The sequence below is a fragment of the Micromys minutus genome, assembly GCF_963924665.1.
Source record: "Micromys minutus genome assembly, chromosome: 8".
In the NCBI taxonomy this organism is placed as follows: domain Eukaryota; kingdom Metazoa; phylum Chordata; class Mammalia; order Rodentia; family Muridae; genus Micromys; species Micromys minutus.
The window spans coordinates 73,777,334-73,849,422 of NC_137977.1; the positions used below are offsets into that span (position 1 = coordinate 73,777,334).

The 72,089-nt window shown below is 36.9% G+C and overlaps 2 protein-coding genes and 1 pseudogene across 4 annotated transcripts; 2 read left to right on the forward strand and 1 right to left on the reverse strand.

Moving 5' to 3' along the window:
* Nucleotides 1-5,465: 5,465 nt before the first annotated feature.
* On the reverse strand, nucleotides 5,466-6,017 carry LOC308423140 (ferritin light chain 1-like; annotated as a pseudogene). The gene has a single exon. The product of its transcript is annotated as a ferritin light chain 1-like (transcript).
* Nucleotides 6,018-13,489: 7,472 nt separating this feature from the next.
* Nucleotides 13,490-55,857, forward strand: TMX3 (thioredoxin related transmembrane protein 3). Of its 2 annotated transcripts, XM_080919695.1 has the most exons (16): nucleotides 13,490-13,636; nucleotides 14,515-14,569; nucleotides 17,322-17,361; nucleotides 20,410-20,533; nucleotides 21,896-21,941; nucleotides 23,161-23,241; nucleotides 25,656-25,755; nucleotides 26,402-26,479; nucleotides 28,801-28,867; nucleotides 31,371-31,469; nucleotides 34,521-34,578; nucleotides 34,742-34,795; nucleotides 36,138-36,194; nucleotides 49,419-49,548; nucleotides 50,881-50,949; nucleotides 52,366-55,857. In XM_080919695.1, the coding sequence occupies exons 1-16, from the start codon at nucleotides 13,582-13,584 to the stop codon at nucleotides 52,621-52,623; spliced, it is 1,371 nt and encodes a 456-aa protein (XP_080775821.1). In that variant the 5' UTR covers nucleotides 13,490-13,581; the 3' UTR covers nucleotides 52,624-55,857. The 2 variants fall into 2 exon arrangements, with proteins under 2 accessions (XP_080775821.1, XP_080775822.1); XM_080919696.1 differs by lacking the exon at nucleotides 36,138-36,194.
* Nucleotides 55,858-63,299: 7,442 nt separating this feature from the next.
* LOC308423443 (zinc finger protein 431-like) lies at nucleotides 63,300-67,866 on the forward strand (the record flags this gene model as incomplete). Its single annotated transcript, XM_080920129.1, has 3 exons — nucleotides 63,300-63,383; nucleotides 67,484-67,610; nucleotides 67,802-67,866. The coding sequence occupies 3 exons, from the start codon at nucleotides 63,300-63,302 to the stop codon at nucleotides 67,864-67,866; spliced, it is 276 nt and encodes a 91-aa protein (XP_080776255.1).
* Nucleotides 67,867-72,089: the final 4,223 nt, after the last annotated feature.

Sequence of the window (72,089 nt, forward strand, 5' to 3'; positions counted from 1 at the left end):
ATGACTGCATCTAGAGAATATCATCCTGAGTGAGATAACCCAGTCAGAAAAGAACAGACATAATATGCAGTCACTGATATTGGGATGCTAACTCCAGAGGCTTGCACTCCCCCAGAAACAACTCACAGATTGTATGAAGTCCAAGAAATAAAGAAAACAAAAAAAAATTTACAAAACAAGAAGACTTTGACTATTTCCATGTTGCGTTTTGTTTTGCCTGTACTTTATGCTCATGGTAACTATTAGGTTTTCAATGCATATTGTCAAGCCCTTGAAAAAATCAAGTACTGACTAAAAAATATATTCACATAGTTTTATGTAAAAAATTATTTTAATATCTGAAAAAACAGTACTGACAAAAATGTATAATTTTAAGCAAAAAATGTTTAAAATCTGTACATTTATCTTTGTTTTGTAAAATAAAGTTGTTTAAAAAAAAGAGCATTATAGTGAAAACATTGATGGATGGAGTGAATTTGTAAAATGAATGACTTTGATAAAGTTTTATGCACAGGCAAAAGTATTCCTCAAAAAAAAAAAAAAATCCCTGCATACCAGGGATGAAGCCTATTTGATCATGGTGAATGATCATTTTGATGTGTTCTTGGATGAGTTAGGTAGTGTTCTATCTGACTCTATCTTGTGGAATAGTTTAGAGAGTATTGGTATTAGGTTGTCAATAAATATCTGATAAAATTCTGCACTGAACCCGTCTGGACCTGGGCTTTTTTTGCTTGGGAGGCTTTTGATGACTGCTTCCATGGAATGTATGCACCTAGAGAATATCATCCTGAGTGAGATAGCTCAGTCACAAAAGAACAGATATAATATACAGTTGCTGATAATTGGATATTAACACCAGAAAGTTCTGAACATCCCAGAAACAACTCAGACTATATGAAGTTCAAGAAAAGAAAAAGAAAAAAAGAAAAGAAAAAAACCATTATGCTTAATCTTTATACATCAAGAAAACTTTGACTAATTCCAGGTTACATTCTGTTTTACATGTACTTTATGCTCATTGTAACTAGTAAGATCTTAATGTACACTATTAAACCTTTAAAAAAAGAAAACACTGACAAAAATGTATTTGTATACTTTTATGCAAAAATACTTAAAATTTGTACATTTATCTTTGTTTTTTAAGATAAAGTTGTTTTTAAAAAATGAAGGAGAATATCTAAAACGCACATGCTAAAAAAAAAGAAAATGCAGTTTAGATTATAGACAGACAGACAGACATGTATCCAGATTAATCTCTATGCCAGAAAGATAATAAAGTGCATGCTTACTTATAGATAGAACAACAAGCTATTCAAAGTTAGTACTCTCCTGTAACATCTGTCTCTTAATGAGCCCTAAAAACAGCATCTCTTGAGGCAGGTGACTATTTTCTTCTGTTCTTCCCAGAAGACAGGTTTACATAGGCTACCATAGCAACCACAGCTAACCACTTACTGTGAATGACTTTTTAAACTTAGTGTGATTTTCTTTGCAATAATCTTGCTTTGGAAGAGCATGGCTTTGTGCAAACTCAACTTAAATTCTAAATAAAGAATAGATTCTGTCATTTTTTTTTCATTTTGCTTGTGTGTCTGTAACCATTCCTAAAAGACAGAGGCATAACTTGCATGTTAGAACCTTTGATGCTGAAGCATGTAATTCTAACACATCACCATTTTTGTCGCTAACAAAAAAAAATAGGTAATTCTAGGCTTCAAGCTTAGTTTTATAGAAAGCTTTTAGCAATAAATCATCATAAAAATGTAAACACAATAGAACCACTTGATCTAGTTTCAATGTTCAATTATAGAGTGCCCCACAAGAATGGTAAATATTCATTTGAGACCATTTTTGGTGGCTTTTAATTTCCAAAATTTCACTTTACTCATCTATGAAGAAGGGCTACCAGCTCAATACAATTAAGGTTATAGAGGGTTTTTTTGTTATTGTTGTTTTGTTTTGTTTTTTGCAACCTATGCCATGCATCTTGTTAAAATCTGTTTTGTTTATATAGGATTTTGGTCAAGGCAAACTATTAAAAACACAGCCTCTAAATTTGGTGGTTGTTAATATTTTAAGTAGGATAATTTCCACCACAAAACATCCTTAATGTTTTACTAGGAAAGTATTATTACACTATATTCCATCAAAATCATGTTTTCCATGCCTCTTTTTAACAAGTTTTTAAAATGTTTTCAAATTTCTACAAATAAAATGTCCTCCCTTTCTCTTTCTAAATATTACAATTAAAAACCCCACACCATGTCAGCTCCCAGTAACCACACAAAAACTGCTATGGGTGTTTTTTTTAAGTTGTAAATTTGACATACTAATAAAAAAAGAGAAGTGATTCATATTCTTCCAATCTTTTTTTTTTCTCCATGATTCTTAGTAAACCACAGTTATTGTAAATTCTAGAGCTTTATTTTTAAACTACAACACAAAGACAGAGTTGTGTTTCTCTGGTCACCTGCTGTCTTTGGTGTCATGTTGAGTTACTTAAGTAAAACAACACTCGGAAATTCACACAAGGATCATAAACAGGGTGTATTGAGCCTGCAATTTTCTCTGGCCCTGTACTTCTTTCCCTCAGTTCTTACATCTTTTCTCTATAGTTCTTATAAATTGAATGCCTTGTTTTGTACCCTACATTTTTTTATTCAATCTGTAAGAGGGTTATAGTAAAAAAAGAAAAGAACATCCCCAGGCTATCACTTATTGTTCAACTGGCATACCCCTAATCTATAACCTTGTAATGGAGATGGCAACAATCAGTTAAAATACAGATTTATATCTATAGTTGGGTGGCTGTTTTTAATCCTCCTGAATATGGGGTGGGGGCAGTTCAAAGGATATTTGAGGCCTTAGACTGATATTTATATGATATTCTGAAACTTAAGAGAAAATTTGAGAATGGAGATGTTGTCATATTATCTGTGGTAAGTGAAAATTAATATGAATGTCACTTGGTTTAAAAGCCTTTGAGAAATGCCACTCTTTCAGAACAATAAGATTTTAAGATATAGTTACTATTACTGGCACACTTGGGAGATCTTCCATAGAAGTACTAGAAATACCCCAAACATGCAGGATACTCACAACATCTTGTTTGTGGTGTTTAGAACATAGACAGAGATCAAGATATCATCTAGTAAGCAGTCTAGTGCATCAAAATTAGTTTTCCCATTTTATAAATGTTCACACTTTAATAACAAAGATGATATCAAATAGAAAACATTTCTCAGGTTTCATGCCTTAGACTCAGGGCTTCTATATCCTATCTGATATAAATCCTAGCATTCAAGCTGGCTGCATCTAGTTTCTAGGATTCTCTGATTGACTGAAGGGATCAGGGTGAAGAAGCTCTTTCTGTTTGAGACAGGATTCAACAAAATATGTGTTTAGTAACCTTAATTGTGTCCTCTTCTTAACCTCCTTAGGATTATAAATGGAAGAGCTTATATAATTTTACATCTTCAAATGTCCTTCTTGGAAGTGACAGAACAATATATTCCTGTGGGGAAGAGGAAAAACTAACTAAAACTCAGTCAAAATACCCCCTTGTGTGGCTGTTTGTAGTCCTCCTGAATCTTGGAGGAGAAACTGAGGGAAGTTGAGGTCATAGACTGTGGACTTTGCACAGATAAGCCCCCTATTGCCATACTTGCTAGCAAAGAGTCTATGCCTGGGCCCTGATGACCACCTGCAACACTGTCTGAAGTAAAACCTGAGACAGAGCATGGCCTGAGATGGAAGAACATCCTTGGGTAGACTCTACCAATTTAAGATTTGCTCTATTTATCACTGAGCTTCATGCGAACCTGTTCAGTGGGCTGTCTGATGCAGTTTTTGGAGACCCTAGAAACTGGGGGTTATCTGCTCACTGAAAGAAGAAGGCCTACCTCTTTGAAAGAACCAGCCTAGAGAAGGCCCTGGCCTCTGAATGTGTGTCAGATCTCCACTGAGAGAAACTCTAAATCTCATTCTTTATATAAAGCCATCTTGAAAAAAAATATTCACATGGATGGGGGAAGATTGAGGAAAATGGAGTCTGAAGAAAGAATGCATACAAAACCAGAACTTTTCTCTAGAGAAGTCAGACTGGAGAGTGACTCAGAGAATTTCCACAAAAAGTTATTCTAGATTTTACCTGGGGCTGTAACCCTGCCTGTCCCTTGGTGCCTCGGACTCACCCAGAAGAGCTCCTTTGAATGGTTCTTCATGGAGTAGATAATCCAGAGCCTCAGCTTGGACTAGCCAGCTTCAGGGATTCATGCACTTCTGTGGAAGACTTTGCAGCCACTTGAACTGCTGGGGCTGCCACTGCTTGCTGACAAATTTCTTGTGCTACTCATATTGTGTTAACCCAACTATCCTTTATAGGATATAAGCTTGAGTCATGCATGTTGGAGAGCCTACTAATGTGATCCAGCTTTCCTTCCTTTCCCTCTTGCTGTGGATCTTTTTCCAGTATCATCCCTACACAGCAAGAAAAACTCCTTTAAGTGAATCAATGCACCCTAGTCCATCTGAAGGCTCCCTTACTAACTGGGAGATCCAAAAGTTTTCAAATGCACCAACATGTACTCACAGAAGCAGCCCTGTTTTACTTTGTCAGTTATATCTGAGTACAGCTGGATGTGTATCCACCCACATCTATTTATTGTACACTTATTATGTAAGTGTTCAGGGTTCTTTTTTAATTTGGGAAAAGTTGGTAATTCAAAAGTTATTTTTCATCTATGAAAATAAATGCTAATGGTGATATTCAGCAATGCCAAAGTGTAAAGGAATAACTCAATACCAAATGACTCAGGTATGGTTTTGGGGGCTTTTTTGTTTGGTTGATTGGTTGGGTTTTGTTTGTTTGTTTTGGTTTTTTTTTGTTTCTGTTTTGTTTTGTTTTGCATTAGTCCCCCAATTGGTAAAGAAATGATATAAAGGGAAATCTTTCTTATACCTTCACCATTTGGAACTTGACCCCCAAATTTCTCCTTGAAAAGGGAGGAGGATTTATAAAGACACACATTGATTATTGATTATCTCACTCTACAACTGATAGCTGTACCATGAATACAATTGTTAACAAGAAGTCCATCCCAAAGACCCAAACATCTTTAGGTGAATAAGGAGAAATGAAATATTTCACTGTGCCTAGGACAATCAAAGTAGAAAAATTTGATTATATATAAATGAAAAAGTTTCTCATAGTTATCTTAGAATACTAAAACCAAATGACTAAGAAACTGCAAGTTTTTTTTTTGTTTTTTGTTTTGTTTTGTTTTGTTTTGTTTTGTTTTTTGCTGTTTCAAAAAGCTTTATTGTTTTCTTGGTCCAAGACTTGGGAGAGGCTCCAGGGTAGTTACGAAGTGGCCTAGTGGCTTTAGAGGTTCATTCAGATGGAGGTCCTGAGGCGGCTGGTGAAGCAAAGGAGAGAGCCCCGTGGAAGGCACAGAGGCCTCCTAGTCATGCTTGAGAGTGAGGTGCTCAAAAAGATACACGCCCAAAGATCCCTGGGGCACTCCAGTCTGCGCTGGCTGTAGCCCTGCCAGCCGACGGAGGTTGGTCAGGTGGTTGCCCATCTTCTTGATGAGCTTCACCTCCTTATCCAGGAAGTGGCTTTCCAGGAAGTCACAGAGATGCGGGCCTGCACGGGCAGAACCCAGGGCATGCAGATCCAAGAGGGCCTGGTTCAGGTTCTTCTCCAGGGCCAAGGCAGCTTCCATGGCCTCCAGAGTTTTACCACACTCATCTTGAGATGGCTTCTGCACATCCTGAAAGAGTGCATGGCCCCCACATTCGTTCTGCAACTTGAGGAGACACCCGGTGCCCTCGCCCTAACCCTCGGCCAATTCGAGGAAGAAGTGGCCTACACCCTCTAAAGCCACGTCATCCCGATCGAAAAAGAAACTCAGAGAGAGGTAGGTGTAGGAGGCCTGCAGGTGCAAGTTGACCAGGCGGTTCACGGCAGCTTCCACATCGGTGGAATAATTCTGAGGGATCTGAGAAGTCATGGCTGGTCCAGAGTACGGGGCAGACCGATAAGACAGTGTTGGTTGGTCCTAAGAGCCGGAGACCGCAAGGAGATGGTCCCGGAGGCTGTGACTGGAGACTTGTAAGGCAGCTGGAAGCTAAGATGAGAGAGCTCCCGTTCAAACACTGTTGAAGCAAGACACAGACCCATGGGACCTCAAAGGCGCTGCTCCTATTTAAATGTTTTAAAGAAGTATTTAGTTGATTCTAAAGAATTTGAAATGTTTGTTTTTCTTTAATATTAAATATAATCAGTTTTATAACCAAGTTCCTTGAAAAGGGTTTGAGAGATACTGATTTTCATAAAGTCTGTACTTTTATTGGATGTACTAAGATTTAAAATTTTGAAGAGCATTTGAAAAGCATCCTTCCAAATTCATTTAACAATTGTCACATACCTGAATCAGCAGGATTCTGTAACAGACTATATACTGACTGTGTTATATATAATCAATACAGGAATTAATAGTTACTAATGTAAATAATATAATTGTTTATCCCTATGTTCATTGAAATAACCTAAAAGCAATGATATTTTAAATGGCCCAACTTAATTTTCAAAAGAAACTCACATATATAGGTCCTAAAAATTTTCCAAGAAAAGGAGTTTAAAATTTTTGGAAAGATGAGTGAGTCCAGATCAGTGAAGAAATATTCTAAGTATATAAGAACCCAAGATTTTCTTTAAAAGGTTAATGGATTCAGGTTCAGAGAATATGGCAAACAAAGTATAAGGCTTGGAATATGATAATATGGGTGTCTTAGTTAAGTTTATATTGCCCAGAGATAGCACCACCCACAGTGGAATGCATCCTCCATCATAGATCACTCACTGAGAAAATGCCTTACAGCTGCAACTGATCTCATAGAGGCATTTTCTCAACTGAGGCTCCTTTTTCTCTTATGACTCTAGCTTGTGTCAAGTTGACACCCACAGGCAACCAGTGCATGCAATGTTTGTGAATAACACAAATATATTCAATTTACTATGGTTCTGAGCCCATGAAGTGAAAACAAGGTACATATACACACACATACAAATATACATATAAGTCATCTGTATATACATACATATACATCATATATGTGTGTGTATACCTATCAAAGAAGCTAAGAAGATCAGAACATTTCTGGGATATATTTTATTACTCAATCCTGTGGTATGTCCATACATTTATTCCAATGATAAAGAACATAGCATTATATGTATCACTTAGAAGATATTGCATGGCTCAGTAGAATGACCCCATCACTGTGACATTCATCTAGATGAAATGAATAATACAGTTACAACCAGCAATCATCTTGAAATCAATATGAACTTAAACTTTCAGGAATATGAGCTATTATATGTTTATAAGTCCTTAACATTCAGAAGAAAAGATCATAGATTTTAGTAGTGTTGATCAGTAATGTGCAACTTAATTTGCATAAACCCCATAATTTTTATGTGTAGAGACAAAGAAGAAATGAATGAGATAGTCAGTCCACTGTAGGAATTATGAAAAAAATTACAAGTCCTTTTTTATGCAAAAGCAAACGGTTTATTTGTCCAGTACTCTGGGGAGGCTTATATCCAGAGGAGAGGCGACCCCAAAAGGCTGTTACAAGCAGTTTTTATACTTTTTAGGGGTGTAGGTTACATCAGCAAGGTTATAATTTAAATTCATTGGCTAAGCATATTGACCTTTAAACCTATTGGTTAGTGAGCATATGCATCAGGACCTTAACTGAGACTCTCCAGAGGGTCAGATGGCTATCATTCATCACATTTTACGATTCTCCAGAGAACTGTTTACTCAAGGAAGTCCCTTAGGCCAAGGCAGGGTAGGCTGGGCCATTGTTTCCACAGGGTGGGGGATAGAGAATTTCCCATTTCTTTCATTTTCCCTTTTTCTAGGCCACATTTCCAATCTTGAAATCAAAGGTCCTCCTCCTCCACATCCTCATACAGATGTTTGAGAACCATTATTTGCACAGTGTTAAGGCATTCCTTGATGAAATTCAAAATACAAGGACCAAACTTTAGGAGCAAACATAGGATGAGTCGTACCAGAGACGACACCTCGAAAACTGAGAGCAGCCCCCCTACCCCTGCTAGGCTTACAAGGCAAGTCCTATCAGCTAGAGATGTAGTCCACATCTAAGAAATCACCCCCTTAGACCTGGTGACCCACTTTAACTCCTGATTTGTGTAAATTAGCTGACAGGTTGGACTGGTAGGATATTCCCACTCAGAAACTGGGAGAAAGACTACCAGAATTTAAAAATGAACCCACATGATCCCCAAAGCCCTGTCCCAGGGGTGGTCTGAGAGGATGAGGATTAAGATGCAAGCACCCTCAGCTAAGGGGTAAATTGTTGGGATTCCATAAACCCCACCCCTCAGTTACCTAGCAACAGCCAGGTATACCCCAACCCTCAGTTACCTGGCAGTAGCCAGGTATGCTCTGCCCCAGTGACCTGACACTATAAACAAGGTTACTTGCCCCTCCTCCCTCTCTTGTGCCTCTCTTACTCTTGCTCTCTCTTGCTCTCCCCCTCCTTACCCCTCCTCTTCCCCTTCCCCCTCCCACGTGTTCATGGCTGACCTCTACTCCTCTACTCCTCTCTCTGCCTCTACTACCCTCTTAACTCCTCCATGACTTGAATAAACTCTATTCTGTACTATACTGTCATGTGGCTCGTCCCTCAGGGGGAAGGGATTCCCAACATGGGCCTCCCTTGCCTCCAGGCCTCACTGCATCTCCATGGGTCATATCTCTTCCACTCTCTTCATCCTTTTCCTAACATTGGTGTTGAAACCCAACACGTCATCTTTTAACAACATTGGTACCCCGTGACTTTTAACAACACAAGCTATGCCACATCCTGGTCTATGTGTGCCCCAAAAAGAAATAAGTCTTAAAGTGTTTCTTCATGATTATGAATACAAATCTAAATTATTTGCTTCCTCACAAATTTTTATTAGCACCTTCAAGTCCCTTGTGTTGCAGATGTGATTGCTGTCACATGTGCTTCAAAAGGTGGCAGAGAGGAGAGAAACTATGTCTATGCTCAGTATTCTTACCTATGAATATCTGAATGATTAGTACCCTAACATTCCCTGATTAAAGTGAGCCTGAAACAACAACTATTCTGACATTGGGGGTGCTCAGCCAGGGAGCTAGCCTGAGACTACACTTAGTCTGCCACTATGCAGGCTCTGGAAGATCCCAAGACTGGCAGCAACCCAGAGAACAGAAGAATCCTGCATGAGAGTACTAAGGGCACTGGGAAGACTGAGCCCAAGATGAACAACCTCTCATGGGGACATGCAAGTGGGCAAGGATTGAGCCTGAGATGACCACCAGCCAGGTGTTGCACAGGTCTTGGGGGGCAGACCTTTCCCAAAATGACTCCTGTCTGTTGTCCTAATACATGAACAGGGCATGGAGACCACTCCTGAGATGACCCCAGACACTCAGAGATTCCAGGCACCACTAAGAGGAACAAGTAAATGGTAGAGAAATGGAAGAGAAGGAGAAACAAAAGAATGTGGGTACAAACAAGAGTAGCAGACTCTATTTTCCTCATTCTTCCCCCATCTATGTGAATATTTTTTTTTCAAGATGGCTTTATGTAAAAAATGAGATTTAGAGTTTCTCTCAGTGGAGATCTGACACACATTCAGAGGCCAGGGCCTTCTCTAGGCTGGTTCTTCCAAAGAGGTAGGTCTTTTTTCAGTGAGCAGATAACCCCCAGTTTCTAGGGTCTCCCAAGTCTGCAACAGACAGCCCACTGAATAGGTTCACATGAAGCCCAGTGATAAACAAAGAGAAAACCTTGGATTTGTGGAGTCTACCCAAGGATGTTCCTCAGTATCATTGATCTAGCTCATTTCTTTGGCTTTTTTGTCTGTAGAACCTATAAATCATAAATGGATGCTGTTTAAATTTCACCAACAGAAAACAAATACACTATGTTAATATTAAGAGTTAATTTAACAATTAATTCTTCCTGTGGTTACAATACAGATACATCCTTAGTACACAACTTTAATGTCAATGATGTCCAATTGAGGCACAGACAAAATGATAAATCAAAGGAAGATTTGACAGAATGAGTCAGAGATGGGATACACACAACTCTTATGAGAACAGACAGAAAAGAAAAGCTACTTAAGAGCAGTGCTGGAAGAGGGTGAGCAGTTCTGTGAGTGCAGTTCAGTTTTGTTCCAGCAATGCAACTCAGTTGAATTCAGTTGAGTTCGTGCAGTTCATGCAATCAGGGCAGTCAGTGCAATTCACTTCATGAAGTTCAGAGGTAGTTTTTCCAAACAAAGTAATTCAGTGAAAAACTGAAGAAAGCCCATTTGAACCAGGCAGCTTGGAGAAAAGCTTAGAGCCAGAACAGCTGAGGTGAACCAACCACCCAGAGTTTAGAACAAACTAAAATGGGTGAGCTTATTCAGCAGTAAGCCTCTGAGACAATTACATTTAATTAATAAAAGTTACATTTATACTGTCCTGTCCTGTTTCCTTGTAGTAATCCACCACTTTTGGTTCTTACAATCTTTACTCCTTCACTTCTGTAATGATCCCTGTGGACTGGAAGAAGAGGTGAAATATTAATATCCCACTTATGGATGAGCATTTCATAGTCTTTCATTCTCTGCACCTTGATTAGTTATAAGTCTCTATGTCTTAGTAACTTTTATAGCACTATGAAGAGACACCATGACCAAGATAATTCATAGAAGAAAATTTCTAATGGGGACTTATAATTTCAGAGGGTGAGTCCATGACCATAATGGTTGGAAGCATGACAGTAGTAGACATGATACTAGAGCAGTGTGGAGGGCCGAAGGCTGTGCCCTTACAAGATGGCGCTGGTTTCCAGGTGCCATGAATCAGCTAAAGTGTGGTAAACAACCACTGGGCGCATGCGCAAAGAGTGGTGCGAGCCAAGTCACAGCCCATCCCGGGGCGTCACAATCAGGCCACTAGTGGGCAGCCAATCACACAGCGACACGCCACCCTAGGGGATATAAATTGGAGTGCTTTCTCCTGCCCGGGGTCTTCCTCTTCATGATGCAATAAACGCTTTGCTGCAGAAGGATCCTGGTGTTTCGTGTGCGTTCTTGCTGGTGAGACGGTAGCGCGGGACAGAGCAGTAGCTGAGAGTTTATATCTGAACCATAGGCAGGAGCCAACAGGAAAGCTAACTGGGAATGGTGCTGGTTTTTCAAACACACCTCCTCCAACCTCCATACCAATGCCATACCTCCTAATCCTTTCCAAAAAATTCTACTAACTGGGGAATCAAACATTCAGATGTATGAGCCTATGATCTTTCCTTAAGAACATCATTTTTATTTTTCTCTAAAGTTATTTATCTGTCTAATTTTCTTTCTCACATTTGCCTCTTCTGGGTTTTGTATCAACTTTCTACTAGCCTTGTTGGATAAATTGATGAATATTCTGTATTGCTCCTATTGTGGGAAGTTGAAAACAACAATTTGATAGCTACTTTTATGTGCCAGATTACTGCAATAAAGGATTTTCAGACAGGTGTTAAAATTTTATTCTGAGTGTATTCCGTAAAATTTCTGAAAATGTTTAATGACTGAATAAGAAACTTAGCAAAGTAAGCAGTCTTTTTCAGTCTGGGTGTGCATCATGCATATTCATCTTAGATAGAACAAAAAGGTGAAGGAGGGGGTGGGAATCCACACTGTGTTGGGACATTCATGTGTTTCTGCTGCCTGTCCTGAGTTCTTAGGCTTCAGAATTATACCACTCGTTTACACCTTAAATCATGGGTATTATCTTGTGAACCACTTCCAATAAAACTTTTCCTACTGTTTTTGCATTGCTGGGGAGTTATCAGTAATAACTGATTTTTAAAACAAAAGTAAGTAATAGATCAACATATTTTAATTACTGAGCCCTCTGCTTTCTTTATGAAATTATTTCAAAACTGAATTAAGTTATATAAAGGCTACTTCTAAACTTAATTTTATTCTTTAGTGTTTTCCCTATTTTTAAGGCTTGAGCTTTAAACATTTACATACCCATTTACAAAGTTGTCCATCCTATTCATTGTTGCTGCATATATAGTTGTATTGGTTACTTTTCTCATAGCTGTAATAACTTGAACTTTTTAATTTCATTGAATTTTTAAAATATAATTTGAGAGGATATTGTACTGGGGAAGGTGCTGAGGCAGAGGTAGGTAAAGGGCAACTGGTTACATTTCATTGGCAGTGAGGGAACAGAGAGCCCAGGTGCAGTGAAATTTGGAAGCCCTGATCTTAAGGCTGTTTTAGACAGCTAGGCATCATGTTCAGGTTTTAGAACTTCACTAAAGAACACTACCAACTAAGGAATAACTGCTCAAATACGTAAGCCCATGAGGGATACTTCTCACATATCGCCTTATCCCTTTCTTCCTCCCTTCTTCTACTCCTTTGCCTTTGCATGCTGTTTTCAAAACATAAATTCTAAGATCTAATTCAATCCAAATTTCCTGGTACCTCATTCTTATTTTCCTTTTTAAATCTCATCTAAGTCTTTGACTGCCATGGAGACTTACTTATAAAAAGTGTACTATTTTTATAAATCATAACGTTAGAAAAAAATGGAGCTGTAATATAAAATTTTTGTACTAAGGATTTCAGTCCACAATAATTAGAAAACAGTAAAAAACATAACCAAGATGTTATAATTAACTTGCCCTCTTTTACGTTTCTGAAGAAACAGTTCTTTTTATTCTTTCACATTTTCAAAAATGTTTATGAACTTGGATCACACACACACACTCGTTCCCTCCTGTCATACTGAAACTATTCTTGAAGACCTGCGTATACTTTTGTGTGGGGATTGGGGGTGGGAAGGTGGGTGTGATGCAGCTTTATTTTTGCTGCTTGCATAAGCATGGCAACCTATCACTTAAAAATTGTCACATATGCCGCCAGAGTAACTGTTAACTGTCCATAGTTCTCTCATCCATCATGGTAATGGACCAATTTATATAATATAAATAGGTTTTTACACAGAGGGTGTCAGAACTCAGCAATCTAGTCTTTTATTTAAAAAGACGATTTTCCATCTATTAGTGTACCATCCCGGTGTACAAGTGCGTTCACTGGACTTCGTAGCAATCTTAAAAATGTGACAAAACTGAGGTTTGCAGTGCATGTTGGACCCTACCTCACCGCAAGCACTAAGCTCGCCGGACAAGGTCATATGTGCATTCTGGGAAGAGTCCCATAGAACACTTGCGCCATCACAGGAAGAACCCAGCACGGACTTCCTAGCTTTTCTGTGCTCTTACTCAGCGAAGGAAACGTGAGAACTCGAGTGCGCGTGCGCACTGCTCGGGCGCATGCGTCGCGTTCCGCGCATGTTCACAGGCTACCACCGCTGGGCTACCGGGATCCTGAAGGAGGCCGGCCCACCCCGCCCCGCCCCGGTCAGGGTGGAAGCTGTCCTGAGTCTCAGGTCTTCCTCACTTTTTTTTCCGGGCAGGCGCGCGCTCATCGCGGGAGTCACGCCGTGCTCCATGGCGAATGCAGCGGGACGGAGGAGCTGGGCGGCCCTTCGGCTCTGCTCTGCCGGTGAGGAGCGCTCAAGGCGGTGGGGAACGGGTGGGAGGTTGGCCCGGAATGAAGCCGTGTTGGGCGGCGCCGTTGGGTATTTAGGATTTCTACTCTGCCTCCTTGGTGGGTCGGGCTTCCTCAGCAGGACTCTGCCTGATCCACCGCCCAGTGCCTAGAGGACACTACTACCTTCTCTGCGACCAAGAAGGTTCCTTGACTCCTTTGATGGAAGGACAAGGATTTTGAGCCCCAACTTGGTATAGGTTCTGAGTCTTGTTACAGTGGAAGGCTTTTCTTGACCAACCTGAGAGATGATGCCCAAGGGCAGATCCTGGTAAGAAGTCCAAGACTGACTTGAAGAGACCAAGAATCTTTAAAGCGCTCAGCCATCTACTTTCAGCACGGAGTATTTGGGTTCTTCAGGGTTCAGCCCTGACTGAGGCACCAATTTAGAACTAGGTGCTGCCCTGGAGTAAGTGTTAGAACTGGAGTCCAGTGTTTACCTTTTCTACCTATTTTGGGGAATTGCATTTGTACTTTTTATCGAGGGAATAAATGCCACTAGAGAAGGGAGAGTTATTTTTATCTCTAGGCCACCAGCAAATTAGTGAAAAGAAAAAGTTAAAACGAGTGGAAATATGTAGAAATGTGTATTATGTGTATTCACCTACACAGTGATTGCCTTTTGCAATATGAGTGCATGCAGAGTAAGTTTTTACTCAGTGGATGAACTTTTATGCTTTGTGTCATTTAAATCTTATAATGGATCATTGGTGAGTTGTTTTATTTTATTTTATTTTTTGGTAGATAGTAAAAAGGTTCAAATATTGTATAGGCAATTTAGACTTAAGGTAAAAAATCAAAGTAATAAATTATTTGCATTTTGTCCTTTCCAGTTATTTTACTTGATCTGGCTGTCTGTAAAGGATTTGTAGAAGATCTAAATGAATCGTGAGTATATATATATATGTGTGTGTGTGTATGTGTGTGTGTGTGTGTGTGTGTGTAAAATACTATTAAATTCTTTTTAACTTTGTCTAACTCAGATGCCATCTAAATATCCACATATGAATCTAATCTTTTAATAATAGGTGTCATGGTGACTGATAATAACATTGCCAATTTTGTTTCTGGAGATGTTTAATGTGCCTCCCATTTACATGCAAAATGGAGGAGTGCCCCAGAGAGTTTTGCTACTAGTTCTAAAAACCATCAAATGTTTTGATATCGCTTCTTTCTTTTGGTTTAATAATAAAGAGTTGGTGCTGGAATTCAGTGTTTATTCACAAGAACTTGCTCACAATAGGTGGGAAGTCAAACTTCATTGAAAAATTCAAGGTCAACTTTTTTGCCTTGACTGTAGCTGATAATCATCTCTTCCCCAGTGGGCCACCTGGGTTCCCTTCCCACACCAGATTTGGTATACAATTAGTCTCTGGAGGAACTTGTTGTCAAGGACATAGGCCTCCCATGCCAACCAAGCTCATATATACCAGAACTTCTAGCCTCCTTATTAGTATCTTTATTGGAGGCTTCACCTTTTTCATGTACTTTGCTACTAAAATGTGCTTATTGGGGTCTTTAACTTAGTCACTTTCCCACTTTCTCATTAGTGAGATGGATTTCCCTGACCAATGCATCTGCCTGATGCTTTCATGGTACTGTTTCATGATAGAAACAAACACTACATACCAAGGAGCTACCATCCTTTTTATCTCATATCTTTCATTGTGAATAGTAGGTGAATCAGAACTTGTTACTTCCACTTTTCCCTGTGTGTGTGTGTGTGTGTAGGTGTTTCTTTGTAGTATGTGTGCATGTGTGTGAGCACAGTCTTTGAATGCTTGTACAAAGGACAGATGGTTACTCTGGTAGTCCTACCCTTCTTTGTTATATCCTTAAGACAGGATCTTTCACTTAACCTGGGGCTTTTCAGTATCTAGCAAACCCCATCACTCTTCCTGGTTCTATTCCTGTAACACCAAGATTGCAGGTATAGTGTTAGCCTTATTTTGAGAGTGCTAGAATCTAAATCCTGATCCTGCTTGCACAACAAACTCTCTTACTCACTGAACAATTTCTGCAGACAATTTCAGCTTGTTCCTTGTGTCCATCAATCACAATGGTACCCAACTGTGTTGTAGAATTGCTGTTGTAAAAGCATGATTAATTGAATACAGTACTCTTAGGATTACTAAAAAGTATGAATATCCCATGGGCTCTAGTCATAGTGATGGGCATTGAGGTTGTCTTTGAAGATTGTTTATAGAAAGTACATATTTGAGGAAAACAAGAGAGTAGCTTTATTTAATTCAGTGATGGGGTTTATCACCTTTTCTCACTGTTCTTATAATGGTAACTCTGCCTGAGAAAAGGGAAGTTTCACTTTTGGTAATCATTTTGCTCCATACATGATGCTTACCTGAAAGGCTTTTCCATTGGGAAATATTAATAGGGTATCTTGCTTGTTGGCTGAATGTGAAAACTGAAACATAACTTGTGGTAGTGCCAGCCAATGTTGCCACTCAGATCAAGAAGACAGTGCCCCATGAAAAGGGAATTCCATTGTAAAAAGGCACCAAAACAATATGAAAAAGAAATGTCCCATTTGTTACATCCTGATGGAGGCTAAATATACTGTGCAGGGAGATTCCTGAAGCCTAAAGTCAAGCCATTCTTACCAGAAGAAAACATGTTGGACCCCTTGTTGTCTGTAATATTCATCTAGACCTGAGTCCTAGTCTCTGTGCTCTGTCATCCCATGCTGTGTGCTGCCTTACTCTTATTCTTTCTGGGGCCTGTATGGCAGATTTGCTTCCTGTTCAGGATTTCCAAGAGCATTGCATCTGATGGTGGCCCTGGGTTTTTGAATTGACTAGCTGATGGTATTTTACGAGTTCATTATAGCCTGGAATGAATCTCAGACATGTGATTCAAGTGTAGCAATTATGGATTTGTTTTACAAATACTTTCTGAGAACTGCATTCTTTACCAGGAAATAATGGGACTCCTTCTAAAATCATATAAAGAAAGGGCCAATCTTGTAAGCAATCTTTTCTAAGCTTCACCTAGCCCCCTACCCTAAATTTCCTTTACAAGTTTAAAATGGAATAGAGGAGTAAAGAGCTGAGACATAAACTATCATCCCTCAAGAGTCATGGAGATTAGTTTTAGTTTTCTGTAGATAACAAAGTCTGGATGCTTAAGTACTTATTTGCATGCATTTTATATACATCTTCTTTTGTATTTTAACTCATCCCTAGAGTTCATGTAACACCTAACAGAGTATAATGTAAATGGTTTTGCTGTATTGTTAGTGGAATAATGACAAGAAGTGAAAACTAATACTTGTTTAGTATAGAGGAACCCCTTGCTCAGAGTCTAATACCAGATAAAGGAAGCAGACTACATCTGTGGATTTCCTCCAAAATTCTTTTGTTAGAGTTTTGTTTTTTTTTTTTTATTCTTTGGTCATTTTTCAGTTTTATTTTTTAAAGTATTTACTGGATAGGATAAGGTTTAGCAGTCACTGAGTAAAATTTTTATAAAAAACTTTTATTTAGAGAATTTACTATGTATTGATAACTTCAGTATTCTTAAGTAAATTGTACATTTGTAAATTATGCTAGTTGCAATAATAAGTACTATTGGCAGGGATATTGTTTGTGAACATAAATATAAAATCAGATTTTTTTCATTTTAGATTTAAAGATAACCGAAAAGATGACATTTGGCTTGTTGATGTGAGTATGTAAATTTAAATATCATTTTTCGTCTCTATGCTAAGAGAACATAAGAACATGTTTTCTCAGATATTGCTATTTGTATTTCCTCCCATATGTGTATGAGTGTGATATGTGTGCATGTATGTATGCATATTTGCAAATGTATATTCACTTGTGTGTGTGAGTGTACATAATGTATGTCTGTGCCTATGAAGGCCAGTGATTGACACTGAGTCTTCTTCAGTTACTCAGCACTTTGTATAACACGAGATAGGCTCTTTCACTGATAGATCTCAAGATTTTCTCTATTTTGGTTAGGTGTCTTGCTCTGGAGATTCCCTTTCTCTTTTTCCTGTGGACTAAGATACATAATTTAAGTGGCATGTACCCAACTGGGTTGTACTTGTGTTTTTTTTTTTGTTGTTGTTGTTGTTGTTGTTGTTGTTTTTTGTTTTAATATCTATTTATTTATTTATTTATTTATTTATTTATTTATTTGCTGTCAGAAAGGAGTATCAGATCTCATTACAGATGGTTGTGAGCCACCATGTTGTTGCTGGGATTTGAACTCAAGACCTCTGGAAAAGCAGTCAGTGTTCTTAACCGCTGAGCCATCTCTCCAGCCCGTACTTGTGTTTTAGTTATCCAAATTCTCGTCCTTAGAAGAGTATGGCAAACTCTTTACTAGCCACCTTCCTACTCTTATTTAGATTTTTATATGTAATTGCCCCTAAGAACTTTCAAACTTTCTAACAAAGAAATTTATTTTTGATGAAATGCTGAAAGTAAGGTCATTCTGTGAGAAACTAGGACCATTTCTTTTTCTTTTTTCTTTTTCTTTTCTTTTTATTAATCATTCTAGTCATTTACATCTCACTTTCCGGTTAACTCTCCACAAAACCTCCATCCCACATTTGCCCTCTCCTCCCTCCCCTTTGACTCTATGAGGATGCTCCCCCCACCCACCCACCCTCTCCTGCCCCACCCCTCCAGCATTCCCCTGCACTGGGGCATCAAACCTTCACAGGACCAAGGGCCTCTCCTCCCATTGATGTCAGATAAGGCCATCCTCTGCTACATATGTATCTGGAGCCATGGATTTCTTTCTGTACACTCCCTGGTTGGTGGTATAGTCCCTAGGAGCTTTGGGTGGTCCATCCAGCCAATGTTGTTCTTCCAATGAGGTTTCAGTACCCCTCTGCTCCTCCAGTCCTTCAGCCGGCTCCCCCACCAGGGTCCCTGAACTCAGTCTGCTTGTTGATTCCAAGCATCCACATCTGCATTGGTTAGTTGCTAGCCAAACTTCCCAAGACCATTTCTTTTTCTTTCTTCTTTTTTTTTTTTTTTTCCTGGCGATTCCTCAGAAAATTGGACATAGTACTACCTGAAGATCCAGCTATTCCACTTCTGGGCATATACCCCAGAGACATTTTAATATACAACAAAGATACATGCACCACAATGTTCATAGCAGCTCTATTTATAATAGCCAAAAGCTGGAAGGAACCCAGATGTCCTTTAGTAGATGAATGGATACAAAAATTGTGGTACATTTACACAATGGAGTACTACTCAGCTATCAGAAACAATGACTTAACCAAATTCTTAAGAAAATGGTTGTTGCATCTAGAGAATATCATCCTGAGTGAGATAACCAAGTCACAAAAGAACAGACATAATATGCAGTCACTGATAGTGGAATGCTAACCCCAGAGGCTCGGACTACCCCAGAAACAACTCACAGACTGTGTGAAGTTCAAGAAAAAAAAAGAAAACAAAACAAAACAAAAAAAAAAAGTCATGCTCAATCCTTACACACCAAGAACACATTGACTAATTTTGGGTTACACCCTGTTTTACATGTACCTTTTGCTCATTGTAAATAGTAAGACCTTAATGCAGAGTATCAAACCTTAAAAAAAAGAAGAAAATAAAAAAAGCCAAGCACTGACACAATTGTATTTGTATACATTTATGCAAAAATGTTTAAAATTTTTTTATCTTTGTTTTTTAAAATAAAGTTTTAAAAAAAGATTTATTTATTATGTATACAATGTCCTGCCTGCATATATCTCTACACACCAGAAGGGGGCACCAGACCTCATTATAGATGGTTGTGAGCCACCATGTGCTTCCTAGGAAGTGAACTCAAAACCTCTGGAAGAGCAGTCAATGCTCTTAACCTCTGAGCCATCTCTTCAGCCCCAAGATCATTTCTTATAATGAAGTTATTGATTATATCTTAAGGTGCTTATATTATGATTTCAGTATGGACTTAAGTCATTTCTTTATTCTTTTAAGGGGTTGAGTTAATGTAACAGTAATACCAAATATATTTTCATACTAAAATTGAGCAAAATTAAAATTGGGGGTTTGCTTTAACATATATCAGAAAAACAAAACAGTATAACCTACAAAATGGAATAAGATAGCAGAATTGGTGACTATTAAGGATAGAAGATAAGGCTGAAGAGATGACTTGGGTGTTAAAGGCTAGGCTCACAACCAAAATTATAAGAGTAGAAGATAGAGCTTGAGAATTTACTGCTTAATTTTTTCTCTTTTTATTTATGTTTGAACATTTCCATAGTATCAAGTTTGAAAATAAGCCTCATTTCATGAAAATTCATAAATATTATGTTAACATCATATAACTCAAGAACCTAATTAAACTCAGTAGAACAGTAGAACTCAGCAAACACACCTACCTCTGTCAAATTTTTGTACTAAGAACAGATGTTTTCCATGAACATAGGTTGTATATGGTATAGTGCATGAATGTTTATTTAGTGGTCTTATGTAAATATGGACACATTTTCACAGAATCAAAGGTTTTGAATCAGTGTTTCCATTCTAAATAGGTATCAATAATTAATTAAAATGAGGTTAAAATGTTAGTTTTGAGGTATTTATCTACATTCATGTATTTTATTTTGTTATATTGCCACTTAAAACTATCTTGTCTGAAACCGATTAATATTAGATTACTTAAATAAATTCTTTAAATTTATGGTTGATCTTCATGGTGTTACAGCTCTTTAGTGTGTTTTCTTTCTTTTTGTGTAGTTCTATGCACCCTGGTGTGGCCATTGTAAAAAGCTGGAACCAATTTGGAATGAAGTTGGGCTTGAAATGAAAAGTATTGGTTCTCCAGTTAAAGTTGGAAAGATGGATGCTACTTCGTATTCTAGTAAGCTCATAGTTAAAAATTTTATTGTTCAATTAATGGAAGTATTTTAATTATAACAATTTTCAGGGTAAGTAGAAGAGATGTTTTGTCATGTAAAGTTATTTTAATAATTTAAGATTATATACTTTGAGCTAGATGAATTAGCCATTAAAATTTTAATATACAGTGTGAGCTTATTCTTAATCATAACATAGACATGCAAGCCATTTTTTTCCTACTTGAGTCCACACTGATGATAATATATTATAGGAGGCAACCACAGGAAAGTTGAATTTGTAAGTATAAGCTGAGGAAAAAAGATAGAGCAATAAGTAGACATTTAAAGGATGGATTGAGAAAAAATATAAGTGAAGATTAAGAAGATTTTTGAAAGTTGAAAATGAGATTAATGAATGAGTGCAGAAACTGAATGAATCTGAGACAAGTACATGACACTACATAAGCCAGATCTGCCCTGCTCCATGTTTTCTATACTCTTATGTAAGCTATTTTCATGTTCCATTGTCAAAACTGAGTTGTGACAGAAACTACATGTCCCCATAACCAAATGTTTACTAAGTGGTCTTAAGGGAAATGATAAAAGAAGAAATTAAGCTCAGAGAAGTTTGGGGTATGATAGCAATTTGAAGAGCATGACTTCAGAAAAAGCAAGATTGACACTGCCAATTGCTTTTGTGTGTGACACTGGGAAAGCATCTAAAGATCCTAAGCTTTGCCTTTATTGGTAAACATTTAATTGTGATATTTCTTTTACTGGCTATTTTGAAGATTAAATGATGTGACACGTTAGCTCCTTTGTGTTCAATAAGATTGGTTTCCTTGTCTTTTACTTATGTAAGTAGAATTATGTATATGGCAATTTGTGTGCTTGCTCTCTTTAAAACAAAACAAAAATGTGACAGGAGTTTTCTCTGTAGTTCAGGCTGGCTGGAAAATTCTCTTATGTCCTAGAACTCAAGTCAGTCCTCTTCCTCAGTGTCTCAAGTACTAGATTCTAAGAATGAACCAACATATCCAACCTAAGTCTGTGCACTTAATTATTATTATTAAACCATTAATTTATTAGTTATTAAACCCAGTTATAACTATTCCATCTCAGCATAATTTACATGTGTACCATGATGTTAGCAAAATACTCTGAATTTTGAATTTTGAAAAAATTCTTTTCAAAAATTCATGTTAGATTATTAAGTAATTATAAGAAAATATCATGCTTTTTTTTTTCCTTTGTGAGATTTTAATACTTCAAAACATTCACTCAGGTTTATATAAATATACTTTTTTTCTAAGTAAAAGTCTCATGTTACTTAGTTTTCTCGGTTTAAAAATAACTTAGAAATATTTATTCTTTTTCTTATCAAGGCATTGCTTCAGAGTTTGGAGTTCGAGGTTATCCAACAATTAAGCTGTAAGTCAAGTGTTACATATTTAGATCTACATTTTTAGTAATCCACTCTGCTTACATTTTATTTATTATAGTATTTTCCTTGAAGGTTGAAGGTTTGTGTTCAGCCATTGTTTTTAAGCCAAGTGCATGATCAGAGGTTAGAGTAATACTTATACATCTTCATATTTAAGTTTGTGGTACCCAGCTAATTCAGTAAATATGTACTGAGGGTTTACTGTGTAAACATACACTTACAGGATAAGGCATACATTCATTAATTATGAAAGGTCTCTTGAGGAGCCCCAGTCTGTGTTCGGCTTTGCCACTGCAAATCACATCTAACAGATTTCATTCTTGTATAAAGAGACTAATTTCATTTAAAAAAAAAAAAAAAGAAAGAAAGAAATCGAGAAGAAAATTGATAGATGATCATTTTAATCTGTGGGTATTGATCAAGTCTGCTAGAGAAATTAAGTTGAAAAAAATGGTGTGGTGATTCTAAAGAGAATTGTTTTACAATGATTTTGCTGTATTTTCCTGTTATTTTCATTAACCATATTTTGGCACTGTGAGGTGCTAAGCAGTTGTTTTCAGAGTGTTTTGTTTTTTAAGTTAGCTGATTTTCTCTGATATTTTAAAACCCCAAATTTTACAATTTTGAGTAAAATATATTATTCTAGTGGGTTTTGTTGACATTTTCCCTTGTGTTTTTTTAAATGTTATTCTTCTATTACATTGTGCATTAATGGTGCTTCTGGCGTTTATTATTATTCTTTTTTATGTGTACATTTGGCTAAATATTAATTTATTCATTAACAGGTTTTATGGAAGATAATCTGTGTTTTAGGAAAGCTATTTTTATGCCTCATTCATGATACATATTGGAGGTTTTACCACCACCAAAATACTCTAGTTCCTAGTCCTTTTTTATTTTCCTCTTGATGGAGAGTAATTAAAGTTACTCTGATTTAAGCTCTTGATTGTAAATGTGAAAATTGCTCACTTTTTAGAATATATATATACTGTAACTTTACATTACAAAATAAAATGTAACCCTGTTTTGTGCGTGGAATGCAGCCTTTTCTTATGAATCTTAAGTTACAGCTCTTACACAAGTGTGCTGCTCTTAAAACTTTCTCTTACTTAGTGTTTTATACATTTTAAGTATATACTTTATGAGATGGGGATTAAGACTAAATATGAAGACAGTTAATTTCAATTTTTACCTTTAATTTTTAAGATTAAAGGGAGACTTGGCATATAATTACAGAGGACCACGAACTAAAGATGATATAATTGAGTTTGCTCACAGAGTATCTGGGTAAGTTGATTTTAATATTTGAAAGAAAATGTATTTTAGTAAACCACATTGGATATACATATTTTAGAAATTTTATGTAATTATGAAAATATAGTTATGTAACATATGTAGTGAAATTCTATAAAGATATATCATAATTTGTAGTATATGTTAATTTTGTGTTTAAGACCATTTTGCTTAGATTTTTTCTCCAATAAATTGTAATACATTTAAAAATTTTTATTACATATACAATTTATATATGTAAATTTATTTATATTATGTAAATTTACTTATAAATTTATAAAAGACATTTTCAGCTCCTATCTTACCTCCCTCTCAGGGATTCTTGTAAATGTGACTAGTACCCCATCTTATGAATGTACTTTTTCTTTCTCTCAAAATATCATGTACTTTTAGATCTTCACTTAAAGGAAGCACTTAATTTCCTTTCTTTAGTATCTAGATTTACAGTGTCACTAACTTCTATACTTTGGGTCCATTGACAGAGTAAGGATTACTTGCATATAAACCCTGCAATTGCATGCAGATGGGCAGGTCATGTATCCAACATACATATACTGGACAAAGGGATGATTCACTGGCTTTCTATGTACTCTTTGAGAGAATCCTGAATACAGTAGGGTTTCCCATTACTCAGAACAGTGCACAGTTTAATTTATGAACTGTTTCCTGTGGAAGTTTCTACTTAGTATTATTAGATCATAGTTGTTATGGGTAATTGGAAACATGAAAAATGAAATTAAGAAAATCAGTTAGCAACTTTATGAATCTTAATTTTTAGAAATTTTTATGTTGGGATGTCATATATCAACTTATATTTCTTGTTTTCTAATTTTGGAGTTTTTAGAAAAGCTCAGAATATTATTGTTCTTATAGACTTGGGATTTCATCCCTAGTTTGTGGTGCTAAAAATATTTTTAACTGCATCTGAATTAATTTTCCTTTCTTTCACATGTTTTTTTTAATGCAGCTTGCAATGTATTCTAGCAGTATTTGTTTAGCAAGTGACATAGCTGAAACCCACTGAACCACTAACCCTAACCCTGATCTTATTGCTGATCAGAAAATAGATTTTTCCACTGACAATTCCTAATGTTTTAAATTTTATTTTTGTCTTGCTAAGATGTAGAGAATATCAGTGTTTATATTTATAATGTTTGTATCTTTCTGAAGGATATTTGTCGAGATCAGTTAATCTATTGGCTTTGAAGTTCTAGGCACTTTAATACCTTAACAAAATATATTGGTAAATAAATAGCTTGAGGTTAAAACAGGATGGGTCTGTTGTGTAAAATGAAGCCTCAAAATATTTGTGTAAATATACAGAATTAAGAATGATCGTTATTAGAGTTTGTGATGCTTGTACATATAGTTTCAATTGTATTTTTTTCATTGTGATTGCATGTTTCTCTTCATTTTCTTTATGAATAAATAAATTTTGAACTGAATTTATTTGAAGTACTGTGAGTGGTATGCACTTGACTCCCATGTCTTCAGATAGCTTTATATTTCGCAGTTATTGAGGGCATTTTTCCTTAACCTGGGGAAGAGACTCTCCTGATGTGAAAGCACCTCTAGAGTAGAGGCAGTTTCATGACTCACTTCCAGAGTTGCATCACTTCCTGTTTAATTACAAAGGATTGAACAGAGGCTAGAGGAAGTGATGCAATGACCTTAAGAACTGAGTTCACTTTTACAAAATAAGGTTCTGTTCATTTTATAAGTTTTGTGGACTGAAACTATAATTATACTAAATTTTAAAAAAGAAAGCTGTTTATATTCATTTAACTGCTTTATAAGTGATATATTTTATAGTAACTTTTAATGTAATTAACCACTTTTTAAAAAATAATTGAATAATAAATTTTATAGCATAGTTTTCTCTTCGTGCTAGTGTAACTATTGCTTCCTTTTTTATGAAAATAAATAGTAACATAAATTAGAAGGTGAGGGTTTTGACCTCTATAGGATTCTTAAGAAGTATGTAATATTTAAATTGACACATATTACATAAATATTAATTCTTGTTGACTCCTAAGATACTATTTCATGATCTGTTTGTTTCTGAGGGTATGCTTTTGAAACTGAAAGAATTCTCAGGTGAATTGTCTTGCTTAAAGCCAAGAACTGTAAGCAGATGATCATTCTGTGTCTCACTAATCAAAAACTAATATTGATAATGTCTAAAAAAAAAACGTATTTGGAACTGGCAGATTTAATTTTGAGTACATATGAAGTGTTATATGTAGTACACAAATACCATAGGCTGAATTTTTACTTGGGTGGGTTTGGTGCTATACTTAAGTGCAGATAAACATTGCTAAAACATTAAATATGATCAGCTGTCACATAAATGGGAATGAATTATTCACTATCTTTAGCTCATACCCATTTGTTTTGTTTTCATACAGGGCTCTAATTCGGCCTCTTCCAAGTCAACAAATGTTTGACCATGTACGGAAAAGGCACCGAGTATTTTTTGTTTATATTGGTGGAGAATCACCCTTGAAAGTATGAAATTATCTTCTTCCTTGTAAACAGACATATTGTTGTAATTTTATTTGCTGTGAAGCTGTGGTTTTACCAAAACTTTAAAACAAAATATTTTAGTTTAAGTATTTTTCACAATGAAAACACACTTTAATCTCTTACTAAATTTGCAATTACAAAATTCAAGTAAGTAAAATTTGGGTAAATATTGCCTGCCTTATGTTACTGACCAGATGAATTAATTTTGCATCACTTTTAACACTTTAAGTGAAAGACTGAAAACTGCAATGCAGATATTACCTTTTTAAAGCAAAGCACTGTGCCTGTTTATGTAATGTGTGTGTGTGTGTGTGTGTGTGTGTGTGTGTGTGTGTGTTTTGTACATAACTTCCTTACAGTCATCACTGTCATTATTCATCATTGCTAATCTCTGTTAATAAATTGACTTCATTATAATTCATCAGTTCTCTTTGAAGGGGGGAATAGGAGCATTTAGTTGCAATGATTGTTTGCCTTGACAACAGTGTATTTGATTTGGCTTCTTTCACTGAAAGGGGACATGGTATGAAATTCTTCTACTGCTTATGGATAGCTTTAAGTATTAAAAGGGAAATAAAATGTGATCTTTTATATTTAAGATATTCTTTTTATGTGTGTGTTATCATAGGAGAAATACATAGATGCTGCTTCAGAGTTAATTGTATATACATACTTCTTTTCTGCCTCAGAAGATGTGGTTCCTGAGGTAATTTTAAAATTTGATTTTGTGATAATAATTTATTCTTAAGCATTATGATTTGATTTTACATGTCAAATTTATTCATAATGTTGTATGAAAAGAAAATTTTTACTATTGATGTCAGACTTTATAATTCATGAACCAATACTTCTACATTCATGGCACTTAGAGATTTTGGTTACATTAGGGACTTTTTCTCTCTATGAAATAATAATAAGCAGTGATATACATCAAACCCCAAAGATGCTTTTAAGTAGTAAGTTATATGTAGGCTGTAAATAGTCTTTTTCTGGTTCCTCACACCAACAGCAAATAAATAAATATTACACAAACAAGATTTCAGAGATGCCACCCAAAAGTAAATGGACAGCGTGAGAGTTGGGATGTGTAGGGGTGAACAACTCTTCTGCAATTTTTGATCTAAAAATAAAGGAAGAAAGGGATGTGTGTCTAAGTTGAACTAAAACCTGCCTCATGGAGGTCTATGGATAGAATGTATCAGAAACAAGGAGGAGATAGTACAAGACAAGTATAAAATAGTACAAATACATGCCCAAGACAAGAGCATACCTTAAATACTTGAGAAACAACTCAATAGCCAGTACTGTGAAAAGGCGATACAAGCACAGTTGAAGATCAAAAGAAACTCAAGTCTGTTCATTTGAAAATGTTTAGAGCACAGTCCAGTGGACAGTGTGAAAGTAGGTCCAGGGATTGGTTGACCTTTGAGCTTAAGAGTCAATAAGCAGGATAATATCAAATAACTTATAGTGTCCCTTTAGTACAATGTTTCTTCCTTATGAGGCAATGCTATAATATAGTTCCTCATGTTTTAGTGACCCCCAACCATACATTTTCATTGCTACTTAATAACTGTAATTTTGGTACTGTTATGAATCATAAAATGTAAATATCTGATATGCAGGATATCTGATATACAACCCCTGTGAGATAGTAGTTCATCCTCAAAGGGGTCTCAACCCATAGGTTGAGAACCACTTCTTTCTTACATATCTAGGTTTTTATGTTATAAATGGAATTCCTTAATAATTTCAGCTTCTTGAAGAACCTCAATTTTTGCCAATCTGAATCCACTCCAGTTTTTCTAGTCAGAGCAGATCATGTTCATACCCTTAATTTGTCATATCTTCTTTTTTAGATATAACCATTAATTTTTATATTTACAGTTAGATTTATTTTTAGCACACGGGTTTGTAACTTTTGACAAACACAGATAGTTGTGTAACCACTACCTCTTGAAGTTGTAGAATTACCTGAACAGGATACTGTATAACTGGAGGTAGAGGCAGGAGCTCAAGACCAGCCTGTACTACATGAGAGTTTATATTTAAAAAGAAAGTAGTAGAAACATTGAGAACAGACCCAGCACCCACTTCAATGTGATAGTAAACATCAAAGTATCTAGGAGAGAGAGGGGGGAGACGGAGGGAGGGATAGAGGTTGGGGGAGAACTGGATTATTCCTTTTAAGCCCTTTTAGGAATGGCCACTTTATTCCTTTGAAAGGGAGCAATGCCTCATGCTGAAAATAGAAACTTTGTATCATTTTGGTGGGTGATTGTCTAAGAGCTGGTGGATATAGTCATTTTTGAGAGTATTTTCACTACCAGAGGTAGTTCTTTTTATGACATATAATTGTTAGTCATATTGTAGCATTATCATAAGGTCATTTATTCTATTGCCTCTATTCTGAGATGTACCTGAATTCCTTTTATTTACTGTTATTTTCATGTTTCATGCACATATAGGAACTGCCTAGCCAAATTATTTGCCTTCTGATTGTCATAATACATACAAATAAGAGATTCTTTTAGGCCTTATGAATGACAATTGTGTTTTAAAAAGCAGTTTGGAGAGTACTTGTTACCTATTGTCATTCATAATTATCCTGAAGGATAGATACTGCCATAGGCTTTATGTTTCTAGGATGAGGCATTTGACTCTAGATGAAGTGACTGAGTATCACACAGCTGGTGAGTGGTGGAGCATGACATCCTTAGGTCTGTTGTTGAAGCATTGGTCCTGCTGTCCTGTGCTCCAGAATCAACTCCAGTTTTTCCTACTCAGAATGCTGTTCATAGTCTTTTAGAAACTCTTAAAGAGTAGTTCTTGGTCTGTCTCATATCAAGCAGGATATTTCTAGGGAAGTATCTGAAAACATTCATATGAAAAATTTGGCTAAACTTAAAATTGTGCTCTTTTTAGTCTTTAGTTGTTGTGTGTGTGTGTCCTAGTTTCTTTCAATGCTTTTGAAATTGTGGTCCCTAATTGAATTGCTAGTATTAAAATTCTGATGTTTTTCTGCAGTATGTGACACTGAAAGAGATGCCTGCTGTGCTTGTTTTCAAAGATGACACTTATTTTGTTTATGATGGTAAGTTCCAAAGTTTTAACTCACATAAAGCCTTTCATAATTAAAACACTGTTATAAGGAGGCATTTATAAAAGATTTTCTAAGTGCCACCAGTGTCACATTTGATAGAGTGATCTTTTAAGCCTTCAGTAGTTTTCCAGTCAGTGTACCTTTATATCTTAGTTGCTACTAATGATTTTATGTGCATGTGAGTGTGCATGTGTGTGTGTGTTGTGTGTGAAATTATTTGCCACTTTAAGAAATAAGCTGTATTCTATTTCTATGCATTAAAGTGTTCAGACTTAATTTTAGGAGTCTGAACTTTCATCATGCATAGATAAAATAAAACATCCTCAACAGAATGGAACCTTTATACCCTGTTTGAGTATTTTTCCTCCTCTGACAGAAAACATTTTCTAAAAATGAATATTTTATTTCATTTTAATTTTATTTTTATATCTTTCATACATCATAAAAAGAATTATATATTAAAACCCTAATACAGTAATATAAATGGTTAAGAGGACCTTACTGCAGTTGCTTCAGTTTTATTGTTTCTTTTTTAAGCATTTCAAAACAAATCCCAATGGCATTTTGTCACTGTTTCATTGATCTTCTTTTTTTAAATATGGGCTATATTTTTTTTAGGTAATTTCTTGGTTATTGGACCACTGAAGGAAAAAAAATATTTTCATTGTTTTAGTCAAGGAACATGTTATTTTGATAGCAGAGCTAAGAAAACTAAGCATCTCTATTTTGTACTGTGTCTAATTGAACTTTAAGTTCTTGATATATAATTGTCATTACTGCATGCTATAAATTACTACACAGTAGGTGGATTCTATTACTTAGCATAATATAATAACTGCCTAATATTATATTGTTATTTTTATCCTTTAAATGATTTATACATTGAATAGTATGGCAGATAAATAAATAAATGTTATACACCACTACAACATTAGATAAGGAGGTCTGTGAACAGCAAGTCTGTTCATAAGCTCACTCATTCAGGGGATAGTTATTGAATGCTTATAATTATCACCAAACAGTGAACTGAACTTGAAAGAAACTTGAGCATATAAAAATAGAAAAAAAAGAAAACATATGTATGTCTTTATCTACCTTCTTTTAGATTATAGAACTGCTAGCAGAAGTACTCACTATATACTTGACCATTGTTGCTATTTTATGTATTTTTAAAGTGTTTTTTTTTTCTCCCAAGTTAAGATCTAGCAGTATGTAGATTCAGCCATCAAATCTCTTATTCTAGTTCATCTAAGAGGTTGGTAGCTTAGAGAACTACAGTTACCTTTGATTCTTTTTTTGAAATTAAAAAAAAAAAAAAAAAAAAAAAAAAGAACTGGTCACACTTGCCTAAAAAAAGTTCTTCTCCTTTCACCTCACTTTCTACTTCAGATGATTTTTGTGCTTGAGAGAAAAGTAGTAGGGGAAATTCCAGAGGGTATGTACATGATCAGCTTTGTTACCAAACTTTGAATCTGCCTGAAGCCTTCAGGTGGACAGTAGATCTCATAATGCCTCAGAGTTTATTCTGTTACCAGTTATTTATGAGTCTGGAATCATTTGGATATTACTTCAGTGGTAGTTTTTCTGAAGAGTTTTAAATTCATCATGTTGTACAGTCCTCAGGATATTTACCATTGCCATGGAATGAAGATCCTAGCCCAGTAATCAACTTGCAGTTTTAGGTTCAGTTTTCTAATTTCTAAATCTAGCCCTATAAATAATTTCAATTTGGCATTTATTTTATAGATTTGATTGCTTAAGATAGTTTATTTAGCAATGTAAGTGACAGGAAAGGAAGGGCACACCTTTCAGTCAGTGAGTACAATATAGTCAATTAAAGACATTTACTCTTAATGGTTTCTTCATGCCATTGTCCTGTTTCCTGAAGTATTTCAGAACTGTATTTTTAATCAGGATGTAATAGTTCCTGTCTACATAAAAAAGGAAGTATTTGATGTTGAAATACAGCTAATGTACTGTGTCTTATGTGTGTGTTTAAGTTGTAGATAAGAGAAAGGATAATAAATAAGATAAAATTTAATAAACAGGAGCAAAGAAATTACAAAACAAATTACCTGCAATGATAAGGACCAGGTAACACCTTCACTAGGCTGTCATTTAGGAATATATGTTTTCATTTGATCATTTTGTCACTATCTTTTCAATTTTGTTTTCAAATGAATATTCAGTCTTTAATTAATATATTATAATTTTTTAATTTATAAATGAACTTACTTAATATGTTGCAAAACATACTCAGTTTTGATTTTGGGCATTTTATTTTTTTAATTATTTGCTAATTTTAGTGATGATATAGTAAATAATGTTTTGTTCGTTAATTCTTTACTACATCTGATTGAGTAGAATAAACTACATAAGAACCAGCCTAAGGTTTTATAACTATAATACTGTGTTAAATACTTTATTCACTTTGCTAGATTGAAACGTTATAACTATCTTGTACTCTGATGTATTTCTTTTGCTTTGTTTTAAGAGTATGAAGATGGTGATCTGTCCTCATGGATCAGCAGAGAGAGGTTTCAGAACTACCTTACTATGGATGGTTTTCTTTTGTATGAACTTGGAGACACAGGTAACAAGCAGATGGCCATTCCTTTTTATTACAGAACTTTTCTTTATTTGAATACATATTTACTGGTTCTTTTAAGGCTACATTTTCTAATTAGACTTAATGTTTACTAGTTCTGCTTTCTAAGAATTGAGACTTATAATGCCACAGATATGTACTCATATTATGATCAGTGTAGCCAAAGAGAAGGCTTACTAACAACTGATGATGAGGAAAAAACAAAACAAAAATCATGAAACTACTGGTTAAAGTAAAGCCTTCTCACTGTCTTTTTTTTTTTCTTTCTTTCTTTTATTGGATACTTTTTAATTACATTTCAAATGTTATAGCCTTTCCCAATTTCCCCCTGGAAACCTGCTATATGATTTCTACTCCCCCTGCTTCTATGAAGGTGCTTCTCACCCACCCACTCCCTCTTGCCTTCTTGCTCTGGCATTTTCCTAAACTTTCCTAAAAGGGGGCATCAAGCCTTCACATAACCAAGGGCCTCTCTTTCTATTGATGCCCGACAAGGCCATCCTCTGCTACATATGTGGCTGGAGCCATGGTTCCCTCCATGTTTACTCTTTGGATAATAGTTTATTACTTGTTATTTCTGGGGGGTCTGGTTGGTTGATAGTGTTGTTCTTACTATGAGGTTGCATACCCCTTTACCTCCTTCAGTACTTTCTCTAAATCCATTGGAGACCCCATTCTCAGTCCAGTGTTTGACTGCAAGCATCTGCTGCCTCTGTATTGGTCAGGCTATGTCAGAGCCTCTCAGGAGAGAGCTATATCAGGCTCTTGTCAGCATGCTCTTCTTGGTGTCCGCAATAGTGTCTAGGTATGGTGACTGTATGTGGGATAGATCCCCAGGTCTCTGGATGGCCTTCCTTCAGTCTCTACTCCATACTTTGTCTTTGTATTTTCTCTCTTGAATATTTTGTTCCTCCTTGTAAGAAGGACTGAAGCATCTGCACTTTGGTCTTCCTTTCTTCTTGAGCTTCATGTGGTCTGCCAATTGTATCTTGAGTGTTCCAAGCTTTTGGGCTAATACCAAGTATGGGGTTTTTTGTTTTGTTTTGTTTTGTTTTGTTTTGTTTTGTTTTGTTTTGTTTTGTTTTTTGTGATTGAGTTACCTCACTCAGGATAATATTTTCTAGTTCCATTCATTTGCCTAAGAATTTCATGAAGTCGTTGTTTTTAATAGCTGAGTAGTACTCCACTGTGTGAATGTACCACATTTTCTGTATTCATTCCTCTGTTGAAGGACATCTGGGTTCTTTCCAGCTTCTAGCTATTATAAATAAGGCTGCTATGAACATAGTAAGTATGTGTCCTTCTTAAATGTTGGAGCATCTTTTGAGTATATGCCCTGGAGTACTATAGCCGGGTCTTCAGGTAGTACTGTGTCCAGTTTTCAGAGGACTGATTTTCAGAGTGGTTTTACTAGCTTGCAGTACCACCCGCAGTGGAGGAGTGTTCTTTCTCTATATCCTTACCAGCATCTGCTGTCACCTGAGTTTTTGATCTTAGCCATTCTGACTGGTGTGAGGTGGAATCTTGGGGATATTTTGATTTGCATTTCCCTGATGACTATGGATGTTGAACATTTTTTAGGTGCTTCTCATCTATCCGATATTCCTCAGTTGAGAATTCTTTGTTTAACTCTGGACCCCATTTTTTAGTAGGGTTATTTGATTCTCTGGAATCTTTAACTTTGTGAGTTTGTATATATTAGATATTAGTCCTTTATCGAAAATAGGATTGGTAAAAATCTTTTCCCAAGTTGTTGTTGCTGTTTTGTCCTATTGACAGTGTCCTTTACCTTACGGAAGTTTTGCAATTTGATGATGTCCCATTTGTCAATTCTTGATCTTAGAGCATATGCCAATTATCCCCTGTGTTTGAGGTTCTTCCCCAGTTTCGCTTCTGTTAGTTTGAGTGTATCTGGCTTTATGTGAAGGTCCTTGATCCACTTGGATTTGAGCTTTGTACAAGGAGGTAAGTTGGATCAATTTACATTCTTCTATATGCTAACAGCCTGTTGAATCAGCACCATTTGAAAATGCTGTCTTTTTTTTTCCACTGGGTAGTTAGATCAAGTGACCATAGGTGTGTGGGTTCATTTTTGGGTCTTCAATTCATTTCATTGATCTACCTGTCTGTCTCTGTATCAATACCATACAGTTTTTTATTACTGTTGCTCTGTAATACAGCTTGAGGTCAGGGATGGTGATTTTTCCAGAAGTTCTTTTATTGTTAAGAATAGCTTTCACTATCCTGGTTCTTTGTTAGTCCAAATGAATTTGCAAATTGCTCTTTCTAACTCTATGAAGAATTTGAATTAGAATTTTGATGGTGATTGCATTGAATCTGTAGACTGCTTTAGGAAACAATGACTTCATGAAGTTCATTTACATAGATAGTACACACTTGTTTTTCCGCCTTTGTTCTCCCAGGGCTTGGTTCCTGCTGAGAACATAACTTCTTCAACCCATATCAGTAATACCAGAACACCACTGTTCTGTTATTACATTATTCTACCCTCCTGAACATTATCAGTAGGCATATGAATTACTGTTTTACTTATACTCCAGGAACAGTATGTCACATAATTTTATTATATTATGTGAAATTGTATCCAAAAAATAGCTTTACAAAAATAATCTCTTTAGTGTTATAAACTATTTTTATTAATTTTTTTGTTTTGTTTTTTTGTTTTTTAACAGCAACAGTTTTTAGTAAACTTTTTAAAATCAACGTCTTCTTTATGGTGTAGCTCTCCACAGTTTACTGTGTCAGTCTGTGGGTTGCATAAATTTTAATACAGAAATTATAGCAAATTTAATATTATTTATCTCCTAGAGGTAGAAGAAATTTATCATTTGCAATTAACTGATCTAGGCTGCAAGCATTGTACAATAAGATGTTGCGTTAATTTTGTGTAACATATAAATGATGACTGGAAACATGAAAGTTCACATTTACAAGAGAGGTAATATTGGCAAGTAAGTGTAATATAAGTTATGTCTTGTTCAATTTAAGAAAATGAAAGATTATTTTTAATTTCAGGAAAGCTTGTGGCCATTGCAGTTATTGATGAGAAAAACACATCACTCGAGCATACAAGGTATAGTTGTTTTGAAATGGATTTAAGCTTCAGATGTCATCCAGAACAGCTCTTAGAGTGTCTTGTTTTGTCTGTAGTACTTAGATAAGGCAACAGATGTAATGGGATAAATTAAACTTTTTAATTTAAGAGGTGAAATATTTATATATTTCTTCTTCCATAGATTAAAGTCAATTATTCAGGAAGTTGCTAGAGATTTCAAAGACCACTTCCATAGGTATGTACATGTGTTCTGAAAAGTTGTCTTTGTTTGAAAGGTTGTCTTTGTTTACTTTGGCATTACAGTGAGGTAAGTCAAAAGTAGTAAGATAAGTTGAGAATCCCTAATCTTGAAAATTTAAATCTGACATCTGAAATGCTCTAAGGTCTAAATGCATGGATTCTGACATGACACTAAGTGGAAAATTCCATGCCTACCTTCCTATGATAGCAGTAAGAACACAAAGTCACTTTTAAAGAATTGTGTGAAATTTCCTTCAGGATATGTGTATAAGGTACATATGGGGGAAAAGGAATTCTGTAATCAACACTTTGGTCCCTGCCCCAGGGAAGCTCATTGTTTATGTGAAAATGTTCCAAACCATAAAAACTTTCAGAAATTTCAAGCACATTTGAGCCTAGGCTTTCAGATAAGACAGTCCATATCTCATACTTTGAAATGTGAATAAAGAATTGATTGACCTGGAGTTTCTGGTCAGTATAAGGATACATGCATGCCTCATCTTTCAAGTTAGAGTAGCTGCATTTATAATTCATCCCATTCCTGCTTCCTGAGAGTACTTGGCATAAGTTTTATGGTAGAAAAATATGCATATAAATTTGCAAATTGCAAACAATTTAAATGAACAGTCACATGTCAGATAGATGACTAACAAAAACTCAAAAAAAAAATTAATGGAATGAACATTTGACTTAGGAATAAGAATTTTTTGCTGTATTTCACATATTTGGAGTTGTTGCTGCTATCAAAAACAGCAGTAGAAACTTACAGAATTCATTATTTTCTTCATATTTCAAATCTACCGCAAGCTCATTGTGCAATTCTCCTGGTACATGATAGCTGACCTGTTCTGAGTAGTTCTATTTCACAGTATATCAGCTTTCCTAGTATTTTACTTGTAGCACATTTCTCTTCCTGCCTTTTAAACATATATACAAAGAGGTCAAATGTTCAGGTTTGTTGTTGCTGCTTGTCAACTTGCTTATCAATAAAACATACTCATTAAACATCATAAGGATTTCCACGTTCATTATTAAAAGTTTATGGGCTGGAGAGATGGCTCAGCAGTTAGCACTGACTGCTCTTTCAAAGTTCCTGAGTGCAATTCCCAACAACCATGTGGTGGCTCACAACCATTTGTAATGGGATGAATCTGGTGCCCTCTACTGGTGTGTTTGAAAACAGCTACAGTGTACTCACATAAAATAAATTTTAAAAAAAGAAAAAAAGAAAGTTTATATGCTTAACAATTTCTAGTTTCTATTGTGTCCCTTTTTTTCTTATAATCTAATATTGTACTCTTTCTCTTGTTTCTCTTTGTTGTTGATGTGTTTCAAAGAGATTTTCAGTTTGGCCATATGGATGGAAATGACTATATAAACACCTTGCTGATGGAGTAAGTAAAGTGTTGATGGTTTTAATAGCAGTTTTTCCACTTTGATATCTCTAATTTTGAGGTAGGGAGTGACTTACTTAGCTGGAAAAGAACATATCAAAAACTACTTGTCATTTTGTGGTACTAACATTGTCCCATTAAATATCTTATTTTATTTTATAAATCCTGAATTTTTAATTCATTGAGATTTAATTTTATTCTTTTTTCTAAAATTTTGTTTAGATTTATTTATTTTGTATATATGAGTACTCTATCTGCATGTATATCTGCTTGCCAGAAGAGGGTATCAGATCACATTATAGATTTTGTTGCTTGAATAGATGATATAGATGAAATAGTTGTAGTTGTTGGAATTGAACTCAGGATATCTGGAAGAGTAGCCAGTGCTCTTAACTGCTGAGCCATCTCCATAGCCCCAGAGATTTAATTTCATTCCTTAGTACAGAAGATAATTTCCCACTTCAGCATTATAACTTAGTGTTCTCAAATCACTCTATATTCTGGAAGGTCCTCTCACCCTCCTACCTCCCCGAAGTTTCCTGTTTCCATTCTTTCTGCTGGCCCTCAGGAACCTTTAGACCTTTTCTCCCACCCAAAACCAGATCATGTTCCTTTCTACCCCTATTCCCCTTTTCCTCCCAGGTTCCTCCCTTCTCCACTTGTGGTTGCTTTCTTCTTCCCAAGTGGAAGTCCTCACTTGGGCCCTACAGCTTATTGACCTTTTGAGTTCTGTGGACTGTACTACTTTATTTGTTTGTTTGTTTGTTTGTTTATTGCTAATATCCACTTTTTAGTGAGTACATACCATGAATGTCCTTTTGGGTCTGAGTTACTTCACTCAAGATGTTATCTTCTAGTTCCATCCAGTTGTCTGCAAAACGCAGGATGTTCTTGTTCTTAATAGCTGAGTAGTATTCCATTGTGTAAATAAACTACATTTCTGTATCCATTCTTCTCTTGTAGGACATAGGACATAAGGCTTCTGTGAACATAGTGGAACACGTGCCCCTGTGGCATGGTGGGGCATCTTTTGGGTATTTTCCCAAGAGTGGTATTGCTTTGGGTAGATCTATATTCAATTTTCAGAGGAACTGCCAAACTGATTTCTACAGTGGTTGTACCAGTTTGCAATCCTACCAGCAACGGAGGAGTGTTCCTCTTTCTCCACATCCTTGCCAACATGTGTTGTCACCTGAGGCTTTGATATTAGCCATTCTGATGGGTATAAGGTGGTATCTCAGGGTCATTTTGATTTGCATTTCTCTGATCATTAAGGACTTTGAGTAGTTATTTGGGTGTTTCTCAGCCATTCTGGATTACTCTGTTGTGAATTCTCAGTTTAGTTCTATACCCCATTGTTTGATTGGGTTCTTAGCTTCTTGAATTCTTTATATATTTTGGATATTAGCCTTTTATCTGATGTGGGGTTACTGAAGATATTTTCCCAATCTGTAGGTTGCTGATTTGTCTTATTGACTATGTCCTTTGCCTTACAGAAGCTTTCCAGTTTCATGAGGTCAATTTATCAATTCATGATCTTAGACCGTAAGCCATTGGAGTTCTGTTTAGGAAATTTCTTACTATACCAATGAGTTCAAGGCTCTTTCCCACTTTCTCTTCTAATAAATAGATTCAGTATCTGGTTTTATGTTGAGGTCCTTGATCTACTTAGACTTGAGCTTTGTGCAAGGTGACAAATATGGGTCTATTTTCATTTTTCTGTATACAGACAGCCAGGTACACCAGCACCATTTATTGACACTTTCTTTTTTCATTATATATTTTTGGCTTCTTTGTCAAAGATCAAGTGTCAGTAAGTGTATGGTTTTATTTCTGCATCTTCAGTTCTATTCCATTTATCAACCTGTCTGTCTCTGTACCAATACCATGCAGTTTTTTAATCACTATTTCTCTATAGTAGGGCTTGAGGTCAGGGATGATGATTCCCCCAGCCATTCTTTTATTGTTAAGAATTGTTCTTGCAATTCTGGTTTTTTTGCCTTTCCAGATGAATTTGAGAACTTCTTTTTCCATGTCTTTGAAGAATTGTGTTGGGATTTTGATGGGTTTTGCTGTGAATCTGTAGATTGCCTTTGGTAGGATGCCAATCTGAGATCTTCGATTTCTTCCTTGAGAGACTTGAAGTTGTTGTCATACAGATATTTCACTTGTTTGGTTAGAGTTGCCCCAAGATATTCTATATTATTTGTGGCTATTGTTTCTCTAATTTCGTTCTCAGTATGTTTATCATTTGTATAAAGGAAGGCTACTGATTTGAGTTAATTTTATATCCAGCCTCTTTGCTGAACTTATCAGCGGGAGAAATTCTCTGCTAGAATTTTTGGCATAGCTTATATATCTTATCATTGGCAATATAGATACCTTTATTTCTTCTTTGTCAATTTGTGTTTTCTTGATCTCTCTTTTCTTGTCCTATTGTTCTAACTAGCACGTTGAGTAGTATATTGTATAGATATGGAGAGAGTGTGCATCCTTGTCTTGGACCCACTTTTAGTAGAATAATTTCAAGTATCTCTCCATTTAATTAGATAGTGGCTGTTGGTTTGCAGTAAATTGCTTTTATTATGTTTAGATATAGGCCTTGAATTCCTGATCTCTCCAATACTTTTAACATGAAGAAGTGTTGTATTTTGTCGAATGCTTTTTCTGCATCTAACGTGATGATCATATCATTTTTGGTTTTTTTTTTTTTACAACTTTATTTTACAAAACAAAGATAAATGTACAGATTTTAAGCATTTTTGCATAAAATTATACAATACATTTTTGTCAGTACTTTTTTTTCAGATTTTAAGATAATTTTTACAGAAAACTATATGAATATATATTTTTAGTCAGTACTTGATTTTTTTAAAGGTTTGATAGTATGCATTGAAAACTTAATAGTTACAATGAGCATAAAGTACATGTAATATAAAATGTAACATGGAAATAGTCAAAGTTTTCTTGTTGTGTAAAGATTTTTTTTGATTTGTTTTGTTTTGTTTTCTTTATTTCTTGGACTTCATATAGTCTGTGAGTTGTTTCTGGGGCAGTGCGAGCCTCTGGGGTTAGCATCCCACTATCAGTGACTGCATATTATGTCTGTTCTTTTGTGACTGCGATATCTCACTCAGGATGATATTCTCTAGATGCAGCAATTTTCTAAAGAATTTGGTTAAGTCATTGTTTCTGGTGGCTGAGTAGTACTCCATTGTGTAAATGTACCACAATTTTTGTATCCATTCATAATCTGAAGGACATCTGGGTTCTTTCCAGCTTCTGGCTATTAAAAATAGAGCTGCTATGAACATTGTGGTGCATATATCTTTGTTGTGTATTAAAGTGTCTCTGGGGTATATGCCCAGAAGTGGAATAGGTGTATCCTCAGGTAGTACTATATCCAATTTTCTGAGGTATCGCCAGACTGATTTCCAGAGTGGTTGTATTAGTTTGCAACCCCACCAATAATGGAGAAGTGTTCCTCTTTCTCCGCAACCTCGCCAGCATCTGCTGTCATCTGAGTTTTGGATCTTGGCCAATCTGACTGGTGTGAGGTGGAATCTCAGGGTTGTTTTGATTTGCATTTCCCTGATGGCTAAGGATGTCCAGCACTTCCTCAGATGTTTCTGAGCCATTCGATGTTACTCAACTGAGAACGTTTTCTTTAGCTCTGTACCCCATTTTTTAATAGGGTTATTTGATTCTCTGGTGTCTAGCTTTGTGAGTTCTTTGTATACCTTGGATATTAGGCCTCTATTTGATGTGGAGTTTGTAAAGATCTTTTCCCATTCTGTTGGTTGCTGTTTTGTTTTCTTGACAATGTCCTTAGCCTTACAAAAACTTTGCAATCTCATTAAGTCCCATTTGTTAATCATTGACCTTAGAGCTTGAGCCACTGGTGTTTTGTTCAGGAAATTTTCTCCAGTGCCTATGTGTTCTAAGGGTTTCCCTACTTTCTCATCTAATAGTTGCAGTGTATCTGGTTTAATGTGGAGATCTTTGATCCACTTACACTTGAGCTTTGTACAAGGAGATAAGAAAGGGTCTATTTTCATTCTTTTGCATGCTGAGTGCCAGTTGGACCAGCACCATTTGTTGGATAGGCAGTCCTTTTTCCATTGAATGTACATGGCTCCTTTGTCATAAATCAGTTGACCATATACATGAGGACTCATTTCTGGATCTTGTATTCTATTCCATTGATCCACAGGCCTATATCTGTACCAGTACCATGCAGTTTTTTGCACAATTGCCTTGTAATATAGCTTGAGGTCAGGGATAGTGATTCCCACAGATGTTTTCTTGTTGTTGAGGATGGATTTCGCTATTCTAGGTCTTTTGTTATTCCATATAAAATTGCACATTGATCTTTCCAATTCCATGAAGAACTGGGTTGGAATTTTGATGGGGATTGCATTGAATCTGTAGATTGCTTTTGGTAGGATGGCCATTTTTAAAATGTTGATCTTTCCAATCCATGAGCATGGGAGATCTTTCCATTTTCTGAGATCCTCCTCAATTAGAGTCACACCAAGGTATTTCATAGTTTTTGTGATGATTTTGGGTACGTTTTCCCTAATTTCTTTCTCCACATGTTTGTCCTTTGAGTATAGGAAGACTACTGATTTGTTTGAGTTAATTTTGTATACAGCCACTTTGCTGAACTTGTTTATCAGCTGTAGGAGTTCTCTGGTGGAATTTTTGGGGTCACTTAAGTACACTATCATGTCATCGGCAAAGAGTGATGTTTTCATCTCTTCCTTTCCGATTTGTATCCCCTTGATCTTCTTTTGCTGTCTAATTGCTCCAGCCAGGACTTCCAGTACTATGTTGAATAGGTATGGGGAGAGTAGGCAGCCTTGTCGAGTCCCTGGTTTTAGTTGGATTGCTTCAAGTTTCCCACCATTAAGTTTGATGTTAGCTGTTGGTTTGCTGTATATTGCTTTTATTATGTTTAACTATGGACCTTGGATTCCTGTTCTTTCCGGGACTTTTAACATGAAGGGGTGTTAAATTTTGTCAAATGCTTTCTCAGCATCTAGTGAGATGCCCATGTGATTTTGTTCTTTGAGTTTGTTTATATGTTGAATTACATTGATGGATTTCCTTATATTAAACCATTCCTGCATCCCAGGGATGAAGCCTACTTGGTCATGATGAATGATCATTTTGATGTGTTCTTGGATTCGGTTTGCAAGGATTTTGTTGAGTATTTTTGCATCAATGTTCATAAGTGAGATTGGTCTGAAGTTCTCTTTCCTTGTAGGGTCTTTGTGTGGTTTAGGTACGAGGGTTATTGTAGCCTCAAAAAATGATTTAGGTAGTATTCCATCTGATTCTATCTTTTGTAATAATTTGTAGAGTATTGGTGTTATATCCCCAATAAATGTCTGATAAAATTCTGAACTGAACCCGTCTGGACCTGGGCTTTTTTTGGTTGGGAGGCTTTTGATGACTTCTTCTATTTCTTTAGGTGTTATAGGGTTATTTAGATGGTTTACTTGGTCCTGGTTTAACTTTGGGATCTTGTATCTGTCTAGGAATTCATCCATTTCCTCCAGATTTTCCAATTTTGTGGAGTATTAAGTTTTTGTAGTAGGATCTGATGATTTTTTGAATTTCCTCAGTTTCAGTTGTTATATCTTTACTTTTCTTTCTGATTTTGTTAATTTGTATACTCTCTCTTTGCCTTCTAGTTAGTCTGGCTAGGGGTTTATCAATATTGTTGATTTTCTCAAAGAACCAACTCTTGGTTCTGTTGATTTTTTTCAATGGTTCTTTTTGTTTTTATTTGGTCTATTTCTGCCCTAATTTTGATTATTTCTTGCCGTCTACTCTTCTTGGGTATATCTGCTTCCTTGTGTTATAGGGCTTTTAGCTGTGCTGTCAGTTTGCTGATGTAAGCTCTCTCCAGTTTCTTTTTAAAAGCACTTAGGGCTATGAGTTTTCCTCTCAGTACTGCTTTCATTGCATCCCAGAGGTTAGGGTATGTTGTGTTTTCGTTTTCGTTGAATTCTAGAAAATCCTTAATTACATTCTTTATTTCTTCTTTGACCCTGCTATAGTTTAACAGAGCGTTGTTTAGTTTCCATGTGTATGTGGGCTTTTTGTTGTCTTTGTTGTTGTTAAAGACCAGCCGTAGACCATGGTGATCTGAGAGGATGCATGGGAGTATTTCAAATCTTCTTATATCGATTGAGGCTCATTCTGTGTCCAATTATGTGGTCAATTTTCGAGAAGGTGCCATGCGGTGCTGAGAAGAAGGTGTATTCTTTTTCTTTAGGATAACATGTTCTGTATATATCTATTAATTCTAGTTGGATCAAATCTCTGCTAGTTTTGCAGTGTCCTTGTTCAGTTTCTGTTTCCATGATCTGTCCAATGGTGAGAGTGGGGTATTAAAGTCTCCCACTATTATTGTGTGGGGTGAAATGTATTTTTTGAGCTTTAGTAGGGTTTCTTTTATGAATGTGGGTGCTTTTTTATTTGGAGCATATATGTTAAGGAGAGTTCCTCCTGACAGATTTCTCCGGTAATGAGTAAAAAGTGACCTTCCTTATCTTTTTTGATAACTTTTAGTTGGAAATTTACTTTATTCGATATTAGAATAGCCACTTTAGCTTGCTTCTTGGGGCTGTTTTTTTGGAAGTTTTTTTCTCACCCTTTTACTCTGAGATAGTGTCTGTCTTTGTCTCTGAGATGAGTTTCCTGTATGCAGCAAAAGGCTGGATTTTGTTTATGTATCCATTCTGATAGCCTATGTCTCTTTACTCGGGAGTTGAGTCTATTTATGTTAATAGATATCAAGGAATAGTTGTTTCTGTTTTCTGCCATTAGTGCTTTTGTGGGTTGAGTTGTGTCTGTGTCCTTTTCTTCTTTTAGTTTTCTTGTTTAGGAGTTTTCTTGTTATTACTAGGCTGTATTTTTTTTCATTGTATTGGGTTTTCCACCTATAATTTGTTGTAGTGCTGGGTTTCTGGTCAGATATTGTGTAAATTTTGATTTGTCTTGAAATATCTTCATCTCTCCATCTATGGTTATTGATAGTTTTCTGAGTATAGCAGCTTGTGCTGGCACTTGTGCTCTCTTAGGTTGTGCATGATGTCTGTCCAGGCTCTTCTAGCTTTCATAGTCTCTGTTGAGAAATCGGGTGTGATTCTGATTGGCCTGCCTTTATATGTTACCTGACCTTTTTTTCTTACTGCTTTTAGTATTCTTTCTTTGCTTTGGGCACTTGCTGTTTTGACTATTATGTGTCGGGAGGTATTTCTTTTCTGGTCCAACCTATTTGGAGTTCTGAAGGCTTCTTTTATGCTTGTGGTCATCTCATTCTTGAGGGTAGGGAAGTTTTCTTCTACGATTTTGTTGAAGATATTTACTGTGCCTCTTAGTTGATACTCTTCTCCCTCTTCTATTCCTATTATCCTTAGGTTCGGTCTTCTCATTGTGTCCTGAATTTCCTGGACATTTTGGGTTACGAGCTTTTTGTTTTTTGCATCTTCTCTGGCTTTTTTTGTCTATGTTTACAATGTTGTCTTCTGCCCCCGAGATTCTCTCTTCCATCTCTTGTAATCTATTGGAAATGCTTGCTTCTGTGACTCCTCATTTCTTTTTTAGGTGTTCTACCTCTAGGGTTATCTCGTTTAATGTTTTCTTTATTGTGTCAATTTCCGTTTTAAATTCCCTCTTCCATTCCTTCATCTCTTTGATTCTGTTTTCCTCTAGTTCTTTGAGTTCTTTGAGTGTTTTTCTTGTTTCCTCTTTAAAAGCTTCTGAATCTTTTTGCTTTTCCTCCCGTTCTTGTTTAAGTATCTCTGTCAGCATCTTGAGGTCTGATTTCAGGTCTGCGTCTTTTTTTCTGGAGTTTTTGGCATTCCAGTGTTTGCTGTTATGGGAGAGCTGGGTTCTGGTTTTGCCAGGTTGTCTTGTTTTCCTTGGGATATACTCTTTCCCTTTCCTCTTGCCATTTTGCTGTCAATGATATGTTCTTGCCTTTCCCTTGTATCTGGTCTGTGTCCCTTGATCTCCACTGGTCCAAGTGGCAGATGGGCAAGGCTCTGTTCTGCTCCCAGAAGTCTCAGCCGGGTGAAAACAGAAGTTCCAAAGTTCTGTTCCTGGTTTCTGGATCAGGTGTGGCAGGGCGGGGGGGGGTGCACTTTCCGTGTGCACTCCACAGAGATCTCTCTGCTCCCTGGCTGCCTAGATCTCCAACTCACCAGTTTTTCAACCTTTACGAGCTGCCGGTCCTCATTTTTGTTTTTATAGTGGATTACATTAATGGATTTTTGTATATTGAATCAACCTGATGGTTTTTTGAATTTTCTCCATTTCTGTTGTTATGTCTCCCTTGTCATTTCTGATTTTGTTAATTTAGATACTGCCTCTGAGCCCTTTAGTTAGTCTGGCTAAGGGTTTATCGATTCTAGTGATTTTCTCAAAGAACCAGCTTTTGGTTTTGTTGATTCTTTGTATTCTCCTTGTTTGTATTTGGTTGATTTGGCTCTGAGTTTGACTATTTCCTGCCTTCTACTCCTCTTGGGTGAGTTTGCTTCTTTTTGTTCTAGAGCTCTCAGGTGTACTGTTAAGTTGCTATTGTAAGATCTCTCCAGGTTTTTTGTTGTTGTTGTTGTTGTTTGTTTGTTTGTTTTTTAACCAGAGCACTTAGTGGTATGAATTTTCCTCTTAGCATTGATTTCATTGTGTCCCATAAACTTATGTGTGTGTTTCTTCACTTTGAGTCTAGAAAGTCTTTAAATTCTTTTTCTATTTCTTCCCTGACTAAGTTATCACTGAGTAGAGATTTATTTTTGGCTTCCACAAGTATGTGGGCTTTGTTGTTTTTGTTGTTATTGAAGTCTAGCTTTAGTCTGTGGTGATCTGATAAGATACATGGGATTATTTCAATCTTCTCTTATCATTGAGGGTTGTTTTTTGACCAGTTGCATCGTCAGTTTTTTGAGAAGGTACTGAGAAGAAGGTGTATTCTTCTGTTCTAGGGTGAAATGTCCTGTATATATCTGATAAATCCATCTGGTTCATAACCTCTGTTAGTTTCACTGTGTCTGTTTAGTTTCTGTTTCAATGATCTGTCCAATGGTGAGAATGTAGTATTGAAGTCTCCTACTATAATTGTGTGACGTTCAGTGTGTGTTTTGAACTTTAGTAAAGTTTCTTTTATGAATATAGTTGCCCTTGCATTTGGGGGATAGATGTTCAAAATTGAGACTTTCTCTTGGTGGATTCTCCCTTTGATGAATATGAAGTGTCCTTCCTCATCACACTTGATAACTTTTGGTTGACAGTCTATTTTATTGGATATTAGGATGGCAACTCCAGCTTGTTTCATGGGACCATTTGCTTGGAAGACCTTTTTCCATCCTCTGAGTGTCTGTCTTTGTTATTTTTGATATGTTTCTTGTATGCAGCAAAATGCTGGATCTTGTTTTCATATCTAGTCTGTTAGCTTATATCTTTTTATAGGTGTGTTGAGTTCATTAATATTGAGAGATATTAAAGACAGATGACTCTTGGTTCCTGTTATATTTGCTTTTTAGGTGGCTTTATATGCTTGTGGTTCTCTCCTTTTGACTTTGTTGTGAGATGATTAATATCTTGTCTTTTGATATAGATACCTTCCTTGTGTTGGAGTTTTCCTTCTGGGATCCTCTGTAGGGCTGGATTGGTAGATACTGTGTGAATTTGGTTTTGTCATGGAATATTTTGATTCCTCCATCTATGTTGATTCAGAATTTTGCTGGGTATAGTAGCCTGGGCTGGCATTTGTGTTCTCTTAGAGTCTGCATGACCTCTGACCAGGCTCTTCTGGCTTTTGTGGTCTTTGTTGAGAAGTCTGGTGTAATTCTGATAGGTCTACCTTTGTATGTTACTTATCCTTTTTTTTTTTTTTTTTTTTTTTTTTTTTTTTTCAGCTTTTAGTATTCTTTCTTTGTTCAGTGGGTTTAGTGTTTTGATTATTATGTGACATTCTGTCCTGAATTTCCTGGATTTTGTGGTTTAGAAGTTTTTTTATGATTTGAATTTTCTTTGACAGTTCTGTCAGTCTCTTCTACAGTATCCCCTGCACCTGAGATTCTCTCTTCTATCTCTTGTATTCTGTTGGTAATACTTACATCTGTAATTCCTGACCTCTTTCTTAGGCTTTCAGTTTCCAGGTTTGCCTCCATTTGTGATTTTTTTATTGTTTCTACTTCCTCTTTTAGGTCTTGGACCACTTTGTGCAATTCCTTCACCTGTTTTTGTTTTACTGTATTTCTTTAAGGGATTTATTCGTTTTCTCTTCAAGGGCTTCTACCTGTTTAACCTGTGTTTTCCTGTATTTCTTTCCGTGAGTTATTTATATCATCCTTAAAGGACTCTATTGTCTTCATGAGATAGAATTTTAGGTCAGCTTCCTGATTTTCAGGTATGTTGGTGTACTCAGGGCTTGCTGTGGTTGGAAAACTGGAGTTCTGATGATGCCCATGTATATTGGCTTCTATCGAATATAGTCTTGTGCTTGCTTCTCGCCATCTGGTTTGCTGGTCTGGGTGACTCTGTCTAGAGTCTTCAAGCTCTTTTGTCCCTGAGTTGCTTCAGGTCTCCTGGTAAGCCTGTGGCTCTTGCTATAACATATCTCCTGTGGGACCTTCTAACTGGAGGTCTTCAGAGGGTAGGGAAGCTGCTGATCTGTTGCCCTGGCTACAGTAGATCTCCTAGGAGATCTTCAGACTGTTGGGTCTTCAGAGGAACAGTCAAGCTATTGTCCTGTGTGAAGCTGTTCTCCAGGGTGTTCCTATGAACTGTGGTTTCTGTTTCCCTGTGAACAGCAAAACTCCCTGGGAGGTCTTCAGACTGTGGTATCAGTTGCCCAGTTGCACTGTATACAAAGGAACTCCTGGGATGCCTTCAAGCTATGGTGTCCTGAATGCAATGGATCTCCTGGGATGTCTCTGGCTTTGCTGTCAGATGCCCTGAGTGCAGCATATCTGGGATGCCTCAGTATGTAGTATCAGATGCTTTGAGCACAGTGAATCTTCTGGAATGTCTCAGGCAATGGTGTCTTCTGGGAAGCAGACTTGGTAGCAGTCTGTCCCAGCAAAAAGGCCGATTTATTGTTTATAGAAGTTATAAGGTTGATCTTGTATAAACCTGAGAGAAAAGATACTCTGTATAATTTTATAAAAAGGATACCCTGTAATAGAAATACAGTTTTTGCAGTATATATGATAGGAACTTTGATTGGACAATTTTTTTAATTTTCCACAGTGAGTAGAATGATTAATTTTTTAAAAAGTTTGTTTTGCAACATTACCCAGCAGTTTTGTTTCAATAACATAATCTGAGACGATAATATCTAACAGTTAACATTTAATACATAGTTTAATTAGTTGTGAAATAGAAGAAGATCTAAGCTCAAATTATAGTCACAAGATCATAGTCAGCTTAAGTTGTTAGGTTTGAAGGCTATGATAAATTTTGGTTTTTTGGTTTTGGGGTTGTTTTGTTTTTTGTTTTGTTTTGTTTGTCTGTTTTTGTTTTGTTTTGTCTCTGACAAATATGTTAGGGAAACATTTTAAAGGAGGTAAGTTTATTTGGCTCCAGTTTATAGGTCTCAGCAGACAATGTTGGTGGGTTCCATTGGTTTCGACTTAAATGAGGCAGAGCATCATGGCAGCTGGAATGTATGGCTGATACCCCTCACCTTAGGTGACTAAGAAGTAAATGTAGAGGAAAAGAAAAGGAAGCAAGATAAACCATCAAGTATATGTTGCCAGTCACATCTAGCAAAGCTTAACTGTTGAAGATTCCCTGCTTACAAAGATCCTGTCACCAGCTGGGGACCAAGACTTCCACTCATGAGCCTGTCCAGACCACTTCATATTCAGGCCACAACAATAGGGTTTTCTGTGCTAGGATATGATCCTCTTTGATAAATGTTTAAGTATATATATATATATATATATATCCTCTTGTTGGGTAGAGTGACAGTAGACTAGAGATTTCACACTAGTGTTTATCAACATGTGTATGCTTACTCAACATATAAAATGTATTATTCTGAATGTTTAGCTTGAATTTTCTCATGTAATTGTGTAGATTATCCTGAAGCTGTTTGTATTTTAATATTAATTCCTCTTCCCCAAGAAGGGCTGCCTAGTCACATACTCATGAGGTGACTTCATCTGAACCTTTCCATTTTAATTAGAAAAATAAAGGAGAGACAGTGACTGAGGGGAAGGGAGGTAGAAAGAGAGGATGGGGAGGAGAGGGCAGAGGATGGAGAGGGATGGAGAGGAGGTCCAAGATGAACCTCCAGAAAGACCAGCTAGATCATGGTGGGCTTAATTGGCATTAACAGCTATAAGCATTAAGGATTTTATAGGTCCAATATCTCATATAGAAGGGCAGTTGTATCTTTGTCTATTTGATATAATCTTGCTGTGTTGAGGGTTTGTGGATTGAGAATTGAATATATAAACCTGTATGAAAAGCTATCAGGCTATAGAGTTTTGTTTGTATGGGTTTGGGGATGAACAAACACCCTGGGACAGAGGCAGAAAACAGGCAGTGGAAAACCGCCAAGGGAAGAGAATCGCTCAAAGTTAGGCCGTGGGGGTGGCTCGGACCAGGTGACAGAGGTGTGCACAACTCCATACTAAAATCGGACCCACAGAGTGAGGTTTGGGGTCGATAAAGAGATAAGCTAAGCCATTTTTATTATTTAATATTTACTGCAACATAATTGTGTAACAAGTTAGGAATTATTGGTTTCCATATTTTATAAGAAAAATTTTACATGTAAGAAGCTAAATTTCTGTACTAACATCTTTCGATGTTCAGAGAAAGTACCAGATTCAAACAGTATGGGTCTAAAGACAATTCTTCATCTGGGTTTCTGAATACCATCTAAGGTAGGGTTAAATGTTATTAATATTCTATATAGTACTATTCAGAAATTTACACTTTGCATAGCACAAATTTTATTTTTATATTTAATCACTGTTACTCAGGTGTTAATTTTTGGAATATTTTCATACAGTTTTGGCTAATGTTAAATTTTATGCAAACTTTGAAAGGTTTTTATAGACCACAGTGGTAAAGATACTAAAAATCTCTTTTCTTCTCTAACAGTAGTTTCTAAAATATAAATTAGCAGTAAGATATTTGTTATTGCTGTGCTTAATATGAATTTTCATTTCTTTCTCTTTTTTTTTTTTTAAGTGAATTGACAGTCCCAACCATAGTTGTACTGAATACTTCAAACCAACAGTACTTTTTGCTAGATAGACATATTAAGGATGCCAGTGACATGGTCCAGTTCATTAACAGCATTTTGGATGGTACAGTACCAGTAAGTAATTCAGATCTATTTCCTAGTGATAAAGGGGAGGAGGCAGAGGAGAAACTACCTTTGATCCTGAAAAGAAAAGGTTTTTGTTGCCTGGGGGGGGGGGGGGTAGGGAGGAGGGAATGGCTTCAGCCCGAAGCCTGCTGCTTTCTCCAGTCTCCATCAGCCTATTACAAAGTTTTTGCATGGCAGAGGTTTAAAGTGTTATTTGAGACACCTTTGCTTGTCACAGTAATGGGAAAAGTGTTTTTAGCCTCTAGTGTTGGACTAGAGATATTAAAAAATTTCTGGTGTGGAATAATACTTTTTAGAGAATTTACCTGGCATTAAATACCCTTTGGGGTCAGCTGAATTAAGGACAACTGAAATAAATTACCAGAAATTCCTTTCTGTTTTCTAATAAAAGCTGTGAACAATCAGTTTTTTTTTTTTTTTTAAACCATCAAGAAATGTATTGAGAATCAGAGGTCCAGCAAAGAGTTCTAAAATAATCATGTGAAAGAAATGGCATAAAGACTTATCTTAATTTTCTTATTGTAGTATTTCTCAAACTAGGCTCCAGTTCATATTAATGGTCATAAAAACCTGCTCAGGTGTGACCGGTACACATCTTAATTAAGTGAAAAAAATCCAGAAAGATCTTGGTTGCTTCAATGATAATTTAATTACTGTTTTCTTACATTATTGTTTTAAGTTTTATATAAACTTTGAAAAGTGAGCATTGCATACCTATCATGGTTTAAAGTCAGTAAATTTGGGAAACTCTCTCAGTTACATACTAAGTAGCAATATAGTATTGCTAGAAATGGTATTTTGATTAAAAAAATTCAGTTGTAGACATGAGAGCCCTTTTATTTGTGAGTAAAACCTGATCAGACTTTTATAACAGAGATTACATTGGTCCTATAGTTTGGCAATTCAAAGAGTAGGCCAAACTTCTGGGATAGCTAGATGCCAGAGTTTGGTATCTCCAAGAGCTATTCTCTGCTTCTCAGCACTCCCTGTTGAGCTCTCTCTGCCCAATGAGGATGTTCCTAAGTAGTAGAAAATTTTCTGCCTCAATGTGGCTAAGCAACCCAGAGAAACTCAGTTTGTCCAAGCATGGAGAGGGTGGGCCAGCTTCAACAAGCCACAAGGATCATGAGTAAAGGTAGAATGAATTGTTTAGAGCATGTTAACGTGATAAAATAGGAATATAGGACAAAAGAGGGTGTAAATATTTAACATGAATTTGGGGGGTTACGTGTTAATTTTTACCTCCAGTTACATGATTATGTAACATAAAAATGAACTACTAATATGTGTATAACATGTTTTATTCCTATTAAACTGAAGGCCCAAGGAGGTGATAGCATTTTTCAGAGATTGAAAAGAATAGTATTTGATGCCAAATCTACAATTGTGGTAAGTTCTGACAGTTAATTTAGTATCTTCAATAGCTAAAAAATTTGGAATTCTTAATCTACTCTCTCTTTGCACTTGCTTTCTTTCTTTTGTACTTTATTTCTTTAAATGACTGGCTTAAGTTATAGAATTAAAATGTGACCGTAACTGTCTAACAGCACCTTCCTTCATTTGTTTATCGCAGCTGTCTTGCTAGTTGTTCCATGCTGCTTTTCATTTGTTTAGGCCAAGGCCACCATGAAAATGTAGCTAGCCTTCTTTATTGATAAGGAGTAAATTTGAGTAATCTGAATAAACCCATACAAAGCATCCCTCTGTTTATCAATCACATTTGTTTTCCTGTTTCCACCCAAATGGATTAGCCACTTGGTATTTTGTCTATCAGCTGCTCTCATTTTCACCCAAGTCCACACCTCCTCTCAACAGTCTTCAGTACGTTCTTCATACCACTACACAGTATCACAATAGCCATCAGTTCTAATCACTTTTTTCTTTTTTTCCTGTGATACTAAAGATCCCATCATCTGAGTACTTTCCTTTCTAGCTTTTAAATATTGTTGAGGCTTTTTGGGGTTAGGGCTAGTTGTCATAAATTGTTGAGTTCTGCTTCTTTCTCACTCATCTTTAAATTTCCACCTCTTATTCTGTAAATCAATTCAAAATGGTATTTTTGTTTTCTGGATTCATCCAGAATAACAAACCCAACCCATGTTATATATCTTATGGTAAAACTGATTCAGGAAAATTATTTTTCTGAGAACATAACATAAAATGAACTAGTAAATTAATGTTGCTTTGATAACAACAATCTGACTCATGTTAAAATGTCATGTGAAGAGAATATGTATAGGGCTATAGTAAATTGCTCTTTTGAGAGCTGGTACCTTTTTACAGAGGACCCAAGTTCATTTCCCAGCACACAACCTTCTATAACTCCACCTATAAGAGATCTGATACCTCTGGCCTCTAAACACCTATGTATACAAACATATGCACACACACACACACACACACACACAAATAAATAAATAAATAAATAAATAAATAAAGCTTTAAAAAACATAAGAACATGTATATATAACTATTGAAAAGAACCCACAAGCAATTTCCTAGATTTCAACATATTAATAGTAATTATATAAAAGATATGTATGAGTAATGTGAAAACAAGAAGGATCTTTATAGAGTACTCAGACTATTTGGTTACTTTTCCTGTTGCCCATCACCAGTTCTGCACACATGTGCGCATGAGTATAGTTTTTATTTAGTCTTTAATATGGTAGAGATTGCTCAGGTATTGACATTAATTCATTGAAAATGACCTCAATAGCAGTGAGGGGAATCTGTTGTGGCTTTAAATTTACATCATGTGTTTTATGTCAGAATTCAAATTGCAACTGTATTCTCTCCCCACAGTCTATATTCAAGAGCTCTCCACTTATGGGCTGCTTTCTTTTTGGGCTGCCCCTGGGTGTCATCAGTATCATGTGCTATGGAATCTACACAGCTGACACAGATGGAGGCTATATAGAAGAACGATATGAAGTGTCCAAAAGTGAAGTGGAAAACCAAGAACAGATAGAAGAGAGCAAAGAGCATGAGTCCAGCAGTGGAGGGTCTCTAGTGCCTACTGTACAAGAGCCCAAAGATGTATTAGAAAAGAAGAAAGATTGAGACTTCACAGATAAAAAAATATTTGATAGAATTTCAAGTTACTAAAGAGTATTTATTGAATTTAGAGATTTAATCATGATCTATTTACAGAAGAGAACATATTCTTTGTATTTTGCTAATAACAACTGCATGAATTAAAATAATCCTTCTATAAGTAGGAAGATGTTTGGAACAAAGTGATGAACTATTTGTCCAAAATAAAGCCAGATCATTGTATCAGTTACCTTACAGATGCCCATTCTGTGCACACTTCTCTGTGTGTATGTTCTATGACAAAGTTAAGAAACTTGGACAGAATATTAAATTGACCATTAATGTGAAGATGTGTTTTTTTCAAAGAGAAAGAGTACTTTAACCTACTATATCAATTCTCCTATATTTTGGATAAAATTTATATAAACAAATAAAGTATTTAAAATTTAGACATTTTAAGAGAAACTGTTAACTTTTTCCGAGTATCAAATTTAAGGTTCTAAGTTTAAAACTAGTGCTTTTATATATAGCATAGTGATTTTATTTTACTAGTTTTTAAAGGAGAAATGTTACTTTTTTTACTTATACTCTGTTGCATTATTATTATATTGGCATTTGATCCCAAGAAGTGGGGGAAGAATCTTGTAAATTCACCTTTTAAAATGACCAGGATATTTGGAGAGTGTTGGCTTCAGCCTTTTCCTATACTGTTTAGTAGAATGCACTGTCTACCAGTGGAGAAAGGAGTGACTCTCTTAATATATCTTGATTTTAGCCAAAGCAGCCTAGTATTTTATTTTATAGCTTGACATTACTTCTATTATTCTATTAATTTAGAATGTTTTAGGAGTAATAGAAATCATGTTTTTCTGATATGTAAACTAATAATTTAAAATTTATTGCCACACCTCTACTGTGGGAGGCCATAACAAGTTGGTGATATAATCAACATGTTAAATTCAGATGTCATGAACAAAGGGAGAGGTCCTAGTTCCCTTCTCTAGTCTCTTAGCTTTGCCTCTATGACAGTTACAACCTCTTATCTTTCTTCAAAATGCAGTCATATCTAAGATTGGGTATGTTGTGATAATATGTTTACTGCAGATTGGTTTGTTAATTTTGAGGCCTTCATTTTAGCTAATTTCAGAATTTTTATTGGATAAGATCTAGGTCCTGTTTTTTGAGTATTTTAGAGTTTGTTGAAAGGATCCGCTGAGCATTTACAAACCTGGTTTGTAGCTCTAACCCTGAAGTTACTTGGGGCTTCTGCTTTGGTTGCCAAGGGAGCTTCTGGTTTCTGATATAATACTAATCAATATTGTATCATATTAATGAATTAAAACATGTGTATCTATAGAGCAAGGGAATTGCTTATAGTCTGTGTCCAAGTGTTTGTTTTTTTTTCCCCCCATATTTAAAAGCAACCATAGTCATGGGGAATGTTCAGAAAATAAAAGAATATTCTGGAACGGAAACTGGAGATAAGCACTTTTAAAAGTTACTGTAACAAACTCCTTCATAGAATAAAGATGACTCTTTGGGAAGGTTCATTGTAGTGGTCCCAATTGTCAAGCCTTTTTGTAGGAGAAAAGACCTGAAGTCCATATGGATGCCTCATTAATGATAATGTAAGGAGAGAGACATGAATAGGAAGTACCACTATTACATTTTATTGTTTATCACTATCAAACGTTAAATGTATTTTGTCTTGTCAATCATCTCTTGTAAATAAGTTCTCAGTAGGAAAAAAACAGTAAAGCACAGCTTTGCATTAATAAACATATGCACAGAGGTAATTCATTGTATTCTACAATAGTTTTCTCTTTGAATGAGTGTTTGGGTCTCTGTTGTGAAACAACTTTTTATTGATCCTCTTATTCTATTTGTACTTTTTAAATGTGCATTAGGGAAAATGTGTAAGTGGTTTGTAAGTAAATAGTTTTCTTTTTGTATTAAACTTTTAATTTTTACATGTTTGTTCTTAAAAATATTTATTTGCATTGTCAGATTGCTCATGTTAAAAAAAAACTTAAAATTTGTTCTCATGTACATTTTTTTCAGTGTGTTATCAGAGTACTATTTGCTTATCAAGAGAACATACTTTAAATTCAAGGCAGCTCTATTCATAATCTAAGGGAAAGATTGATCCTCTAATTCCCTTGGTTAGATATCAACAATAGAATCTTTTCAGGACATTGGGATTCTACCTTTTATTTCATGTGTCAAGTTCTGATTTCTGAAATTCAAAATCATAGTTTATTGGTGCTCAAACAACATTTAAGAGTATTTCAGAGAATGTGTATGCTTAGTCCATCATCCTCAGCACCTCTGTCCTGAAATCTTTGTTTTGTTTATCAATATTTTTATAGTTTCTTTTGTTTGAAACTTCTTTGACATTTATTAGATCTAGAGGTTTTTACTCAAAGGATTTCTAAAACCTGGCTTAAAAATAATGTAAAAGATGCCAAATGAATAAAGGTGATGGGAAGGTCTCTTGAAGAACTGAAGCAATCATGTATGTTGTTTCTGTTTACTCAATTTTATTGCCCATGATGTTTATAAGGTTTTGACTTGGTAGATAGCTCTAAATTTTAAGTAAAAAAATAATTTCTAGCGTTTCAGGACACAGAGGCAGGCGGATCTCTGTGAGTTCAAGGCCAGCTTGAAACATAGAGTAAGTTGCAGGACAGCTAGGACTACAGAGAAACCCTTTCTTGAAGAAAAAATACATAACATTTTTCATCAGTGTTTCATGATGAAATGAACAGAGGGGAAAAAATCACTCAGCTTTTCTTATGCAGGCATTATTAAACAAGTGTGAGATATTAAGACTTAAATGACAGGACTGAGTTTGCAATTTTATTTTTACAAATATATATTTTTCTGAATGTCTTAAGTCCCAAGACTGAGAATAATAATACATTTTCTAGTTTTGACTAAGCTATAAAAGGTTTTGAAAGTCTTTATTACTACTAACTTGTTTAATTGTGATATTCTGCCTTATGACACTAATTGGAAACTTTTGTTTTTCTAAAATAAAGTAATTAAAGACATCACTGCATAATTGCTACCTTAAATATGTTTTTCAGAAGTTTACCACATGACTAACCTCTAAACAAAAACAGAAGCTACAACTAATATTCCACCCAGTACTTTCCTTTTATTAAGACATAGTTTATTTATAATTACAGAAACAGCTTTAGATTTTAAACAGGCTTGGAAGTGAATTGTAGCTTAATTTCTTATACCTAAAACCCCAACATCACTTGGTCTAGTTTTAATTTTATAAAACCTAATATGTTTTTTAAATATTTTTAGAAAGGATACCTCAACTTTTCTACAAAATTAAAATGTGGATTTGAATTTTGCATTAATAAATTATGATCCTGGACACTACTCTCCTGACCTCTCACTTTCATTATCAATGAACAGGGAATTTAAAGCCTTTAGACTGGGGTAGAAGGCACTGTTTACATTTGATTCTTAATTATTTTGACATTAAAGAGTATATGTTATGAAAACATAAGTTTTATGCAAGTCTTAATCTTTAAATTTCTTACATCAAAAAGATGTGTTTTCATGAGATGATGGGAACAAGAATAACAAGTGAGCCAAACCAAGAGGCCAAGAGAGTAAATGTTATATGAAAAACCAGGTAACCAAAATGTTTATTACAGTGCAGCTGGGAGGACAGCCCAACCCCCTGGGCTAGAGGGCAGGATATGCTAGCCATACTCTATTTTATTCTTAGTACATCAGGGCCTTAGGGAAAAGCAAGCTCCCAAGATGCAGGCTTCAGGCTGTTTCTGGTTCTGCCAAGCATGTTCCTGGGTTTGAGAAAAAGCTGTCGTTCATGATATATGAAAGACTCAGAGAAAGCCCTGCTAGATTACACCAGACCTCAACAGATTTTTTTTTCCTTTTCAAAGACTTGTCACCCAGTGTAGTCTTGCCCATGTGGCAGAACTATGGTTTTCTCAAGAAGAAAATTAGACCTTTATGGCACACCAGGCCTTAATGCTGGTTGTGATCATGTAAGGCCCCCACTGAGCAGCTTGTTAGAGGCCTTTTCTTTAATATGAGGATTTGTTTGGTGGCTGGTTGTAAATAAGGGACATCTCATTTGTCATGGTTTAGAGCCAAATTTTTGGACAGTCCTGTATCCTAGCATCCTGTTCTCTAATAGGTCTGGTTAGCATATCTGTGGGATGGTTTAGAGGCAGTTCTCCCTCAGCTCTTGGTGTACCTTATTATCTCCTGAGCATTGGTAAATGCCTTACATCATCTATTATACTCTTCTGCATCGCAGCTTAATATTGGAATGCTACCCAACACATGGACTGCCTTTTACAACCTTCACAAACTAACTCCAAATGGATCTTAAACCTAACTGTCAAATGCTAAGGTTAGAACTTGTAGACAACACTAGAGAAACTAGGGCTCTCAAAGTTTAATATCCTGGGCCCAAATGCAGCCCCCGTAAATGAAGTTCAGAGGCCACTGCAGTTTCCAGAGAATGATTAGAACCACAAGAAACCTTACAGGTGGTCAGAGCTTGCCACAGGTTCCCACCCAGCCCCAGGGAGGACTCAACGCATCCGCTCGTCATACTCAGCCATCTCCTCTTTCCGAATGTGGACAGTGAACCTGTGCTAACCACTTCCTGGTATCAGAGCTTTCGTGAACTCCCCTCATATCACCCACCATCAGCGTTCAGGGTATCTCTCACCATACCATTCAAGCCTGCTCAGTTTTGTGACTGAACCTGCAACATGACACCTGGAAGAACACCCTGCCTAGTCTGCCTGGCAGGTCTGCTTGGAGGCCCTGATGGACCAGTGAGTCTTGATTGACAACTAGCAACTAACTCCCTTGGTTCTGTGAAGGCTCTATGCCCCAGTGTAGGAGGATGCCAGGGAAGTGAGGTGGGTGTGGGTAGGGGAACACCCTCATAGAAGCAGAAGAGGGGGTGTAATAGGGGAAACTGGGAAAGGGGATAACATTTGAAATGTAAATAAATTAAATATCCAATAAAAAAAGAAAAATATATATAAAGGTATATATTTCAAGAATATGTTCACTCTGGATAATCAATCTTATAAAATTTTTACCCTTCTTGTGGGAATTTTTAAACCTTTTTCTAATTTAAAATTTTTAGTTTATATATGTTTTGCATGCAAATATACCAGTACACTATGTTTCAGACAAGCCCACAGTTCAGAAGGTGTTGCAAGTCCTGGAACTGGAGTATGTGCTGTAAACTACCATATAAGTGCTGGGAATTAAACCCTGGTATTAGGGAAGAGCAACCAGTGTACTTAACTGCTGAGCCATCTCTGGATCCTGCAGAAAATTGTTTAAATGGTTGCTTTAGCAGAGTATACGTAATTCTTACCTCCACTTGGGCCAGAATCATGCGCTCAATTCCAACCTACACTAGAATGTGTGACCCAACTGTAGAAATTGTTCAAATTTTATCTTCTTGCATGGCCACAACAGAAAACAGAAAAATAAAACCATAGAGACTTTTCTGACAAAAAAAATAGAATAGAATATTAAATTTAATAGATCTATTAAAACCACAGCAATAGCCTGTTTGCCTGCCGTCCCACCTAGTTCCAGGGAGAATCCATTACTCAAGCTTCCTCTACTCAGCAGCCTACGCCTCCCATTTGTGTACAGTGACACTGCACTCACCATGTCTCAAAGATTGGCTGAGCTCTCCTCACAACACCCAGCAGCCATTGCTTAGAGCACATAACTTCGAACCTTTCGAGCTTGCTCATTTACTAAGCTGAACCAGAAGTACTGCAACCAGAAGATCCCACCTCTGCCTTTGACTAGGATCTCAGGGTCAGCCTGGAGACTGTGACTGGCCAGTGAGTCTTGAGTGACTCCAGTACCTCCCTTAGGGTTGGAGTGTACTGAAGGGACAAAGTTTAGAGGCTCTCAACCCAGGCTTCCAATACAGGGCCAGACCTTTTCCAGAACTGCAAATATTTGCATTTTCCAGCCCCAGGGACAATCTACCACTTCAGCTTCCACTGCTCAACTGCCTGCCCCTCCCTTTTGTGAGCTGTGGCCTTGTGCTCACTAGGTGAAGACTTCAGAGATTGTCTGAGCTCCCCTCACAACACTCTGTAGACTCTTTCCCTTCTTCCTCCTAGAATCAGGGTAGATAGCTCGTATAGCCCATTACTTGCAGTTGAGGCATCAATCTGTCCCACAAGTAGAAGGGTATCCAGAATATTAACAACTAAAAAGGACTTTTAGGAAAAAGAGTTTTGTGTTGTGGCTTCATGGTGAGTTCAGGTAAACCGAAGGTACTTCTCACCTGGTAGGTATGAGACAAGCCTGGGAGAAAACCAGGAAACAGACAAGAAACACTGTGGAGCACATCTTCCTCCATGGGGACCTGCACACATAGCTATATTACTAAAGATTCTCTTGATGAACAGAATTGATGGAATGAATCTCTTTATGTATGCTAAAAGTGGATTTAGTAGAATGGTCACAGTCTGTAGTCCAACTAGTCTCATAGTGGCTACCAAAGGAAAATTGAATCCAGTAGTGGTTCAGTCTGTGTGGTTGGATGTCTCAGTTGGTCTTCACTATATGCTAGCATTTCAAAGAAGTATGCTCTTTAATGCTAGAGGGAGGGAGAGAGGGAGAGAGGGAGGGAGGGAGGGAGAGAGAGAGAGAGAGAGAGAGAGAGAGAGAGAGAGACAGACAGACAGACAGACAGACAGACAGACAGACAGACATATGTAGGCTTCCACCAGAAGCTGTGGCCTAAAGTAAAAGTGAATCTTAACATTTCAAAAAATCCAAATTAAAGAAGGGTTTTCACACACACACACACACACACACACACACACACAAACTATAATTAAGAAAAAATCCCCAAACTCTTTTAGTTTTCGTTAATTCCACATGTAGCCAGTTTGACTACCAGGAATACCCATCACATGACAAGACAGAAGAACTGAGAAAGATTCCCCCTCCCACCCACAACCCTGTGGCAAGCAAGGAGAGAATAGGAGTTATTTCCAAAGCAATAATTTCCTTCAAGAAAGAAAGCATTGGGATTTTACTGAGGGAGTCTAGATAAGTAGGTTTTCCTACTCCTACATGAGCTAAATTAGCCATTGTTGGAATAGTTGGACCTCAGTCTGTGAAATATTCTCATAGATCCACTTTCTGCATATGTAGATTCATCCTATCAGGTCTGTTCATCTAGAGAACCTTTACTAATACAGCTATGTGTGAACGTGTTACTTTCCAATTGAGGAAGATGTGCTGGCTAACAATAGTGCTCTACAGGATTTGTCATCTGCTTCTGGTTTGTCTCCCAGGGTTCTCATACCTACTAGTGAAAACTACCTGCAGTATGCCTAAGCCCAGCATGAAGAGCTCAATCCAAGCCAAATTAGAGTATTTGCAGGTTTATTTGGAGACATTCTCTATCAGGTTTACTGATCCCTAGAAACCACAGGTTCACTAGTTGCAAGGAGGTCAGAGAAGTTGCTATGGGGAAGGAGAAGGGGGGCGGGGCAGGGAGGTGGTGGGGGGAGAAAGAGCTAACAAGACAAGTTGGGATATAAAAATGCAGAGGGGGAAGTGAGTGAGAGAAAAAGCAGAGGGAGGAGAGGAAGGAGAGGGGAAAGGCCCAGCCACTGGGCTAGGAAGCTCAGTGTACACGGTGGGGTATGTCAGACATGCCCTGTAAAAGGTGAGGACTGAGGAATGCTAGGAGAACCTGGAAGCCCAGCTATCTTTGGTAAATGTGTGTTCAGTATGTACCTCAGACTCTTGTCCTAGGCCTGAATCCCAACAGCCACAAAACAAAACTCTAAAATCTCTTAAATCCCTTTTGAATTGTTAATATTCTGGGTATCCTTCTACTTGTGGAACAGATTGATAACTCCACTGCAACTGGAGTAATGGGCTATGAAAGCTGTTAGGAAAAGAATGAAGAGAGTGGGGGCAATATGGCCCATGGAGGTGCAGCGAAGCCTGGGGGGGGCATGTTGGGAATCCCTTCATCCTGAGGAACCAGCTACACGATGGTATAGTACAAAATAGAGTTTATTTAGGTCATGGGAGGAATTGAGAGGCAGAGAGAAGAGAGGAATAGAGGGGTAGAGAGGAGTAGAGAGTAGAGGCTGGCCATGAGCACGTAGAGAGAGAGGGGGAAGGGAAGGGAAAGAGAAGGGGTAAGGGTGTGGGAGGGGAAGAAAGCAAGAAAAAGAGAGCAAGAGTGCAAGAGCAAGAGAGGTGAGAGAACAAGAGAGAGAGGAGGGGGCAAGCAGCCCCTTTTATAGTGTCAGGTCCCTGGGGCAGAGCATACCTGGCAATTGCCAGGTAACTGAGGGGTGGGGTATACCTGGTTGTTGCTAGGTAACTGAGGGGTGGGGTTTACAGAATCTCAACATTAGCTATCTGGGAGCTCAGACCATCTCTGAAGTCTCCACCTAGTGAGCGCAAGGTCACAGCTCACAAAAGGGAGGAGCAGGCAGTTGAGCAGTGGAAGCTGGAGTGGTAGATCCTCCCTGGGGCTGGATTGGGAGATAGATGGGTAAGTTATTAGAGGACAGGCACAAGTGCTGCTGAAATGCAAATCTCTGCAGATCTGGAAAAGGTCTGGCCCTGTATTGGAAGCATGGGTTGAGAACCTCTAAACTTTATCCCTTCAGTACACTCCAACCCTAAAAGAGGTACTGGAGTCACTCAAGACTCGCTGGCCAATCACAGTCTCCAGGAAGACCAGCCAGTCAGAAGAGAAGGCGGGTTCTTCCGGGTGCCATGCTGTAGGTTCAGCTTAGTAACTGAGCAGGCTTGAGTGGTCCGGTGTGACGTTTTCTCTGTCCTGCCGCTGGATGCTGTGTAGCGTACTCAGGCAAGCTCCGAAGTTGCAACATGGTGAGCACAGGGTCACTGCCAACAATGGGGAGGAGAAGGTGCCTGAGCAGAGGGAGCCGGTGTGGTGGGTCGAACCGGCGGCCACTTGTAAGGTCCCATGAGGTCCTAGCTACTCGCTGGACTCGTCGGTAGCCTGTGAATAACTTCACTATAGGAGCTGCATCTGTGCAGAGCATTTGGAAGAGTGACTTGTGTGTAGAAACATCCTGTGCAGGATACCAAACTCGGAGAGCCCTAGTTTCTATAAGTTGTGTTCTTAGCATTAACATTCTATAGCTTCTGTTCTTAACATTAAGGTGTACGATCCATTTGGAGTAAATTTTGTGGAGGTTGTTAACGGCATCACATGTGTTGGATAGCAATCCAATATCAACTGATGATTAAAGGATTTACTAATGCTTTGGGGATAGTAAGTGACACCAAGTAGAATTTAGCTGAGGGAGGACTGCCTCTAAAACACCCCATAGATAAGTAGTATGCTAACCGTGTCCTTAGAGATTAGAATAGTGGGATTCTATTCTTGGTTCTTGTCAAGAATAGACAAAAATGGTTCTTCGTCAGGATTGTACAGAAATATTTTTCCAAACCATAACAAAGGAAACAACCCTGGTTTAAAACCAACCACTAGGCCCATCCCATATCAAAGAGCAGGCTTCTAACTAGCTGCTCAGTGGAGTATTACAGGATCACAGTCAACAGTAAGGCCTGGTGTACCATAAAAGTTCAGTTTTCTTTCTTGAGAAAAGCATAGTTCTGCCACATGAGCAAGATGACATTTGGTGACAACCATTTGAAAAGATAAAAACAACAAAAATCATTGTTGGGTTGAGTGTTGGCCTGATCAAGCAAAGCTTTCTTTCCCTGAGGTACACATGTACAGAGAATGACATAGCTCCTTCTAAAACCCAGAAACATTCTTGGCAAAGCCAGTAACTGCCTGGGCCTAGGCCTTGGGAGCTTCCCCAAGGCCCCAAAGTATAGAGATATGCAGAGCTCCTTCTCTAATTCAGGGAACATGCTTGGAAGAGCTGGTAGAGGTCTGGGACCAGGGCCTTTAGGGAGGGGTTGCTTCAGATTCTGAGAATAAGAATTCCCACTATATGGCACTGTGGTTTTCTATCACAAGGACACTATAGGCTTAGTCAGTAATGTTTTTGAGATACACTGAGTTCCCCTTATGTAGCACTGTTTGATTAGACTCCTCCAGAGTATGTCCCATTATATGATGTATCTTCTGACTTGATAGTTTCTTATGTTTCTGCTGACTTTGTAGATGTATCCCATTTTTTTTCCATTTCCCCACTTAAGTAGTACAAGATGGTATTCTTCTTAAGAAGCTTACTTAGCATAAAAAATAGCTTATGCAAGACCTCCCCACCACAGCTTTTATACTTTCCACCTTCTCCTTTTCCTGTTTTTCATCATCTGGAACCTTCCACTTAGGACACTCACTAACCTGCTGTTTTACAGCACTGGTCTACTTAAGAAATAATTTTGGAAATATCTTTGCTTTGTAAGTTTCCCATCTGTGTAAGTGGTTAGACTTGCAGTCTCCAGTCCATATTTAAATTATTAAAAATGTAACCTAGAACCTGAACCTAAAAGAGACTAAATGGTGACAACATACAAAATCCATCCTAGGCTGGCTCTTCTTTTAGTGTCAGCCAGCTTAGCTGGTCTTTGCTACGCTGTGATTTCTTCTTTACCCCCCACCCTTAACGCCCCCCCCCCAAAAAAAAGAACAGTTTCACCCACTAACACCAGATAAGAGAGAAACACGGATGGGGGAGAACAAGATCCTTGGATCTAATTTCTTTCTTTGTAACGGACCCACTAGCACAAGTCGAACAGTCTCTGATGAGGGAGTAGGATTAAAGATAGGATAGACAGAAAAAAGATGCAAAGCCAAGAGTTAGATTTGGAAGGACTGCTGATTAATATTGCTTCTGCAGTAGCCTGCAGAAGCCAGCAGCAACCAGCAGCCTAAAGTTTGTTTTTCATAACCTTTTTATACCACACAGAACAGTGGAAAGCAAAGTCATAAACTAACAGAAACAATTTCCTGAAATATACACAGGAGATATGTTCTTATCCAGAGGCACCTCCCTGTTCCTTCCACCAAGGTCAATAGAACTTTCAGCCCTTTGCCTTGAGCCTCAGGTGTACCTCTTCTTCTCCTTCCATGCCTCAGCAGCCTTCAAAATCTGCCAATAGACCCTCACCCACCTTTACTCTGCCTAGGTCTATACAAAGAATGGGTTCAGTTCTAAGGCATAAACAAAGTAGTCAAGGAAAAAACAAGGCATAAACAATGTTCCCATGGTCCCTGTATTCAGGGACTTATCTCGATGATCAAGATACAAGGATACACATTCCTCAGCTGTTTTCTTTTTTTTTGTGTGAGTTTACTTCCTTTTATGAGTCCAGTGTCAAATATTATTGCCAGTTTCCTAGAAGCGATACCAAGACCTCTCCATACCTGGGAGAGTAGAAGATTTCAATAAAATGCAATACCACCATATTTCTGGTAATAAATGTAGTTATGGTAATAAATATGGTAATGTCATATTTATGGTAATAAAATATGCCATATTTATGGTAATAAAATTTACCATATTAGGGCTCTGTCTGCCTCTATGGTGAAAGGGCAGAGCTGGAAAGGCCTGTGCTATCTGAGTCACTTCATCTCTAATTCTTATATTGTTGTCTAATTTTCTTTTCAATCCTCACTCCCTCCCTCAAGACCCTGTAAATAGACTAAGCAGTTTGGTCAGTCTTTCCATTAAAACTTGACTATAATTTGGGGGTTAGGTTCTTGGATTTTTCTCTGCATCCCATTATTTTTTCACAAATGTTGTAAACCTTTGATTGTTGTAGCTCTGTGATAAGTATGGATGGAATTCACATTGTGCCAAAATGTGTACTCTTTCTTCATAATCCTATTGACAATTCTGAGTTGTTGTTGTTGTTGTTTTTTCACATGACAAATAGCTTTAGAATTCGCTTTCCTGCTATATATTGTTAGGAATTTTCTTTAGATTGTTTTGAATTTATGCTGCAAATTGAACATAACCAACATCCTTTTATCTTTTTTTTTAAACCTCATTATAATGGTGTTTACAGTGGTATAAATGGCTAAAAGATATTCTACATAATCATTCATTTAGCAAACTACAGAAAGCATGTGAAACTGAAATTGATGTGAAACAATGTACAAAGCCATAGAAAGAGGACTTGAGTTTTGACTTTAGTGACACAGAATACATTGTTAGGGTCTAGCTCACTAAGTATGACTTAATTGAGAAAACAAAAAGAATGAAAACAAAACATGGTCCAGAACTGAACAGTGAATCTGACTATGACACAGGATGTATATTAGCAATAAACTCTGGTAGCAGTAAATTGGAATTTTCCATAGTTAACAACTAAAATTAGTTAAAACCATGTTGTGTTTAGTTGGTGTGTAAAATTGCACATATTTAATATATGTATACTGATGCATTTGGACCCCAAGCAACCACATTCTACTGAGTTCTCATAAAAAATGACAGATTTGCCATAGAACCCGGCAATCTTCTCAGTATAGTTTCTATGCACTTGAAATTAGTTTTAAGAAGTATCAGAATTCTCATGTTCATTGCAGTTGTATTTGTGCTAGCCTAAATATAAGAATCACCTCAATTCTCATTATTTGTAGACAAGCTGGGTGCTCCAGGAAGACATTGTGCTAAAGGAATGAAGACAAATAGCAATGGTTAAAGGATTATGGACTTGTAAAGACTCTCACAGTCAGTGCTGTATTGGTCATAAAACAAGCATGTAATTACAGCTTAAGTAGTATAAAACCATTTCTCCCATATAATTTTAATCTTTAGTGCATGCTTATTGTCAGATGGATGTGAGAGCTTGAACCATCTTGTCTACATTGCAGGTAGCAAGATAAAATGGAGGGCAGAAAGCACAGAATGTAGCCGGAGCAATCCTGTTGTAGTAAATATTAAAAAATATAAAATGGTTTATCTCTTTATTGGCCCTGAGGTCTCACGCCTCAGGCCCAGTTTTAGTTTGGAGCTATGCATACCTCTGGAGACCAGTCTGAGCTGCCACCACAGCCCAACTTGTCTGTGAAACTCCCTTCCCTTGCAGTTTTCTACCGCCTGTTCTCTGCCTCTGTCCTGGGGTGTTTCTCTACCCCAAAATCCCACATAAATACAACTCTATAGCCCGATAGCTTCTCATTCAGGTTTATATACTCAACTCACAATCCACAAACCCTCTACACAACAAGATTACATCAAATAGACAAAGATACAAACTGCCCTTCTGTATGAGATATTAGATCTATAAAATACTTAATGTTCATAGCTTTTTAACATCCTTGGGAACCTCCACGTTGCCACAACCTCCACCTTCTGCTTGACCTCTTAGACCTCCTTCCTCTCCACCTCCCTTGCCCCGCCCAGTCACTGGCTTTTCTTTATTTTACTAATTAAAATGGGAAGGTTCAGATTAAGTCACCTCTTGAGTACTGACTGGGCTGCTCTTCTTGGGGAAGTGGAATTAACATTAAAATACAAACAGCTTCAGGACAATCTATATTTTCTTCTTTTGTCCAGTTAAAAAGATTTTTTTCAACTATAAGATGAATATAACCATTACCATTTTACAATTTATAAAGTATAAAACAGCCTTAACATTTAGCCTATCAACACTGTCTATTAAATAAAGCACCCTTTTAGCTATCTTGAAAGACTATATTTCTATATCTGACTTATATCAAGGTTTTAGATTGTATATCATCTGAAAATCACCTTTTGAGATCTATATTAACTTTCTTAATGCCAAACCACTGGTCTGGCTATGAAGCTACCAGTCATGAACTCCTGTGTTGCAGGATGTTTGATCACATTGTGAGCTCTGAGACTATCTAATTTACTGCGAGAAACAAGCTTTTTCTAATGTCATGTGGCAGAGAGAATATTCTATTTCTCAGCATGGCATGTGTTCATGACATTAATACTGCCTGAGTTGTATTGCCTGAGCTTTCTGAGTCATTGAACTGCAGGTGCATAACATTCTTCCTACGTGTTTTGTTTGTTTTGATTTTTTTAATAAATGAGTGTTTTGCCTGAGTGTATGAATATGTACATCATGTGTGCTTGGTCCCCATAGTAGTCAGAAGATGGCTTCAAAATTCCTGAACTTGAAGCAATAGATAGTTGTGAAGCAATTGGCAGTTGAGCCCAATTATAGGCAAGATCAGCAAGAGCTCTTCACTGCTGAGCCATCTCTCCTGCCCTAAGTTGCTTATTTCAGATCAACATTTACATTGCCAATATTTTCATCTGTCCATTTGTAACTGTTTAAAGATGCATCCCCTTTCCATAAGATCTCATTACTGTTACAGTTTAAACTGGGGCACTTCAGGATTCTGGAAGAGGAATATTTCAGTAAAAACCTCTGAGTCCTGTCTTTCTTGTTTGTTTGATTGATTTTTACAGGGGGATAGGTTCTTAACAAGTACTTCTGGCTGTTCTGGATAGACCAGGCTGGCATCCAACTGAATGAGATACTAAATGCTGGAATTAAAAGCATGCACCAATGCACTCAGTTTGCCCATCATTTTTTTTGTAGGTAGCAATTATTTATATAATTACTCAGATGTGTGTTCAGTACTATTTGCTTCTCTCTCTTTTTCTCTCTCTCACTCTTTCAATTAGCATTTCTTTTACAAGGCTATATCCTATTCAAAAAGCAAAGAAATGACAGAGGTGAACCTTATCATTATTCACCTTATTATTACTCAGTTTTCATCTAAAATGACTTGGTAATTACATTAGAATTTCTGGGTCAAGAAATGAATGAGGGAAGCACTAGACTCATACAATATATTATCGGTGAAGCATACATTTACAGTGATGTTGGTATCATGATTTCTGTCTTACACATGTTTGGAATATTTTAGGATGCAATGACCTATGATGATGTGCATATGAACTTCACTCGAGAAGAATGGGCTTTATTGGATCCCTCACAGAAGAATCTCTACAAAGATGTAATGCTGGAGACCTATAAGAACCTCAGTGCTATAGGTAAGATAGTAAATTTTCTTTCACTTTTTAAAATAAGAGAACAACTATTTCTTTGTTACTAATGCTTTTCTGTAGTTTCAATTAAGAATGGGGAAGAATGAGGTGAATAAATCAGGTTCACTAAAGATAGTAACTTAAATTTTGCCTAATTTTCAATAATATATCACATATTTTCTGGAACTATTTTTTAGGCTACAATTGGGAATACCATAATATTGAAGAATATTGTCAAAGTTCTAGAAGACATGGAAGGTAATTTTCATATGCAAGTTGTTATGAATATGCCTCTGAAGAAATGTTAATGTATCCTAGAAGTTTTAAAGAAAAGCAACAGTGTTACAAAAGCACTTTGTTAAGTGTATCAATGACTATTATTAAATTCTCACAAATCCATGTACCTCAATGTCAGGTGTATGATTTGTGTTTGCAAGGAATTTCTTTAAGAAAGAACACAAGGAAACAATGCATTAACAGATATTACCATTTGAATCATAGCCACATTACAGGTATGTGCTGCCAATCTATTTAGTCTCATAGTAAATGTTTCTAATATAGTGATAATATAGTGATAACTATGTGTTTCAAATAAGCAAATATTCCATAGTAAAACTGATTATTTATATATTAATATTACTAAATTTAAGTAAAAGGGACAGTTTATGAGAGTCAAGAATGTTGTTGGGGAGAAACGTTAGTCACTATACCACATGTCTTTAATGAACAAAAAGTCAAACTGTGTGAATGCAATGTAGAAATATTTCATTGGTTATTCTTTTAAAAGGTATAACATGTGTCATAGTGGATACAAGGCAAGTGAGCATAGTGATATTGAAAGAAGCAATATACCTTTCTCTCTCCCAGGTCAATTAAAATATATATAGTAGCTTTTTAACTTCATTGGGAATTTGTCCATAAACAGACACTGCAGAAAATCCCTATAAGGACTAGGAATATAGAAATTCTTTTCTGTTTGTCCTGGTTCTCATTGCCAATGTAGTATGCAAATGTAGCATATTTCATAATATAGGAAAATTTATGAATGCACTGTGGTAAAGCTCTGAACTCTTCCATCTATCTTCAAATATGGAAAAATCTCATAGAGAAAACAGATGCTACAAATGTGAGCCATCTAATACCATTCTTACCATTCATTATAGGATCCTCAAAAATGCAAAGCAAACTATAATAAAGGGGAAACCATGAAAACAAAGTGATAAAAAAAGATGTGATTCCTATTTACAATTAGAAGACCACATTGTAAATAAATTCTTACAGATAAAAAGATTCATCAGTGTAATGAATGTGATAAAGCTTTTACATATGCTAATTATCTTTTCAGGTATGAAAAAAGTTGTACTGGAAAGAAATGCTCTGACTATACTCAGTGTGGTAAAGCTTTTGCATGTCAAAGTTATCCTCAAAAGCATGAAAGTGTTCATACTGGAGAGAAACATGAACATAACCCATGTGATAATGCCTTTACAAACCATTCTCAACTTCAAAGTCTTGAGAAAAATACTGAAGAGAAACCCTACAAATGTAATCAATGTGGTAAAGCCTTTGCTCGATACAGCCATCTCTAACACATACTGGAGAGAAACCTTACAAATGTAATCAATGTGGTAAAGCCTTTGCATATCAGAATTGTCTCCAAGTACATAAAAGAACACATACAGGAGAGAAACCCTATGAATGTAATCAATGTGGCAAAGCCTTTGCATATCAGAGTTATTTCCAAATACATAAAAGAACACATACTGGAGAGAAACCTTACAGGTGTAGTCAATGTGGTAAAGCATATTCACAATAAAGTCACCTCCAAGTACATAAAAGAACACATACTGGAGAGAAACCCTACAAATGCAATCAATGTGATAAAGCCTATTCATGACACAGTAATCTCCAATTACATAAAAGCACACATAGTAGAGAGAAACCCTATGAATGCAAGCAATGTGGTAAAGCCTTTACATACCATTATGAACTTCAAAGTCATGAAAGAATTCATACTGGAGAGAAATTCTACAAATGTAATCAATGTGATAAAGCCTTTACATACCATTATGAACTTCAAAGTCATGAAAGAATTCATACTGGAGAGAAACCCTATGAATATAATCAATGTGGTAAAGCCTTTGCCAGTCAGAATGATCTTAAAAGACATGAAAGAATTTATACTGGAGAGAAACCTTACAAATGTAGTCAATGTGGTAAAGCCTATTCAAAATCAAGTCACCTTCAAGTACATAAAAGAACACGTAGAGTAACTCTATGAATGTAACCAATGTGGTAAAACCTTTACAGGTCACAGTGATCTTCTAAGGTGTAGTTTGAATATGCTTGGCCCATGACAAGTGGCTCTATTAGGAGGTATGGCCTTTCTGGAGTTATTGTGGCCTTTGAGTAAGTTATGTCACTGTGTGGGTAGTCTGAAATTCTATGCAGAAGAGTCTTCTCCTGGCTTCCTTCTGATCAAGATGTTGAACTCTCAGCTCTTTCAGCACCATGTCTACCTGGACACTGCCATTATTTCCACCTTGATGATAATAGACTAAACCTCTGAATCTGTACACCACCAACAATTAAACATCCTTTAGAAGAGTTGGTATATTCATCACAGTTTGTCCCAAACTAATACAAAAGGCATAAATGATATCACACTGGAGAGAAACCCTGTGAATGTGTTGAATATGGTGAAGCCTTTACACATTTCTATAGTTCCTAAGTATGAATAACAAAAGTATTCATACTTCCATCCACTGAAACCAATGAATGGAAGCACTGTGTAGCATTTGCCCTTCTTAGTTATCTCCAAATGCAGTAAATAACACATACTAGAGAAAAACCTTATGAATGCTCAGTGTGATAGTCTTTGTGTTTTAAAATCTGCATAGATCCATAACAGTTCAAACACCTGGTCAAAGTAAATGCTAAGAGTTATTATAATCAAGGTATTTGGATTAAAAGGTTAAGGGTTAGGGTGGTTGGGTTTATGGTTAGTATTAGAGGGTTAAGTGGGTAGGGTTAGAGGAATGGTCATAGACAGGGTTGGGGCTGTAAGGGTTAGAGGTTTAGGGGGATAGGGTTAAACAGGGTAGGGTTAGATAGCAACAGTTAGGATTAGGGCTGGGGTTAAGGGAATAAGGTTAAATGGTAAGATTAGGTGGATAGGGTTAGAAATTAAGGTTTTATGGTTTTGGAGTTATGGTTGGATACTACAGAAACTACAGGGTTAAGATCAGTGTTAGGGGGATAGAGGTAGGTTTAACAATAAAGTAATAGGTTTGGGGTTAGGGTATTAGGGGGATTAGGGTCAGGGTTTAGGGATAGGTTTAGAAAATTAGGATCAGGTTAAGACCACAGGGTTAGGGTTGAGGTAGGTATTTTCCTTTTGTTGCTGAAGTGTATGCCAAAGCCCAATACATTTTTTTTTCAATCACAGCCTTTGACTCAGCAGCAGCATGATGCATTTCTGATCCTGGGCTAGCTCTGTTGATCCAAGACAGAAAACAGGCTAATGAGCCGCAGTCAATTAGTACAGCAGGGTCATTTGTTCTCTACTTTTTTTTAAACCACTTTATGATCTGCCACCCGGAACGGCGGCTTGTAGAGGCTGAGCAACTGGTGGGTGGGAGACCTGGGCTGCCAGGGAGCAGAGAGATCTCTGCGTAGTGCACACGGAAAGTGCACGCCCTGCCTTGCCCTGCCCTGCCCTGCCTGATCCAGCGACCAGGAACAGAAATTAGGAACTTCTGTTTCCACCCAGGCGACTTCAGGACGCAGAACAAAGCCTGGCCTATCTGCCACCTGGAACGGCAGCTCGTAAAGGCTGAACAACTGGTGAGTGGGAGACCTAGGCTGCTGGGGAGCGGAGGGATCTCAGCAGAGTGCACACAGAAAGTGCACCCCCTGCCTTGACCTGCCCTGTCCTGCCTGATCCAGTGACGGGGAACAGAAATTAGGAACTTCTGTTCCCACCCAGCAGCGACTTTAGGACGCAGAAAGAAGCCTGGCCCATCTGCCACCTGGAACGGCAGCTCATAGAGGCTGAGCAACTGGTGGGTGGGAGACCTGGGCTGCCAGGGAGCAGAGAGATCTCTGCGGAGTGCACACGGAAAGTGCACCCCCTGCCTTGCCCAGCCCTGCCCGGTCTGATCCAGTGACCAGGAACAGAACTTGGGAACTTCTGTTCCCACACAGCGACTCTGAGGCATAGAACAGGGCTCGACCCATCTGCCACCTGGACCAGTGGAGATCCAGGGACACATACCAGATACAAGGGAAAGGCAAGAACATATCACTGACAACAAAATGGCAAGAGGAAAGCAAAAGAGTATATCCCAAGGAAAACAAGACAACCTGGCAACGCCAAAACCCAGCTTTCCCATTAACAGCAAACATCGGAATTTCAAACACTCCAGAAAAGGAAGACACAGACCTGACATCATACCTCAAGATGCTGATAGAGATACTTAAACA

Bases quoted from the DNA above. Each gene is read 5' to 3' on its own strand.
- TMX3 (XM_080919695.1), top strand. From the start codon at position 13,582: ATGGCGAATGCAGCGGGACGGAGGAGCTGGGCGGCCCTTCGGCTCTGC. The intron at 21,942-23,160 runs GTAAGTCAAGTG...TTAATTTTTAAG, and splicing joins GGTTATCCAACAATTAAGCT to ATTAAAGGGAGACTTGGCAT. The intron at 50,950-52,365 runs GTAAGTTCTGAC...CTCTCCCCACAG, and splicing joins ATGCCAAATCTACAATTGTG to TCTATATTCAAGAGCTCTCC.